This window comes from Lygodium microphyllum, chromosome 14 (assembly GCF_053477565.2).
Source record: "Lygodium microphyllum isolate KBCC chromosome 14, Lygodium_microphyllum_v1.1.10, whole genome shotgun sequence".
In the NCBI taxonomy this organism is placed as follows: domain Eukaryota; kingdom Viridiplantae; phylum Streptophyta; class Polypodiopsida; order Schizaeales; family Lygodiaceae; genus Lygodium; species Lygodium microphyllum.
Genome location: NC_141148.1, coordinates 49,061,294 through 49,133,382, shown reverse-complemented (window position 1 = coordinate 49,133,382; position 72,089 = coordinate 49,061,294). Strand labels below are relative to the sequence as shown.

General features: G+C 43.7%; 2 protein-coding genes across 2 annotated transcripts; one reads left to right on the top strand and one right to left on the bottom strand.

The window, feature by feature from the left end:
• Positions 1-312: 312 nt before the first annotated feature.
• Positions 313-3,245, top strand: LOC148025584 (pentatricopeptide repeat-containing protein At2g33680-like). The gene is made up of 3 exons (XM_087691995.1): positions 313-2,002; positions 2,935-3,047; positions 3,135-3,245. The coding sequence occupies exons 1-3, from the start codon at positions 313-315 to the stop codon at positions 3,243-3,245; spliced, it is 1,914 nt and encodes a 637-aa protein (XP_087548121.1).
• Positions 3,246-26,784: 23,539 nt separating this feature from the next.
• Positions 26,785-54,533, bottom strand: LOC148025583 (uncharacterized). The gene is made up of 3 exons (XM_087691994.1): positions 54,223-54,533; positions 53,930-54,174; positions 26,785-26,993 (listed from the first exon to the last, which is right to left on the bottom strand). Exons 1-3 carry the CDS (start codon positions 54,519-54,521, stop codon positions 26,785-26,787), a joined length of 753 nt encoding a protein of 250 aa, XP_087548120.1. The 5' UTR covers positions 54,522-54,533.
• Between the last annotated feature and the right edge of the window lie 17,556 nt (positions 54,534-72,089).

Here is a 72,089-nt window from a genome sequence, read left to right as displayed (position 1 = left end):
CCAATTCAACATTTTTTCTTTTGCCCAAAAAAGGTTATTACATTTGGAATGTTCTATAGAACTACCACATAAGATTGGGGATAGATATGATATTTTTAAAAATTCTAATGTGGTATTGGGGATAGATATGGTATTTTTTTCAATTTTAATGTGGTACAGAAGTATAAGTATAGATATAGACGTAGATATAGACTGATGTATTGTAGAAGTACAGATTTGTGTGTGCAGTTTTGGCAGAATTCAGTTTATATTCTCGTTTGCTGCTGAAGACAGTGAAGAGGTCTTGCCTGCGTGCGTCGAGGGACATGTTGCATGGTGATAGAGCTGCCTGCAGTCAGCAAACTCGTCAATGTGCTGCACGATTGCACTCAGAGGAAGGATCTTACCCGCGCGAGGCTTCTCCATGCCTATTTGCGCGAGTACCAGCTGGAATGGCACTCAGTCCTCGGGAACCACCTGGCCATTGCCCTGATTGAATGCGGCGGCCTCTCGGATGCCCAGCAGTTGTTCTGCCAGTTGCCGCATCGCAGCGAGCGCTCCTGGACCTCGCTCATTTCAGGCTGCATTGACTCTGGAGACTCGCAACATGCCTTCCAGCTCTATCACCTCATGCAACAGGACCATGTGCAGCCCAGTAGCTTCACATTTGTCACACTGCTGAAAACAGGTGCTCATGATGCAGCCATAGGCCGGCAATTACATGTCGACATTATCAAACAGGGGTTGGATAGAGACACTTTCATTGGCAACACTTTGGTCTGCATGTATGGCAGGCATGGCTTGCTCTTGGATGCATGTCAAGTGTTCCACAGGCTGCCTGATCGGGATTTAGTTTCTTGGAATGCCTTAATTGCTGGATATGCAGATCATGGACTTGACTCGGAAGCTCTGTGCTGTTTTACACAAATGCGGCATGAAGGTGTGTCCCCAGACGATGTTACATTTCCATGCGGACTAAAAGCTTGTGGAGCAATATGTGCCTCAGAAAAAGGCCAGCAACTTTGTGTTGAGATTACAAAAATGGGATTTGAAAAAGATGTTTTTGTTGGTAGTGCAATGGTGGATATGTATGCCAAATGTGGCTTGCTTCTAGAAGCACATCAAGTGTTTAACAAGCTTCCATCCCGAGGTGCAGTTGCATGGAATGCTTTGATTGCAGGTTATGCAGAACATGGGCTCAGTGAGGATGCATTGGTTTGTTTTCAACAGATGCAACTACAGGGTCTACCTCCAGACAACTTCACATTTGTTTGCTGTCTGAAAGCTTGTGGTGTTAAAGGAGTTTTAGATACAGGACTAGGAATACACAATGATGTGGTAAAAAAAGGGCTGGAACAAGGCCTTTATGTGGCCAATGCACTAATAGGAATGTATGGCCAATGTGGTTCTCTATCAGAAGCACAAGGTGTATTTGGCAAATTGCTTGTTAGAGACATTGTGTCATGGACTGCAATGTTACAGGCGTATGGCAACAACCATGAGGGTGACATGGCTATACGATGTTTTAAGGACATGCAAGATCAAGGGGTGAAACCTAACGCTATGACATTCACATGTCTCTTGGTGGCATGCAGCCAAGCAAGTTTCATTTTAAGGGGTCTAGAATACTTTGAGATGATGATAGAGAAATACAAAATCAAGCCAACTTTAGATCACTATGCTTGTATGATTGATCTTCTTGCAAGATCAGGCCGTGTTTACGAGGCAATGAAGCTTGTTGAAGCAATCCATTGCTTCCCCTCAGAGGATATTATGAAGACTCTTCTTAGAGCCTGTAAAATGCTTGGAGAAGTTGATCTAGGACTTAGATGCTTTCAACAGCTTGTCGAGGAAAATCAAGAAGATGCTGCAGCCTACTTATTAATGGCAGATGTTTATGCAAGTGCTGGGAGGTGGAGCAATGCAGATAGGATAGAAGAGTTCAGGAAAACTTCCAGAGCAAGAAAATTGCTTGGAAGTGCATCAATAGAGGTCAAGCAAAGGATGCAAGAGTTTATTGTTGGTAACAACCAAACCCAAGAGATACTAGAAGTCTTAGAAATTTTGAGTTCACATATAAGAAAAGAAGGCCACGTGCCAAATATAGATTTTGTATCATTACATTTATTTAATAAAGTTGATGAAGTATTGTCGTAAATAAATCACATTCTTTCATGTGAGGAACTGCTTTGCTTGCTTCTTTTGTGAGCATACTTCGCAATGCTGGATGAGAAACTGTTTTTAGCATTTTCTTTTGTTCATAAGAATGTTGGGCCTAATACACTCCTGTGGTTGAGACTTTGCAAGGTTATCTAGTGGAAATTTTAGTTTACATCTACCTTACTTCATTACAAACAGGTTGTTAAATGCAGATAATTCATCTGCAAAGGTAGATATAAAAATGTTTATTGTGCTTAGGCTAAATCTGGCAAGTGAATGAGTTAGAACTTTGTTCGTGAGCAGAAGCATTTCCTGAACAAAACAAATCATACTCATGCTTTTTTGAATGGAATAGCAACCAGTAGTGATGGGTGCAATTAGGCCCAAGCAAATTGCTTTGAGCAATTCTTGTTAATGACAGTCTAGCTGCTAAGCAACTGCACTCTTCTGTGATTGGGTTTGATTCATTGCCAATGTAGGTAATCACCTAATCTGTTTGTTTGCTTCATGTGGAGGTTTATGTGAAGCTGTGGAGATATGCTGGGGTTTGCAGAAGAAAACACAAAGTGTATAACCATGACTGAAAGACAGTGAACACAAAACACAAACTGAAGAATGAAGATAAATTGAATCAATGAAAAGTGCTGAATATAATAAATGAATAAATGAATGAATGTGCACACAATGCTCAAGGGCAGAGCTGTCGAACAGTCGATGGCTCTTGTGGGAGCAGGCTGAGGGAGGTATTGGAGTGTGTTCTCCACCGGAGATGATCCCAAGTTCAAAAACCACCAGTTGGAGCTGAAGCTGATGAAGATGATGATGCAGGCAGCAAAAATGCAGCCTGTAGGGAAGTGTCGAAGCAGTCTGTGTCCTCCAGGGGCAGTACAATAGCAGGGGAACTGATAGTCTGAAAACGTAGCTGTAGCTAGGAACAGCCTGTTAGGTGCTGGGGCAGTCAAGGAGGCTGTTGATCTGATGAAAATGGTGAGCAGCTGGCAGGCAATTGTCTGAATAGTGAAATGCAGACTGAAACTGGTTGCAATGATGCTGGAGATGATAACTGTTGCCAGCTGGGGCAAAACACAGCTGTGGCAGCTACCTAGAGTTGATTGCTAAAGCAGCAGGACGACCATGATGGCTCTAGAAGACGATGCCAGCGGGCTGGAACCAACTGCTGCTGATGGCAGCCACAAGATGATGAAGCGGCAGCAAAAGGTGATCATAGCAGCAGTTGGGGAAGAGAAGGATGCAGCCACGTGGCGGAGACCGAATGACACAGGGTGCAACCATCTATTTATAGATGAGGAAACCAACCAAAAGTGTGGGGGTTTGCTTATGGAACATTGAGGCACTTTGTGTGTTGAAGATTGAGTTTTGGGGCAAGCTAAGGTTTTACGTGTAGGTCACCTTCTTTAGCTTAGTACTCCCTGTCAGGCCCAAAATTGGAACCAAGAGGGACTATGAGGGATAACTCATCCCATTTTACCCCAAGAGGTCATGCCAAAGTAACCATAGTATCGATCAATGGGTGCAAGTTAGTTGCTCAAGAACCTACCAAAACTATAGAGGCGATGATTATCTTCCCTTGGAAGTCCAAAGGGCCACCTTGAAGAGTCCAAAGGTGCTTGAATGGCCCACCAATACCTACAAAGGTGATATAAAACCATTGAAATTCTTTGTTTGTTTGTTTTGTTTGATGAAATTGTGCCCATTGGGGGGAAGGGATGGTCGGCTCATGAATCAGAATAAGGGTGCTTGAATGGCCCACCAATACCTACAAAGGTGATATAAAACCATTGAAATTCTTTTGTTTGTTTGTTTTTGTTTGATGAAATTGTGTTCATTGGGGGAAAGGGATGGTCGGCTCATGAATCACAAAACAACTTAACCATGGATGTCAATGCCAAAGGAGGAGGAGCCTTATATTAGACTTTGTGTAGTGTTGAGAACCAAGATGAATTGATGTAGCTAAATGTAGTCTGATGATGAAGGTAAACCAGGTACCCCTCAATTGGAAGAGTTGGAGGAGTCGTGGAAGGGGACTGAGGTTGGTTTTGGAAATTGTAATGAAGGTAACTTTGGTGTGGGGTAGAATACCCTTAACTGTGGATTGTTGGATTTTGGGTGTGGGTCTAAGATCCTTGGCCTTTGAGCATCGATTGTCATCTAGAGGGTTGAGTTTTTGGAAAAACGTACAATACTTGCTCTTTTTAGGGCAATAATGTCATAAGGGTCTTTGTGATGTTTTGACTTTACCACTCCCTTTTTTCTTGAATGAAGGAGACTGATCATTGGTAGGAGGGTTGGATTGGGTCTAAGTGTCTAGATGATTTATTTGCACTCCTTGTTTTTGTCAAGGAAGGGGGTGACTCAATAGCACAAGAGGAAGGCTTCGCTTTTGAGCAATTTGGGGGGGTCGGGTGGGTTATACAATGTGCTGGAGAGGGATGCCCCATACAACTGGACCAGAGGATAGAGTATGACTCACTTGTGGGTAGGTGGGAGTCGCATAGTGCACGGTGGCATCTTGGTAACAAAGCACGAAGGTGCAAAGTGGTACATCTATGAGTAGCTCATGATGGCATAAAGCTTAAATGTTGATTAAAAACAACAATGTGCTAAGATTGGATACCTTATTGTAGGTCTAACGTAGGGTCCTACATTTAATATAGATGAATCTAGAAGTGAACTTAAAGTGGGAGGGAAGGGCATGAATTATGAATGTGAAGCACTAGACTCATACTCAAATGAAACAAAAGATATAGGATTATCTTTTTAGAGCAACTTTGATCATAGAGATTTCCTTACATCCATAGTAGTACCAATTTGGGTATCTGTGGTGACTTGTAATCGGTTCCTACATAACAGAAGAAGCAACATAGACACTATCAAGATCACACAAAAATGGATTGTATGAACCTACCTCCGAGCTTGACTGTGATGAAGATTTTGGACTTTTGTTTATATCTCCAGTGGATTGTCTTCCGTCAATCGAGAGGTGATCAATCTTGTTAGCTGAGCAATGCAAATGTGTTAGTAGTATGTACATATCGTAAGTGAGTCTGTGCAATCTAGGCGGGCATATATTATTATTCTATCATATGTTTTTTTGGCGCCAATTTTTATGTGGCCGACCAATATTTTTATTGGTCGATCTGATTTGTTGGGGGCCTTTATCATTGGCGACTTTTCTCAATTTAGGACCTATTTATAGAAGGTTGATTACTCCCTCCAATCATCTTAGTATTTCACATATGTATTGATCAGTTGGAGAGAGGGAGCTAGTGCCCACAACTAGTGACTCATTGTCTGATCTTGTACAGTCTCTTGTCATGGTATATGGATTCCATTTCTTGTGCATTTGTGTTCTGAGTTCTTTTGTTGTGTTCTTTCTTCGTAGTCTCTCTCTTCTCTCTTGTATTTGTGCACTCTATTAAAGTAGATTCTTGCACCTTAATTGCTGCACTCTCTTTTGACAAAATGAGATGCACCTTGTGAAGAAAGATGAAAAGAAGAAGAGTTGGTACATATCACGAGTAAGTCCGTGCAATCTAAGTTGGCATTTATTATTGTTTTATTAGATGCATTTTTGGCGCCAATTTTATGTGACCTACTAGTTGCTCCATATATACCTCTTCTTGCAATTCACTATGCAAGAAGGCATTCTTTACATCCATTTACTACAAACTCCAACCTTTGGGTATTGCCAAAGCAATCACACATCTAACAATTGCCATCCTAGCAACTAGACTGAATGTCTCTTTATAATTTATGCCATATGTTTGAGCATAATCTTTTGTAACCAACCTAGCTTTATACCTGCTAATAGAGCCATCTGCATTATACTTAATTTTATAGATCCACTTACAACCAATAGCTTTCTTGCCCTTAGGCAATGGTACTAGATTCAAAGTCTTATTAACTTCTAATGCAGCCATCTCCTCATCCATTGCAACATCCCAATGAGCATGACCAATAGTATCCTCAAAACAAGTGGGCTCAACATCCTCAACTACCTTTACTATATAAGCATAATGAATCACTTAGTGGAACCTTTACATTACCATGTGCTCTTTGTACATGTGGTGTCTTGACTAAAGGAATACGAAGCTCATCATCCAAATTCTTTGAACCATTGGGATCTCTAGGATGACCTGATTTTTTGGCGGCTTTTATCGCTGGTTGATTTTTCTTGATTTAGGACCTATTCATAGGTTAATTGCTCCCTTCTCCAATCATCTTAGTATTCAGCATATATAGTGATCAATTGGAGGGAGCCGGTGTCCATAGCCAGTGACTCATTGTTTGATCTTATATTGCATGTTGTCATGGTACATGGATTTAATTTCTAGTGCATCTGTGTTCTAAGCTCTTTTGCAATGTTCTTATTTCTTCACAGTGTTTTTATTCTGTAATGTGCCTGCCTATCGGTTGTCCAAGCATGTTTTTAGCGGTCCATCGAGAGACGAGTCTAAGCGACGCCACCCGCCACCCGGCACTCCCATGGAATGTCACGGGGTTTGTCGCCTAGGGTTTTTCGAGTCCGTCTCGCAACGGGATGTTTACGGCCGAACCCACTAGGATCGACCTGAAACTTTGAGTCCCTAGAGATCGAGGTCTTTTGACAGCATTCTAGCATCGGGTTTGGACATCCTACTTTACGTAGAGATAACCAAGCTGAAGCAGACCCATGCTGTACTTGGTTCAAAGAGAATGGGAAATGAGAGGGATGCGGCACTCCACCCCTTTGCCCATAGGGCATAGTCCCATTCCGGTCCCCTAAAACGGTATGAATCGGGTTTTAACCTAATGATTTCTAAACGTTGGTTGTCAGTAAAACCTTGTGAGAAGCCTTCCAGTTCTCTGGGACTACCCTGTCGTAGGACAGACTCGTCGGGGGTTCCGTCCTCCCGTTTCCCTCACTTAGCGTACTTTAGTTGTCTAATTAGCCCTATCACTTTTAGGTGTGACGCATAAAACAGCTTTCTTAATTAGCCTTTTAAAAGGACAGGGTTCGTTCATGTAATCTTATGGCATTGACACGAAAACAAATTCAAACAGGTTTCCTGGAAGTACTTACTACTAGTAATTTATCAGAGATACAAATCTTGTTTAAAAGGGACAATATCCGCAATTCGTAAGGATGTACTTAACTTCCACCAAGTTTCCACCTTGCACTAGTAACAAGGGCCCCTCGAGAATCTATCCCGAGTCACACTGATCGTCATAGTAGGACCCGGAGGCAGGGAATTTATAGCCAGAGCCCCCCTTGGCATCCAAGCGTCCTCCTACATTCAAACCAATCCACGGAGAGACCTCTCGTGGCGGGTTCGGTCCACGTTCCCGTCACTGCTATTTAGAATCCCCTTGGCTAGGGTTGGCGGCCAGCTGGGGGTGGTTTGGCGCACCCTCCAAAAGTTCAACCTGATTTACTATGCTCATTTATGAGTTTGGGGTTACACAATCTCTCTTTTTCTTTTTTTTCTTTTTAGTTGAAGCGGTGTTCCTAAATTTACTGGCACAAATAAAGGTGTAGGTGAGTGCTCAAGACATCTGCTAAGGTGGAGTCCCTCTCTTGACCCTAGCGTTCGTCCTTCTTGCCTTGGCGGTAATTTCCCATATCCTCCGAAGGATAGGGAATACCTTCATTTCGTCCCCCCCCCTTGTGTGAAGGGAATGAGCAATTATGTAATTGGATCTATATTTGATAGTTCGTGGATGGTAGCTATCTTAGCTTGCTAGCCTTTAAATCCATGTTCTTATCTTGGAAGAAACGACACTTGAACTCTCTTGTATTAACGTCAGATTGTGTCATGGTTAAAGGTGATATTTTTCAAGGTTGTTTCAGCTTTATCGGGGCCAGATTTAGAATAAAGACCATTGAGTGTTTTATTTGTCTCATGGTCCCCTTATGAAGTAACAATAGATTGGCTTGATTTCTTTAAAACCCTAAATAAGTGGAGTTGAGCCCTATCCTTGCGTATATAGGGTTCATTTTTATTGAACGGCTCTTGAGCAACTATTAGTATTTTGTATGTGCGGTTTATAGTTATGTTCAAGATGAATCCCTAGCAGCGTAACTAAAACTGATCATGATGCCACGCAATCTAGAGGCGTCTCTTCCCCAAGACAATGCTGCAATGCAGACCTTTGCTTTTGGGAATTCATTTCGATGTGCTTATGCAAAACACAAATAGAGACTTGTATTTTTTCTTTTGGGTGGAGGACGTGAAGTTATCAGGCCTAAGGCAAAAGTGAACCACTTTCCTTTGAAGGTTTATAGGGGCCTAATACCTGTTTTAGTATTGCAATGGCCTAGATATACTTAACCGTTATCGTAGCAATTTAGGAACTTCATGTACTTGATTCAAGCCGTCACTTCTACCTTTCCAATTTCACAAATTTCGTGATTCAAAGAAAAAAAGTACGATTTCCACTTAATTGACGAATATGCATAAGTGTTTTAACAACCCATTTTTCAGTACCTTCAAGCATGCTAATATTAGTGCATAATCTAAAGCATTACGAGCACAATCAATAAGGTCCTTGATTTTTTTTTGTGTGCATGAATGCAAAATCTTTCGTGCAATTTTACTCGTTCAAAACACACCAAAGTGCGAGTAGACACAATTTCCAATATGATTAAACGATGTAAACTAAATGGTGGTTAGTTATCACAGACTTTCACCCAGTACCTTTCCCTTCCCAATGAAGGCGGCTCATGTCCTTAAGGCCTCCCATCAGGGTAGGATTTATGGGACGCACTTGATTACCAAGTGACGCGGTTCCTTGACCCGTAGCTCTATCGGTTGAAGCGGGATTCGTGTTCGATTGGACCTTACTTCGCTTGGGAGGCATCATATGATTTGGCTTTTGCTTCGCGGCTACGCACCCAGGTTACGAGAGAGACGGCTCCTCGTGGAAGGGACTCGTCTGCGAGGACCTTCTCCAAGAGGGGGGAAGAAAGAAAGACGGCAAGCTCGGAGTTCTTCAAAGAGGAAAAAAAAACAATTTCCGTCTCTCTCTCTCTCTCTCTCTCTCTTCTCTTACTCTCCCTTTCCCTCTCTTTTCTCTCTCTCTCTCTCTCTCTCTCTCTCTCTCTCTCTCTCTCTTTTCTCTTACTCTTCCTCTTTCCCCTTATTCTCCCTTCCTCTCTCTCTCAGAGTTTTTTTTTCTTTCCCAGCGTGAAGGGTCCCCCTATCTCTCTACGCTTAAGCTCTTTTTTTAGGGCCTTGGGGGGGGATTTAGTAAGGTATGGGGGTCCTCCCCCTCCCTCTCTTGCCTCCTCTCGGTACGTGGCACTTCCCCTTGCCCCTCTAGGGCACGCGGCAGCCCCAGCCCCCCCCTTCTTGCCCCTCCAGGGCACGTGGCACCCTCCCTGCCCCGTCGATCACGGCAGCCCCCTCCCCTCACGCCGTCCGCCAGTTGGCGGCGTAACCGGGGGGGGGGGGGGGGGTTGATTCTCTTTAAAAGAAAAAAAAATTCATTAAAGGAGAGGGAGGGAGGTCGGTGGGAAGAAGGGGGGGGAATGTTACATTCTTCCCCCCTTAAGGAATCGAGATGTCCTTATCTTGAAAGGATTTTGGGGGTATTGTTGGTTGAGAGTACTCTCGTCAATCCATGTGGCATCTTCTTCTGGAAAGTCCTTCCATTGGATGAGGTACTCCTTGAGGATTCTACTTCTCAATCTCTTTTCTCGAATGTCTAGGATTCTAGCTGGCCAAAGATCAAGGACTCCTTGGCTTGGCATTCCAACTTGTTGATCATTGAGTATATGGCTAGGATTTAATACATATTTCTTTAGTAGGCTAACATGAAATACATTGTGAACCTTTACGTTCTCAGGGAGTTGGAGTTTGTAGGCATTGGGTCCTAGGCATTTGAGGATCCTGTAGGGTCCGCAATACCTTGGACTTAGTTTTTTAAATTCCCCCAATGACAGGGAACTCCTCTTAGGCCGTACACGAATAAAAACCATGTCTCCCTCATTGAAGAGTCGCTCTTGTCTATTTAGATCTGCATAGGCTTTCTGGCTATCCTTAGCGGCTCTAATGTCTTGTCTGATGGTCTTAACCTGCTCATCCATTTCCTCGAGCATTTCCGTAGAAGCTTCTACTCTTAAAGTAGGATCTGAAAAGTTCAATGGGTAACGGCAATCATGCCCATACAATGCTTGAAAAGGTGTCATTTGGATGCTTTGTTGGTAGGAAGCATTATAGGCGAACTCTACTAATGGTAGATATTGAATCCATTTCTTGGGTTCGCGACAACAATATGCTCTAAGGATATCTTCAATGTTTTGATTGACTCTCTCTGTTTGGCCGTCAGTTTGAGGGTGATAGGCTGTGCTGAAACAGAGTTGAGTCCCGATGTCCCCGAACATTCCTCTCTAGAAGTGAGATGTGAAGAGGGAGTCGCGGTCACTAACGATCCTTCTAGGCAACCCATGGAGCTTGAATATCTCCTTGATGAACAGTCTGGCATATGAAGCTTTATAATTTGTCTTGATTGGAATGAGGTGTGCAACCTTGGTTAGCATATCTACTATAACCATAATTGAGTTGTAGCCCTCTTGCACTGAGGGTAACCCAATAACAAAATCCACGCTGATAAATTCCCACTTCATTTGGGGGATGTCAAGAGGTTGTAGCTTCCTAGGCATCTTGACATGTTCCATCTTGATGCGCTGGCAAGACAAACATTCCGTGATATATTTAAGCACATCTCCCTTAAGCCTTTCCCAATGGTAGCTTTTTTTGACTGTGTTGAGGGTCTTGATATCTCCGGGATGGCCTGAAAAGGGGGAGTCATGTGCTTCCCAAAGTATTCTCTGTTTAAGTTTCTTGCTGGAGGGTATGCATAATCTTTTCTTGAAATAGACAAGTCCCTCATTGACGGAGAATTCTTGATATTTGACCTTAAGTTTTGGGTTTTGGTTCCTTCCCAAAATTTCCTTTATCATCACCAGATATTCCGGATCATGGCTAGCTTCTTCCTTGGCTAGTTCAAGGATAGGGTTGCTAGGTATTGACACCATAGTTGCCAAAGATTCGGCCATTGAGGGTTCCTCCATGATAAGAGAGTTGAGGAATGCCTTGCGACTTAGAGCGTCAACGACCACATTCTCTTTGCCGAGTCGATACTTGATCTCAAAATCATACTCCTATAGAACTTCTATCCAACGACGTTGCCTCATGTTGAGGTCGGTCTGGGTGAAGATCCATTTAAGGCTCTTATGGTCCGTGATCAAAGAAAACTTGTTACCAAGCAAGTAATGTCGCCAAAGTTTGAGGGCGTGGATCATTGCTAGCAGTTCCAGGTCATGGGTGGCATAATTCCTCTCATGGGGTTTTAGCTTCCGTGAGGAATAAGCTACAGGATGACCTTCTTGCATTAATACACATCCCAGTGCAAGTGTGCTAGCATCCGTGACAACTTCAAACTCCTTGCTTAAGTCAGGGAGCTTCAGAATTGGTGCTCTCACCAAGCTATGCTTGAGTTGATCTAAACTTGCTTGTTCAGAGGGCATCCACACTATGGCAACTTGTTTTTTCAGTAAATTTGTGAGGGGAGCTGTGATTAAAGCATAGTCCTTAATGAAGATCGTGTACCATCTTGTTAATCCAAGAAAGCCACGCACTTCTTTAATAGTAGTCAGTGGAGACCACTCTTGGACATCCTTAACCTTGGTAGGGTCTACAGAGATCCCTTCATTTGACACAATAAATCCGAGATATTCAATGTGCCTTCTTAAGAAGGCGCACTCTCTCTTCTTAGCATAGAGCTTATGAGTCCTCATGGTCTCAAGGACGATGTGAACTTGGGACTCATGATTCGCCGCCTCCTTAGAATAAACCAAGGTGTCATCAAAGAAGACGAGTACGAAATCGTCGAGGTGTGGTCTAAAAATGTCATGCATTAGCCTGTTAAAGGTGGCGGGGGCATTAGTCAATCCAAAAGACATTACTGTGAATTCAAAATAACCATATCTGGTATTGAATGCCGTCTTTGGAATATCCTTATCCTTGACGCGAATCTGATAATACCCTGACCTTGAATCAATCTTGGAGAAGATTTTTGCTCCCTGCAGTCGATCGAGTAACTCATCTATCCTTGGAATGGGGTATTTATTTTTGCTGGTTACTTGGTTTAGGCCTCTATAATCAATGTAGATTCGAAGTGTACCATCCTTCTTCTTTTGAAACAAGACTGGAGCTCCCCAAGGAGAACTGCTAGGGCATATGTACCCTTGGTCCTTGAGTTGTTCCTTTAACTCAATGGCCTCAAGAATGGACATCTTGTAGGGCCTTTTCGCAACTAGAGCAGCTCCTGGGATTAGCTTAATCTCATGATCCACTTCCCTAGGTGGTGGTAATTCAGTCAATTCCTCTGGGAACACATCCACATATTTCTTTAGCCATGATGGTTCTTCATTAGTGTCTTCTGCCTGATCGGGTTTGTTTAGCTTGATCAGGTAGACGGGTAATCCCTTCCTTATTCCTTGAACTATTCGCGTTGCCTTAGCTAGCTAGATCTTTGGTTTACTTGCTTCACCTTGTGTTGTAACTAGCTCACCCTTAGGATTTCGAAAGGAGACTTGGCCCTTTCCACAATGAATGTAAGCATCATTGGGGATTAGCCAATCCATCTCGAGTAGACATTCATGGACACCTAGATTCATTACTTTGAACTTAACAGTTGTGGACTCGTTTCCGAGTAGTAATTCTACCTTAGCAGTTTGTCTAGTGCAAGTGATTTCTCGCCCATTTGCTAGTTCGACAAGCAAAGTAGGTGCAACTACAATGGCTATCCCTAACCTTCTTACACACGTCGGTGAAATGAAAGAATAAGTGCTCCCATAATCAATCGGGGTTTTGAATTCCTTACCCTGGTAGTCCGATGGTGTTTGAATCACTGAGAATTGAAGGTTCAGCCTCTTCTTATGGAGAGCGGCATGAACGGTTGCCCTCTCAATCTCGGCTTACATGCACGGATCTTCTTCTTCATCTAATCCTTTAATGGTAATATTAAAAGTTTTTGCCCTTCCCAATGCTGCACGACCGCGGCCACGGGTAGCCCTGGCTTGGCCTCAGAATTTCCCTTGACGGTGGTCCCCGCCAAGCTTGGGACATTCCATTTTGAAGTGCCTAGGTTCATTGCAGTGGAAACAACGCAGGCTTTGATCACTTCTTTGAGTGGGGACAAAGTCATTGATTGCATTTGCTCTTGGCTTCTTCCATTGGCCTTGACCCTGCTCTTGCGCCCTTTTAATTTGAGCTCTCGACATTCCCGAATTTTTGTCTCTGAAAGCCCAAGTTCTGGATTTTGGCTGGACTTCTTGAGCAATAGGTCTTGCTCTTATCAATGCATCTTGCAAATCCGAAGGACACATTGATTCCAATAGAGTGATTATAGGCGGATTCAACCCATCACAAAACTTCGAGACCTGCTGGGGGATGCTCATTGTCGGGGCATATTTTAGCAAGGAAACAAATTTCGAGTAGTATGATTCCAGAGACAGGCCCAACTGCCTCAACTTAAAGAACTCATTCATCTTCTGAGTTCTATACGCAGGTGGCATATACCTTCCCTGCACTGCTTCCTTTAGTTTTTCCCAAGTTATTGTGCTTTCAGTGAGACTGCTTGGTCTTTACATCATTGCTTTCACCACAGCCTAGCCTTGCCGGTGAGCTTGAGCTTAGCAATCATGGCTTGGTTCAAAGGTGCTGTTCCGGCTGCACTAAAATAGTCCTCCATGGATTCAATCCATATTTCAGCATCAACTTCAATAATCTTCCCCTTTCCATCAAATTCTGGTGGTTTAATTTGTTTGAGAAGAAAATTCTTCTCTTGTATCTTTGCTGGGCTCAGCGCGGTAACAGGGTTCTGGATCTGCGCTTGGGGATATATCTGATTACCATTTAAACTTTCGTGTGTTAGGTTTGCATTTACACACCCCTATACAACTTAAATCAGTGTGCACATATTCTTCCATTGCAACTATGCAACCATTCAAATGAACATAAAATTCTTATTTAACCATAGGGAAACGTAAGCCTTAAGTACAATTATTCCGGAATGGATAGGGTTTGACTGAGATGATTTTTTTCTTCTTAGGAGTTACATTAGCGCTAGGTGTAATTCCCTATTGGAATTAGCTACAGGGACAGAATAGTAGTATGGATTGGGAGAATGGATTCTCAGGAAGCGATAAGTCATGGAAAGTTCAAGAAATCCTTGTTTTTGATAGCCATGATGTTCATTTTGCCCCATTACTTTAATCTGTCTGTTGGTAAAATTTTAACCACCTCTTCGTAGATGTAGCGGTTTTGATCGACTTGCCGGCATCCAATGTGTAGGGTTGAGTTCACATGAGCCTCATGGAAGATGAATAACTTGATAATCTTCAAGTCTTCCAACCACTTTACCCTCTTTAGATTGTTTTGAAGATAGGTGAGTCGGGTGGCGTCTATGTAGCAGTATCCCACGCTCTAAGTCCAACGCCTTTCCACATACGTCGGTGAGGGTTTGTAGAGCCGATCCAGGATCCCTATCATGTCGGACCGTCTGCGATAGCTTGAAGAGTTCATAGTTGTTTTGAACATGATATGAATACGAGGAACTTGCTCCATGCCTCGTAAGTCTGGAAGCGGCAACAATCCACAAGTGAGTAAAAAGAAAGAAAAACATTTCCTACTGAAAAGAACGCCTCTCTCTTCTCGATTTTTGTCCTAACTGTTTTAATCGTTGGTCCGGCTCTGATACCAATTGTAACGTGCCTGTCTATCGGCTGTCCAAGCACGTTTTTAGCGGTCCATCGAGAGACGAGTCTCAGCAACGCCCGCCCGGTATTCTCATGGAATGTCACGGGGTTTGTCGCCTAGGGTTTTTTGAGTCCGCCTCGCAACGGGATGTTTGCTGCCAAACCCACTAGGATTGACCTAAAACTTTGAGTCCCTAGAGGTCGAGGTCTTCTGATAGCATTCTAGTATCGGGTTTGGACATCCTACTTAACGTAGAGATAACCAAACTGAAGCAGACCCATGCCGCACTTGGTTCAAAGAGAATAGGAAACAAGAGGGATGCGGCACTCCACCTCTCTGCCCATAGGGCATAGTCCCATTCCGGTCCCCTAAAACATCATGAATCGGGTTTCTAACCTAACGATTTCTAAGCGTCAGTCATCAGTAAAACCTTGTGAGAATCCTCCCAGTTCTTTGGGACCACCCTGCCATAGGACAGGCCCGTCGGGGGTTCCGTCCTCCCGCTTCCCTCACTTAGTGTACTTTAGTTGTCTAATTAGCCCTATCACTTTTAGGTGTGACGTGTAAAAACTTCCTTAATTAGTCTTTTAAAAGGACAGGGTTCGTTCACATAATCTTATGGCATTGACACGAAAACAAATTCAAACAGGTTCCCTGGAAGTACTTGCTACTAGCAATTTATTAGAGATACAAATCTTGTTCAAAAGGGACAATATCCGCAATTCGTAAGGATGCACTTAACTTCCACCAAGTTTCCACCTTGCACTAGTAACAAGGGCCCCTCGAGAATCTATCCTGAGTCATGCTGATTGTTTGAGTAGGACCCGGAGGTAGGGAATTTACAGCATCCGAGCGTCCTCCTACGTTCAAACCAATCCATGGAGAGACCTCTCGTGGCGGGTTTGGTCCACGTTCCCATCACGGCTATTTAGAACTCTCTTGGCTAGGGTTGGCGGCCAGCTGGGGGTGGTTTGGCGCGCCCTCCAAAAGTTCAACCTGATTCACTATGCTCATTTATGAGTTTGGGGTTACATAATCTCTCTTTTTCTTTTTTTTTCTTTTTAGTTGAAGCAGTGTTCCTAAATTTACAAGTATAAACAAAGGTGTAGGTGAGTGCTCGAGACATCTGCTAAGGTGGGGTCCCTCTCTTGACCCTAGCGTTCGTCCTTCTTGCCTTGGCGGTAATTTCCAATATCCTCCGAAGGATAGGGAATACCTTCATTTCGTCCCCTCCCCCACTATGTGAAGGGAACGAGCAATTATATAATTGGATCTATATCTGATAGTTCGTGGATGGTAACTATCTTAGCTTGCTCCCCACGCTTAAACCCTTTTTATAGGGTCTTGGGGGGGGGGGGGGGGGGGCGGGGATTTAGTAAGGTATGGGGGTCCTCCCCCTCTCCCTCCCCCTCCCCCTCTTGCGACGACACATGGCAGTCCCTCCTGCCTCCTCCTCTCGGTACGTGGCACTTCCCCTTGCCTGTCTAGGGCACGCGGCAGCCAGGCGCCGCCCCCCCCCCCCCCCAGGGCACGTGGCACCCTCCCTACCCCGTCGATCACGGCAGCCCCCTCCCCTCACGCCGTCCGCCAGTTGGCGGCGGAACCAGGGGGGTTTGATTCTCTTTTTTTTTCAAAAAAAGTTCATTAAAGGGGGGGGAGGTCATATGGTGGGAAGGAGGGGGGAAATGTTACATGTTCTCTCTTGTGTTTGTGGTCTATTATAGTAGATTCTCATGCTTCCATTGCTGTATCCATTTTTGACGAAATGAGATGCACCTTGTGAAGAAATATATAAAGAAGAGTTGGGCTTCGGTGAATAATCCCTAGAAGAAAAGTTGAAAATGGAGCGTTGTTCTTCACATCAAGACCATAATGGCTTCACATGTCCATGAAGGAGAGACTTGATAAAACATCAGAGAACCCCAAGAGGGAGTGATTTGAACTATCGTGAGTTAGTGGGTGACGTATAGTGTAGTCAAATAAGCAATCCATGATAGCCTTAGATACTCTTTAGCCTTTAGAAGAGTGCTGACTTTGGTACCATGTGGAGAAATGCCAGGGTTTGCAAAAGAAAACATAGTGGTGACCATGATTGAACATTGAACACAAACACTAATGCAAAACGCAAAAGTGAATAATGACAATAAACTGAAATGTGTACACATCACTTAAGGGCAAAGCTGTCCAACAGCCGATGGCTGTTGTGGGAGAAGACTGAAGGAGATGTGTGAATGTATTGTACACTTGAGATGGATCCGGAGTCCAAAAACCACTAGTCAGAGCTGAAATGGATGAAGATGATGATGCAGGCAGCAAAAACTTGGTTTGTAGGGAAGTGTTGGAGCAGTGTGTGTCGTCCAAGAGCAGTGCAGCAACAGGGTGGCTGGTCAGTCTGAAAATGCAGCTGTCCATGATGGCTCGATGAGAGGGCGGCAGCTGGGAACAACCTCTCAGGTGCTGGCTCATTCTTGGAGGCTGTCTGTCCAATGAAAAAGGTGACCAGCAGGCAGGCAATTGTCTGAAACAGTGAAACATAGGCTGAAACTGATCATGATGATGCTGGAGATGATGAGAGATGTCAGCTGGGGCAAAATGCAGCTGTGGGAGCAACTTGGAGTTGATGGTGACAGCAGTAGGATGACCATGGCAGCTCAGCAGCTGGGGAGGAGAAGCATGCAGTCATGCTATGGAGACAGAATGAAGCAGAATGCAAGTGACTATGCACACCATCTATTTATGGACAAGGAACCAACCAAAAGTGTGGGGGGGTGTATGAGACACTGAGGCACTTTGTGCAAAAAAGTGAGTATTGGGGCTTTTTAACCGGGCTAATGAAGGTTTAATGTATAATGCACCTTTTTAGCTTTACATAATCAAATATGGTCTTTTGTGTGATATCAAAAGCAAACATTTATGCATTTCATGCAATCATCTCAGGCTACGCTTGTCTTGGGCCATATGAGTGCATCCTTGACATGCATAAAAAAGTTGGATGAGAGGGTTTAGGCCATCTGACTTCATTTTTGTATCAGTTCTACAGACTTGCACTGATGCTGTAACAGTTGAGCAAGGAATGATGATCCATGAATATGCAATAAGAACTGAGTTGGAATTAGAGGTTAAGATTGGGAGCATGTTGGCGAAGATGTTTCCAAACTGTGGAAGGTTGGCAGAAAAAAATAGGGTCTTTGACAACCTTTGTAGTCAAGATGTGGTGTAATGGTACATTGATTGCAGGGTATGCCTGACATGGTAACTGAGCCCTTGTGTTTGAATAGAGGCAAAAGGATGGTATACTGCCAGATAAAGTTACATATTCCTGTGTTTTGAAAACCTGTGGCAGCATTGGAGCTATTGAACAAGGTAGCTTGCACACAATCAGATAATTGCTAGTGGAGTTCAAGTTAATGTACTTGTCGGAGATACCCTTATAGATATGTTTACAAAATGCGAAAATCTCCTAGCTGCACATCAAGTGTTTGATGGGTTACTGGACAAGAATGTGATTTCTTTGAGCACATGGATTGGTGCGTATGTGCAATGTGAGCTTAATTCTTTCGCTTTGGAGCTGTTTACAAAGATGCAAAGCACAGGGTGAATCCACACAAAATTTGGAAGTCTACAAGAGGCACATTCATTATTGAAAGGACCTCAGAAGTGGATGTGTTCTCGTCATGGAGTGCACTGATTTCATGATATGTTCATGCAGGTCTTTTTTTCCGAGAAATGCTCATGCAGATCTTTGTCATACAACCTTAGAATTTTATGAAAAACTGTATCAGGAAAGTACTAAGACAATGCTACATTTTCATGCATCTTGAAAGCATGTCCCACTACAGGAGCCACAACACGGTAACATGGTCAGAAATGGCTACTGTTTAGATAGTAGAAACCATTAAAGGAATGGAACTTGGGATGCAATGATTAAGGGATATGCTCAATCTGTTTGAGAAAATGCTGTGGGATAGTTCTATGTGCTTAGGTGTTTTGGGAGCTAGTGGAAATTTAGCAGTGTCACAGGAGGAACTCATTCATGACCTAGTCATCAGAAGTGCAGTTGAGAAGGATGAGTTTATTAGGAATTGTCTAGTGGACATGTTTTTTGAACGTGTGGTTACATGACAGAGGTCCGCGCAGCGTTTTAAAGGCTTTTCAAACATCATCTAGTGTCAGGGAATGTGATGATAGTAGGGCATGTACAGAATAAAAATTTCAACCGCTCTTGAGTTTTTTTGAAAAATGCAACACAAGGGCAGTAAGCCTGACAGGGTCACATATTCAAACATCTTAAAAGCTTGCAGCAGTTTTGGGTGTCATGACCTGTAAAGAAAATACCCTAACACAGAAGCATAAATAGAAACCGTATGACAAAGCACAGACTGATAAAGAACACAGTTAGGGTAACTCAGAGACAATGAACACAGTTAATAAATGAAATGATATGACTACTAATAATACGATGCTCATACAGCAAACACACTATGCAGTGAATGAATATTGAACCTCGAACTCCTGTATCTCAAGGATCAAGGTAGGGGTAATGAGCAGGAGAGTGTGTCGTACTCCGAACGGATTTGGAATCGCAGCAAGGCAGCCTCTGGATGTCGAACACTAGCAAATGCAGCAGTGAGAAGTTGGATCTGATGCAAATAGTAGTGAGGAGAGAGAAAGACTAAAAACGCAGGCAGGACAGGCTGCAGGAGAGAGAAAAACTGCAGCGATTGCAGCAGGAGAGAGAAAACTATCAGGGCGGCAGCTGGGGCCTGTAAATGTAGTTGTTTGCTGATGTGGCAAGCTGTACGACAATAGTGCAGATGATCAGCAATTAGTCGCCAGGCAAAAACAACAGCAATTAGCGTGTGGAGGGTCGGAAACAGGCGCCAAACTGTAGGGAACAGTGATGGACAGCAAGGGCTAAGATGTTCTCCGCGAACGGGGTGTGGGTAGCAAGCTGATAACACCTGAAACCTGCAAAAACGAGATTGACGAAGAGTGGAGGGCTGGTTGCCAATTTATAGAAAATTAGGGTTCTAGATCCTCTCCCACTTAACTCTCTCGATCCGCTCCCCGTTTTAGGGTTTTGGCTAAAATAAGCCTAAAATAAGCATGTTTTGGGGCTGTTTAAGTGGCTAAGAGAAATTCTTAGCACAACACCCCCTCTCAGGCCCAAAATAGGGTGAGAAAAGTAGACCAGCCTAAATTTTGATTACCCCAAGGTGTCCTACCCCAAAGCAGCTAGGGCATCAGACAAAGGGTGCATGTCGGCTGCCCAGTGGCCTACCAAGACTACAGAGGCGATGATTATCTTACCAAGGGAGCCCAAGTGATCACCCTAGAGAGGCCAGGGCATCAGACCAAGGGTGCTCGGCGGCTGCCCAAGGGCCTACCAAGTCCTACAAAGGCGGATAAAATCAATGGGTTTTTTTTTTTTGAAATGTTTTGAAAATACATAAGTAATATAGGGGCAGCAGCTGATTAAGTGACAGATAGAAAAAGATAAAGAGAGTTTTAAACCCAAGTCAAGCATGAAACTAGTAGACCAATCCCTTGCACTGACTAGGATAAATGTCTAAGGATGAGAACAAGTGTGTGTATGTGCCAATCATGCGGTGAATATGTAGAAAGGCAAAAAAGAGGATGGTGGGCTTAGCAAGACAAGCAAAACAAGCAAGCAAGGGTAGGAAAACTGTCGTTAGGAGAACTGCCATGTGCTATGCTACGAATATGGTGGATCCAAGAGTCGACCACTCCAAAAGACTGAAAAGGGATAAATGCGCACAGATGCATGTTTACATGAACAGAATGCCAATGCATGGGGTAATGCAAAGGGAGATGCAAGATGTCATGCTCATGCAATATGCTATGCAACGGTGCCACTGGGACAATGCCCTCGCAAGGGAATTGTTCACTTGTCCAAGTGTCCTTTTACAATTAGGTCATCCTGACAGTGCGGATGAAGTTACAAATGCCCATAATATAAGATAAAAGAATAAGTGAATGTAATGTCTAAAAATTGTAAGCATCATCACTGTTACGATCAAGAGTAGAAGCCGCCCCCTCTCAAACTGGAAGGGAAAGTAAGAGGGAAGCACCCTCTCCTCGTCAAGCTGAAGAAGTACGGGAGGGTGTATCCAAGCTGATCCTAGGTAGCAAGTACTGAAGAACCGGCCGGTTGACCGCTTTGGTCAAGATATCTGCAAAATTATCTGATGAAGGCACAAACTCTAGGTGAATAGTGCCTAGCTCAACCTGCTCTCTGGAAAAGTGGAAGTGGACTCCCACATGCCGTGTCCGTGGTGTGATGATCGGATTGCGCGCAAGGGCAGTGGCACTCTGATTATCGCAGTAGACAAGTGTGGAAGAGTTGCATGGAAAATGAAGCGCCACCAGTAAACTCCTCAGATAGATGGCCTCGGTGGTGCCATCGAAGAGAGCCTGGTACTTATCCTCGGTCATGGAAGCCGCCACCGTCTCTTGCTTATAGCTGGACCAAGAAATGGGAGACGTGCCCAAGGTAAACAGGTAGCCGCGATGGGAATGCCGGGTGTCAGGATCTCCTGTCCAATCAGAATCAGTGTACCCTTGCAAACATAAACTAGAACCATATATTAGGCCATAAGAAAAAGTACACGGAAAATAACGCAACACACGAAGACATGAAATCCAATGTGACATCCTAGGTGCTGTGAAATATTGACTAAGTATGCTAACTGAGTAAGCTAAATCTGGCCTAGTGTGAATTAACCAAAGAAGTTTTCCTACAACAGAACGATAGGTGTTTGCATCGAAGGGCTGACGTAGGGTATCCTTCAACAAGTGGACAGTAGGATCAAGAGGCGTGGCCACTGGCCGTGTCTGATCCGAAGTGTACTGTTCCACAAGCTGAAGTGCGTACTTCTGTTGTGACACACAAATACATCCTCCAGAACGAACTACCTCCATCCCCAAAAAATAGGACAACAAACCAAGGTCTGTCATTTCAAATGTAGCTTTAAGCTTAGCCTTAATTTCCGCTATGGTAGCAGAATTTGAACCTGTGATGAGTAAGTCATCAACGTATAGCAGGATATAGCTAAACCCCTTTGGTGTGGATCGAACATATAAGTTCAAGTCATAAGGGGTAGAATGGTATCCGTGAGTCTGTAAGAACTCATCCATTCTATGGAACCAAGACTGTGGCGCTTACTTCAGCCCATAAAGAGCTTTCTGCAAGCGGAATACCTTATCCCTAGGGTTCCCTGAAGGAAAGCCTGATGGCTGCTCCACATAGACTTCCTCCTCCAAGTATCCGTTCAGGAAGGCACTCTTGACATCCATCTAATGTATCGGCCAGCCGTGGTAAGCAGCGAGCGCTAGTAGCAACCGAAAGGAAGTCAACCGTGCAGTAGGGGCAAAGGTCTCTTCATAATCAATGCCGTGCTTTTGTCGAAACCATTGCATTACAAGGCGAGCCTTGTACTTGTCTAAAGTCCCATCAGCTTTTAGCTTTGTCCTAAAAATCCACTTTGTCCCAATGACTTTCTTGTGACTTGGACGATCCACCAATGTCCAAGTCTCATTCCGGTTAATACTCTCTAGCTCCTTTTCCATGGCCTCTCGCCATTGAGGATGTTGAAGAGCCTCTTGCCATGTATCCGGCTTAGAGTGCGCTATGTAATCAGCTGTAAATAGCGTTTCAAATGATGCCTGAGGAGCAAGCAGGGTAGATTTTCTAGGTCCTTCCGGAGAGGAATCCGGTGGTAGGATCTCCGAATCCCGCATGGTCTGCTGGTACCAGCGAGGTAACGGGTCTCGTGAAGGGGGCCTGGGAGCTGAAGAAACTACAGGCATGTCAGGAGTGGGAATTAGACCAGGCTCAGTAGGCACGATCTCTGATGATGTGGAAGAAGGAAGCGGAACAGAATTCTGTGCAGAAAACTGCTAAATATCCCTCTCGTCAAAAACATCCCGCCTAATGATCACCTTGTTTGTCCGAGGATTGAACAAACGATAGGCTTTCGCTTCAGAGGAATATCCCACAAAAATAAGGAGATCAGCTCGGGGAGTAAGCTTACCTATCTTGTTATCAGGAGTATGTGTGTACGCACGGCGCCCGAAGACTCTAAAATGGGAAATAACAAGCCGAGAGCCAAAAAATACCTCATAGGGGGTCTTCTGAGGAAGAGCCGCAGTCGGGCACCGGTTGAGGATGTACACCGAAGTGTTAACAACCTCGACCCAAAGGTGCTCAGGAAGCTCTACTGCGAACAACATAGAGCGTGCCATTTCCATGACTGTGCTGTTCCTACGCTCTACGACTCCATTCGGAGAGGGGGAGTTGGTAGAGGTGAGCTAGCGAGAAATGCCATGCAATAGGAGTCATGTGATGTGTAGCTCCACTGTCCACAATCCAAACTGGAGATGAAGTGCTCGGCTGTGACGAGTGGGCCTCTGCAATAACCTCGTCAGGAGGCAACTCACAGATGTGAACGAGACTCGCATCGGATGTCTCTACGGCGACGATGTGGGCCTCTGCAGACTAATCAGACAAGCCCTCTAGAGTTGAGAATGTTGGACTGAGATGGCTGTGCGGTGGCAGTGTGAGTCTGACCTTTAAACTGCCCCTTGCCATCACCTTGCCTCCCCTGTTGGGGGTTGCCGGATTGAGGGGCGGGGGTCTGAGACTTAGGTTTTTGTGCTGTGCCTCGTGTCTTTGATCGACACTCGTCGTCAAAATGGCCAGCCTTTTGACAATGTTGACAATACCTATTCTTTTTAGGTACATTCTATCACCTTGGTTTAAGTTGTGACAGGGAGTTTCCTTAATTCCTAGATTGATTTAGCTTTTGAGTTTGATTTTGATTTTGAGTAGAGGTTTGGTTTAGTTTGCCCTTCCCTTGTTGCCCTTTCTGAGAATGAGCAAGAAGAGCCCTCTTTGAAGAGGAATTCATATGAAACTGATCGAACAACCGTGCGTAACGCAACATTTGACACTCAAATTTATAGAATGTAGGCATGGTAGGCTTTGAAACTATTCCTTCCACAAAATTGAAGTATTTCTTGCGGAGTTTATTGAGGAACAATGTGACCTGATCGTTAGAGGACTTGGGAGTCCCTGTAGTGGAGAATTCAGCGAGGAGACGCCGATACTCAGCCAACTTGACTTTCAAGTCATCTCAGTCAGTGATTTTGAAAAGCTGAAGCTCACGGTCAAGATTAATACAACGGGTCCTATTGCGAGCTGCATAGCGGTCAATCAAGTGTGCCCATCACTCTGACACTAAGTCAAAATGCTGAAGTTGAGAATGAAACTCAGGCAATAAGCCCTGCATCCGTGTGGAGGGCTGGAAATAGGCGCCTGACTGTAGGGAACAATGATGGACAGCAAGGGCTGAGATGTCCTCCGTAAACGGGGTGTGGGCAGCAAGCTGATATCACCTTAAACCTGCAAAAACGTGATTGGGGAAGGAGTGGAGGGCTGGCTGCCAATTTATAGAAAATTAGGGTTCTAGATCCTCTCCCACTTAACTCTCTTGATCCACTCCTTGTTTTAGGGTTTTGGCTAAAATAAGCCTAAAATAAGCATGTTTTGGGGCTGTTTAAGTGGCTAAGAGCAATTCTTAGCACAACACAGGTTGCATGTGGCAGTAGGTCAGACAGGATGGTTGGACAGCACTGCTGCTAGTTGGTTTATTGGCCCTGATTTCAGCAGTCTTCCACAGTTGCTCTCACAGATTTCAAACTGCAAACAATGGAGATTGCTCTCGAGGCTGATGGAGATTGAGACCTTCGAGGTGGAGACATACGCAGACATTCTCTTCCTGTGTATATTTCTGCATCCTTATACAACATTCTACACTAGATTTTTTGCGTTTCACTGTCTCTTTCTCTCTCTCTCTCTCTTTCTCCTCTCTCCATTCACTCTTTGTCTTGGTCACTCGCTTCCACATTGCTTCACTCTAACACTAATCAGATCTATCATCAAATGGTTGAGGTCAAGAGATGTGTCACTGGAAAGGCCAATAAAATATGGCATGTTTGGGATAGCAAAAAGAAGTGGTAGGAAAGATTTCTCCAACTCTGGAAGTCTAAGATTCCTTATCAAGGTAAAGTTTTCATATGGAGGTTGCTTATTGGGGGTCTTCCAAGTGGGGATGTGTTGCGTGCTTGCAAGATCTCTCGTGGTTGCTGTGTATTTTGCACTACATGCGATGAGACATTGCTTTATCTCTTCGTCTCTTGCCCTGTTGCTCGATAGATTTGGAGTTTTGTTTCTTGTGTGTGGTCCTTAATGACTCAGCAACGGATACCAGCTCGTTCGTGGATTATGGGAAGGATGCCTTCAATGTCCCCCTTGCAATCAGATCTTTCCTGCCTTCTCCATTTCCTTAGATGGACAGCTTTGTGGCATATTTGGTGTGCTCGGAATGCCTTCATTTTTGATTCTCCCTCGAGTATCCATGGACATATGGCCCGTGTTCGTAGTTTATTGTTATGGCAGATCTTCTCTATGGTTTTGGCTGACTTGGTTCTTCCTGACATTGATGCTTCTTCGCTGGATATTGTTCGCTCCAATCTGGCTGTCCTTTTTGTGTGATATTTGTGTGTTATGGTCTTAGAGGCCTTTTGGATTGGTTTGTGTTTGTTCTGTTTTTCTTAGCTGACCTAATGGTCTGATGTAAATATTGTCATTTAACTCCATTATCTTCAGAAAGAAAAAAAAGAGAGTGGAGTCGCCATGTTGAAGCGAAATAACACTGGTGCCAAGAACTTGTATGTAATTTCTGTGAAGGGATCAAAGATTGACTCAACAGGCTTCCTGCAGCATGTGTTGGTGACATGGTTATGGCCACTGTCAAGAAGGGAAACCCTGACCTGAGAAAGAAGGTTACGCCAGCGGTTATTGTTATACAGCTCAAGCAATGGAGGATAAAGGTGGTGTTTTTATGTACTTTGAAGGCAATGCATGTATCATAGTCAATCCAAAGGGAGAGTTGAAAGGGTCTGCAATAACAGGTCCCATTGGAAAGGAATGTGCTGATTTGTGGCCAAGAATAGCCATTGCTGCTAATGCTATTGTTTGAACTTGAGAAATATAGTGTGTGGTATCTCATTGTAGGCTGGATTCACAACTTTTTTGCTACAGTTAGATAGTGCAGAATGATACAGTTTAAATGGCAGTTTCTGTTGGGAGATTTTGGAGTCAAATGAGCACAGTAATACGTTTACTCCTTGCTTCACTGGTTCCCTTGATTAGGTAACACTGCTTGCCGTAGCAGGTTGTATACACACCTAAAGTTATATTATGTCACTCTGGATTTTTATTTTTCCCTGGCTCTGCAGATAACATTAATATAAAATTATTCACGAGAGAGAGAGAGAGAGAGAGAGAGAGAGAGAGAGAGAGGTTTTAAAAAAAAAATAAATTATAAATGCACCCTCTGAGCGCCCCTATACAGAGCCTGCGGTCCGGACTTTCTTCTATTCCACGTGCAATCTGCCCCTATGCATTGATAAAGAGAGCAGACCTGCGCTTGTACACAGAGAGAGAGAGAGAGAGAGAGAGAGAGAGAGAGAGAGAGAGAGAGAGAGAGAAGTGAGTGAGAGAGAGCGAGCGCGAGGAGAGAGAGAGAGAGAGGGGATGCCGTCGCGAATGGTGCCGCCGTTTCCTGTCGCCCTGCCGTCGCCTGGTACTGCACGCCCTGCCGTCGCGTAGCCCTGTGCCGTCGAAGACTGACGACCCGCCTGTCGTCACCTCTCGCGCGCGTCAGCACCGTCGTTGCCTGACGTTCCGCCTCAGCCCGTCTGTCGTTCGTGCCCTGTCTGCACCGCCAACGCCTGCAGTTCCGCCCGCCTTCGCACGCTGTTCACGCCCTGTCCTGCGCCGTCAGCGAAAACCCTAGACGTCAGAGCAAGAGCCGTCGTCTCCTGTTCCGCCTTCTGTCCCGTGTCCTGCCGCCTGTCCCGTCCTGTCCCCTGCCCCATCGCGCTGCCACGTCACCAGTCGCCCTGCTGCCTTCGTCTGTGCTGCTGTTTGCAGCTCAGCCTGCCTGTGTGTGTCGTCTTCTGCTGAGGCGTCCAGCTTCTGTAAAGCCCCACGCCCGTTGGCTGTCAGAGAGACAGCGTCTCGGCCAGAGTGCCCACTGATCTGTTCAAAAAAAAAAACGAGAGAGAGAGAGAGAGAAAAACAGGGTCAGTCCTTCTTCAAGATCAAATTGTCATACGATGGCTGGTTTGGATCTGGATTTCATAGACCAAACAGTGGCAGCACTTGGCCCGGATTCTGATGCCGAGGAACCTGAGGACATGGTTCCGTGCAACGAAGAGATGCCCCCTGGTCCCGACATTCAGCCTGCGGGTAAACGTACCAAGCATACTCCGGAAGAGATAGGTGTTCCTCAGGATCGTTCATATGCTCAGGTTGCTTCGGATCCTGTGGACTCCCAGGATGTTGACTGGGAGCATTTGCTGGAATTTGCCAACACGTTGCTTGGCGATTACGTTCAACACAATCAGGAAGCCTTTTCCGACTCAGCGCCTGACGATGTTCTAGACGCCACCGTCGACCCAAAAACTGTCCTACGCTCCTTTTCAGTATTTTATGATCGCGCTGTGATACTCTTCTTCACTGGTCGAATCCCCCTGCTTTCCCGTATTCGCCAGTGGCTGCACAGTCTGCTCCAAGGGGAATGTGTTGAAGAGATTTTTGTTGGCTCCCGGGGGTTTTTTGAGGTTCTGTTGAAATCAGAGACGCACCGTGCTGCTCTCCTGTCTAAACTGCCTTTATTTTTTGAACGCCGGTTGGTTCATGTGGTTCCATGGCGTCCAATGGCAGATTTTCAGCGTCTGCTGCAACGGGAATGCCCTGTATGGGTAGAAGTGGAAAATTGCCCGGCGGTTTATTGGCCACTGTTGAAGGATGCTATGGTCGCGGTGGGCACTGTTCTCGTCCCTCCCAGTCTCCGGACAGTGAATCGCAACCGCTTGTGTATGCTATGGGACACTGCAAGAAAAAGGCCTGCTTGGTTGCGCCTTAATTGCTCGGGCATGCATCCGTTACACTTTTGATTGAAATGGGGCAATTTCGCAGGGCATTGCTTTTCCTGTGGACAGTTGGGGCATTTCATGGTTGAATGCCCGGAACAGCAACATACCTCCGATGTTGGCCATGCTGCGCCGCCCACGGAAGATATGGTGTGTGATGCCCCGTCGCTGGATGCTATCCACCAGCCCCAAGTTCTGGCCAAAGGTAAACAACAGGTTTCTGGTCTGGATTCCCGTGCCACTGATTGGGTGGAAGTACGTGCAAAAAAAGGCAACAGGGTTGTTGCTGGCATGGAAAATACTGTGTCTACTCCCTCACAAGATTCCATGCGTACATATATGCGCAGGAAGGAAATGTTGTCTTCTGAGCGCGCTGCCCCTGCTATGGTTTCCTCTGCCCCACGTCATCAGCCCGCCAGAAACATGTATTCAGATCGTCCAAAGGGTCCCCCTGCTAAGCTGGCATTTGATACCAGAGGTAATGTCATTACCCCATGGGACCGTCGTTACCCCCGCTTCAACCCCAAGCCAGCAGATATGCCGTCTACTTCCAAATCTGGTCCTCAAAACTCTTTTGGTGTGTTGGCGGATTTCTTGGACGAGGGAGTCCTGGACATTCTTGCTGACAAGGTCAAATCAAGGCAAGGTGTGCCTCGTATCTGATTTGGTTTTAACTACACATGAAAATAGCCACGTGGAATGTGCGAGGAATTTGTTCTCGCCACAAGCAACATGCCATGTGGACGGTATTGCACGAAAATCAGTGGGATATCCTGTGCGCTGTTGAGCACAAGAGTCACGGTGAAGCCGGAAAAGTAGTGGATTGCAATGGCTTTCGATTGTTCTATGCAGGGACAAAGGCCATGCATTATTTGGGAGTGCTCATGATTGTACATGACAAATATCAGCCTATGCTTATTAAAAATGATGTTCATGGCCGCTTTTTGGTGATTGAAATTTTATTCGAAGGGGAAATCTTATGGTTAGTTGGCCTCTATGCTCCGAATGATTCGTTATCTCGTCAGGAGCTTTGGCAGACTTTGCAGACCTCCTTGTCACTTGGCAGACGAGGCTTCTTCATGGGGGATTTTAATATGTGTGTGGATTCTTCCCAGTCCACATCGGAGCATTCGGTGATGGACGCACTTGAAAGTCGTATGTGGCATGAGTTGGCTCTTTCTGTTCTTAAGCAAGATCTCTGGTCCTGGCTACACCCGTCTTCTACAGGGTTTACTTTCCATTCGGCTCAGTATGCAACAACATGGTCGCGACTAGATCGTATGTATATCATGCAGAATGATGACTTTCTTCCCGAGATGCTCGACATCAAAGTGTTGCAGCAAGATGCTTTGTCAGACCATTTCCCTCTGCAGCTTGAGCTGCTTGCACAACCCATTGCACCTTTCAAGCGATTTCTGGACCGACTCCCTTTGCGCTTCAACTCATCTTACCTGAAGCATGCACTCTTTCAGGGCTATATGCAGCAATTGATTGACAGATTTGTCTTGGACTTCTCTTCTCAGGGCACTGCGTCTTTTGAAAGATTGCTCTCTAATGTACAACAGGTTGCTCGACAGTATGGGATTTATCATGCCTCTCTTTGTCGGCAGCGTCGCAAGGCAGCAGAGGATCTACTGGCTTTGGTTCGTTCTCTGCTGGTCGACACTCCGGATGATGCATTTCTGCTTGCACTAGACATGCGGGTGGCTGATCTTATTAAAGCATTCCAGTTAAAATCATATCAGCAGGCCAAACTGCAACATCTGACGGAAACTTTGCAAGATAGTGCATGTCAGATCCATAAGTTCTTTCGAGCGCTCCATGCCTCTCCTGCTCGAGAAAATATGACCAGACTCGAGGATGCAGAAGGCCACCTTATCCTGGATCCGCAGACTATTGTGCATATGTGCAGGAATTATTTCCATGACCTTCTCGGTTTCACCTCTCCCCCTTCGGCCCAAATTACTCAGGCCCGTTCGGCTTTTTATGACCTGGTCCGCAATCAGCTTCCGCAGGACATGCAAACTACTATGGAGTCTGATATTTGTGAGGCAGAGGTTATGGACGTCTTGTTACACTTACCTAAGGATAAAAGCCCGGGTTGGGATGGTCTCACTAATGAGTTCTTTGAAGCTTTTGCTACCCAACTGGTGAAACCTTTGCAGGCTTTGTTCCAGCAGGTATGGGAAACGGGGATCATGCCTTCCTCATGGAAAGAAGGCCTCATTAAACTGCTTCCAAAAGCTCCTTCGCCATCTAAGTTGACACAGTGGCGCCCAATTTCTTTGATGGGTTCAATGTACAAAATCTTTTCCAAAGTAATGGCGAATCGGCTCCATAAGCATCTCCCGGCCATTGTGCACCCTCTACAGTATGGTTTTATTAAGGGCCGAAATATCCTACACAATGTATTGAATGCTCAACTGGCAATTGATTATGCCAGGCATTCCAATCAGGAGGTCGTACTGATTCAACTGGACCTGGAAAAGGCTTTTGACTATCTAGACTGGTCTTTCGTTGCTGAACTTATGTCTGCTATGGGCTTTGGTCCGCGGATGTCTAGTCTCATATACACTATTAGCGCTGCAGCGTCTTCGCGGGTCATGCTGAACGGAGGTGTTACTGAGCCATTTGTCCTCGCCCGCTCTGTCAGGCAAGGATGCCCTTTGTGTCAGAAGTGGAGCAGCGGTGAAAGCATAAACATGTGCTGAAATAAATTGCTGAAACACAAGACAAAAAGAGAAAAGAAAAGAACACGATACAGATGAGAACTCAGATGTATGTACGGGAAATGGAATCCATATATCTGAACACGAGACAGTCGCATACAACAGTGAGTCACTGGTTGCGTGGGCACTGGCACTGGCTCCTCTCTCCACAGAGTCTGCAGATGGTGAAGATAAAGTGACTGACTGAGGAGGAGCCACTGAGTATAAATAGGCTGAAAAAGTGGGGAGCAATAATGCTGGTCGGACAGCATTAAAGCTGGCCGACTGGTGTATAAAATGCCCCAATAGCATAAAATGCCACACCAGAAAAAAGCCTAAAATACCTAATAAAAATGCCCAGCCCAGATCAAGCTCAGACTCACACATGAGCTGACAAATACTCTGCTAACACCCTCTCTCAGATCATGGGTGATCTGATACAATACAATAGGATAATGAAAAGGGATCAGAAACTATACAACATAGAACCACCAAGTAGAACCATGGATACCCAAGCAGTGGGTGATCAAGCCACCACCAGGGTGCCTCGGAGAGAACGTGATGTCGATGTCAATCGTACCAAACACTTGAAAATAGAGAAGATCATAGCATGTCTCTGTGTCCATCACCAATGTCTCGCAGTAGCATACAAGACCAGCCTGTCAAAAATGCCTCTGAACATAGGTGACCATGGATTCCCCGCCTTTGGCCAGACCGCCAAAGTGTCCCCTCATGTGAGCTCTAGACGAAAGCCTCCCGCTCTCTGTCAGATAACCAGCTCAGCATGAACCTGGATGTCAATCCCAGCTCCAGGATTTGATTCCGCCAGACTGAAGTCGATCCCTGACGCCCCTCTCTAGAACGTGTGCACCTGTATAAAAATATAGATGAGGCGCGGCTGCCCCATCTGAACACCCGCTCACACTCCCTCTCTGGCACAAGAGAGTCGTGAGGGATGACCTCATCACCACCACTAGAAAGCAGCCGAGGAAGGGGCCACCAAGCCCTTCCCACGATCCGAAGAAGAGGATCCCTTCCGTGCCTTGGACTTCACCTTGGTCGGAGGATCGGAGTCGGAGTCTGATGAAGGAGAGGACTCATCGGTAGAGTCAGCATCCCGCTTCGTCTTCTGCTCCTTCTTCCTGGAAGCCGCTAACTTCTTGCAGTCCTTCCGCAAATGTCCCTTCTTGCCACAGTGGTAACACTGGGCCTTCGACTTCTTCTTCCCGTCACCCCTCTCTGAAGCTACATAAGCCTCACCTCCATAATGTGCCGGAAGCCGCCCTTGTAATCTCAAGGATGTCTCATGCAACTTATCATCAGGGGAAGTGCACGGAGGAGCCATATGGAGAGGAGAAGAAGAGAAGTAGAGAAGAGATGGAATTTAGAGAGGAAACACAGCCAAAACACAAGCACAGACTACAGAAAAAGAGAGTTCACATGCAATAGAACCCAAAATCTGATCAATAGAAGACAAAATCTGCTGCAGAAAGTCAAAAAATCAATCAAAAACTGCCAAAAACAGAGAAAACGGCCTGAAGGAACAGCCACCCAGCCATGAGAGATGCTGAATCAGCAAAACGCAGGCTGTAAACTGGAGAAAAACAGGTAGAAAACTGTCGCCAGCAGCTGCAGATGAAAAACGCAGGCAGCAGAGGGTGCGTAGGCAGCAGAGGGTGCGGAGGCAGCAGGCGATGGCAAAACTGCAAAAAACGCAAGCTGAAAACAGCCCCAAAACAGGTCACCTGGCTGCGACAGCAGTCGTCTGATCAGCAAGGGTACAAAACAGTCCTGAAATCAGCAAGAAAACACAGCAGAAACACAAATCCTGAAAACTGATACCATGTCAGAAGTGGAGCAGCGGTGAAAGCATAAACATGTGCTGAAATAAATTGCTGAAACACAAGACAAAAAGAGAAAAGAAAAGAACACGATACAGACGAGAACTCAGATGTATGTACGGGAAATGGAATCCATATATCTGAACACGAGACAGTCGCATACAACAGTGAGTCACTGGCTGCGTGGGCACTGGCACTGGCTCCTCTCTCCACAGAGTCTGCAGATGGTGAAGATAAAGTGACTGACTGAGGAGGAGCCACTGAGTATAAATAGGCTGAAAAAGTGGGGAGCAATAATGCTGGTCGGACAGCATTAAAGCTGGCCGACTGGTGTATAAAATGCCCCAATAGCATAAAATGCCACACCAGAAAAAAGCCTAAAATACCTAATAAAAATGCCCAGCCCAGATCAAGCTCAGACTCACACATGAGCTGACAAATACTCTGCTAACACCCTCTCTCAGATCATGGGTGATCTGATACAATACAATAGGATAATGAAAAGGGATCAGAAACTATACAACATAGAACCACCAAGTAGAACCATGGATACCCAAGCAGTGGGTGATCAAGCCACCACCAGGGTGCCTCGGAGAGAACGTGATGTCGATGTCAATCGTACCAAACACTTGAAAATAGAGAAGATCATAGCATGTCTCTGTGTCCATCACCAATGTCTCGCAGTAGCATACAAGACCAGCCTGTCAAAAATGCCTCTGAACATAGGTGACCATGGATTCCCCGCCTTTGGCCAGACCGCCAAAGTGTCCCCTCATGTGAGCTCTAGACGAAAGCCTCCCGCTCTCTGTCAGATAACCAGCTCAGCATGAACCTGGATGTCAATCCCAGCTCCAGGATTTGATTCCGCCAGACTGAAGTCGATCCCTGACGCCCCTCTCTAGAACGTGTGCACCTGTATAAAAATATAGATGAGGCGCGGCTGCCCCATCTGAACACCCGCTCACACTCCCTCTCTGGCACAAGAGAGTCGTGAGGGATGACCTCATCACCACCACTAGAAAGCAGCCGAGGAAGGGGCCACCAAGCCCTTCCCACGATCCGAAGAAGAGGATCCCTTCCGTGCCTTGGACTTCACCTTGGTCGGAGGATCGGAGTCGGAGTCTGATGAAGGAGAGGACTCATCGGTAGAGTCAGCATCCCGCTTCGTCTTCTGCTCCTTCTTCCTGGAAGCCGCTAACTTCTTGCAGTCCTTCCGCAAATGTCCCTTCTTGCCACAGTGGTAACACTGGGCCTTCGACTTCTTCTTCCCGTCACCCCTCTCTGAAGCTACATAAGCCTCACCTCCATAATGTGCCGGAAGCCGCCCTTGTAATCTCAAGGATGTCTCATGCAACTTATCATCAGGGGAAGTGCACGGAGGAGCCATATGGAGAGGAGAAGAAGAGAAGTAGAGAAGAGATGGAATTTAGAGAGGAAACACAGCCAAAACACAAGCACAGACTACAGAAAAAGAGAGTTCACATGCAATAGAACCCAAAATCTGATCAATAGAAGACAAAATCTGCTGCAGAAAGTCAAAAAATCAATCAAAAACTGCCAAAAACAGAGAAAACGGCCTGAAGGAACAGCCACCCAGCCATGAGAGATGCTGAATCAGCAAAACGCAGGCTGTAAACTGGAGAAAAACAGGTAGAAAACTGTCGCCAGCAGCTGCAGATGAAAAACGCAGGCAGCAGAGGGTGCGGAGGCAGCAGGCGATGGCAAAACTGCAAAAAACGCAGGCTGAAAACAGCCCCAAAACAGGTCACCTGGCTGCGACAGCAGTCGTCTGATCAGCAAGGGTACAAAACAGTCCTGAAATCAGCAAGAAAACACAGCAGAAACACAAATCCTGAAAACTGATACCATGTCAGAAGTGGAGCAGCGGTGAAAGCATAAACATGTGCTGAAATAAATTGCTGAAACACAAGACAAAAAGAGAAAAGAAAAGAACACGATACAGACGAGAACTCAGATGTATGTACGGGAAATGGAATCCATATATCTGAACACGAGACAGTCGCATACAACAGTGAGTCACTGGCTGCGTGGGCACTGGCACTGGCTCCTCTCTCCACAGAGTCTGCAGATGGTGAAGATAAAGTGACTGACTGAGGAGGAGCCACTGAGTATAAATAGGCTGAAAAAGTGGGGAGCAATAATGCTGGTCGGACAGCATTAAAGCTGGCCGACTGGTGTATAAAATGCCCCAATAGCATAAAATGCCACACCAGAAAAAAGCCTAAAATACCTAATAAAAATGCCCAGCCCAGATCAAGCTCAGACTCACACATGAGCTGACAAATACTCTGCTAACACCCTCTCTCAGATCATGGGTGATCTGATACAATACAATAGGATAATGAAAAGGGATCAGAAACTATACAACATAGAACCACCAAGTAGAACCATGGATACCCAAGCAGTGGGTGATCAAGCCACCACCAGGGTGCCTCGGAGAGAACGTGATGTCGATGTCAATCGTACCAAACACTTGAAAATAGAGAAGATCATAGCATGTCTCTGTGTCCATCACCAATGTCTCGCAGTAGCATACAAGACCAGCCTGTCAAAAATGCCTCTGAACATAGGTGACCATGGATTCCCCGCCTTTGGCCAGACCGCCAAAGTGTCCCCTCATGTGAGCTCTAGACGAAAGCCTCCCGCTCTCTGTCAGATAACCAGCTCAGCATGAACCTGGATGTCAATCCCAGCTCCAGGATTTGATTCCGCCAGACTGAAGTCGATCCCTGACGCCCCTCTCTAGAACGTGTGCACCTGTATAAAAATATAGATGAGGCGCGGCTGCCCCATCTGAACACCCGCTCACACTCCCTCTCTGGCACAAGAGAGTCGTGAGGGATGACCTCATCACCACCACTAGAAAGCAGCCGAGGAAGGGGCCACCAAGCCCTTCCCACGATCCGAAGAAGAGGATCCCTTCCGTGCCTTGGACTTCACCTTGGTCGGAGGATCGGAGTCGGAGTCTGATGAAGGAGAGGACTCATCGGTAGAGTCAGCATCCCGCTTCGTCTTCTGCTCCTTCTTCCTGGAAGCCGCTAACTTCTTGCAGTCCTTCCGCAAATGTCCCTTCTTGCCACAGTGGTAACACTGGGCCTTCGACTTCTTCTTCCCGTCACCCCTCTCTGAAGCTACATAAGCCTCACCTCCATAATGTGCCGGAAGCCGCCCTTGTAATCTCAAGGATGTCTCATGCAACTTATCATCAGGGGAAGTGCACGGAGGAGCCATATGGAGAGGAGAAGAAGAGAAGTAGAGAAGAGATGGAATTTAGAGAGGAAACACAGCCAAAACACAAGCACAGACTACAGAAAAAGAGAGTTCACATGCAATAGAACCCAAAATCTGATCAATGGAAGACAAAATCTGCTGCAGAAAGTCAAAAAATCAGTCAAAAACTGCCAAAAACAGAGAAAACGGCCTGAAGGAACAGCCACCCAGCCATGAGAGATGCTGAATCAGCAAAACGCAGGCTGTAAACTGGAGAAAAACAGGTAGAAAACTGTCGCCAGCAGTTGCAGATGAAAAACGCAGGCAGCAGAGGGTGCGTAGGCAGTAGAGGGTGCGGAGGCAGCAGGCGATGGCAAAACTGCAAAAAACGCAGGCTGAAAACAGCCCCAAAACAGGTCACCTGGCTGCGACAGCAGTCGTCTGATCAGCAAGGGTACAAAACAGTCCTGAAATCAGCAAGAAAACACAGCAGAAACACAAATCCTGAAAACTGATACCATGTCAGAAGTGGAGCAGCGGTGAAAGCATAAACATGTGCTGAAATAAATTGCTGAAACACAAGACAAAAAGAGAAAAGAAAAGAACACGATACAGACGAGAACTCAGATGTATGTACGGGAAATGGAATCCATATATCTGAACACGAGACAGTCGCATACAACAGTGAGTCACTGGCTGCGTGGGCACTGGCACTGGCTCCTCTCTCCACAGAGTCTGCAGATGGTGAAGATAAAGTGACTGACTGAGGAGGAGCCACTGAGTATAAATAGGTTGAAAAAGTGGGGAGCAATAATGCTGGTCGGACAGCATTAAAGCTGGCCGACTGGTGTATAAAATGCCCCAATAGCATAAAATGCCACACCAGAAAAAAGCCTAAAATACCTAATAAAAATGCCCAGCCCAGATCAAGCTCAGACTCACACATGAGCTGACAAATACTCTGCTAACACCCTCTCTCAGATCATGGGTGATCTGATACAATACAATAGGATAATGAAAAGGGATCAGAAACTATACAACATAGAACCACCAAGTAGAACCATGGATACCCAAGCAGTGGGTGATCAAGCCACCACCAGGGTGCCTCGGAGAGAACGTGATGTCGATGTCAATCGTACCAAACACTTGAAAATAGAGAAGATCATAGCATGTCTCTGTGTCCATCACCAATGTCTCGCAGTAGCATACAAGACCAGCCTGTCAAAAATGCCTCTGAACATAGGTGACCATGGATTCCCCGCCTTTGGCCAGACCGCCAAAGTGTCCCCTCATGTGAGCTCTAGACGAAAGCCTCCCGCTCTCTGTCAGATAACCAGCTCAGCATGAACCTGGATGTCAATCCCAGCTCCAGGATTTGATTCCGCCAGACTGAAGTCGATCCCTGACGCCCCTCTCTAGAACGTGTGCACCTGTATAAAAATATAGATGAGGCGCGGCTGCCCCATCTGAACACCCGCTTACACTCCCTCTCTGGCACAAGAGAGTCGTGAGGGATGACCTCATCACCACCACTAGAAAGCAGCCGAGGAAGGGGCCACCAAGCCCTTCCCACGATCCGAAGAAGAGGATCCCTTCCGTGCCTTGGACTTCACCTTGGTCGGAGGATCGGAGTCGGAGTCTGATGAAGGAGAGGACTCATCGGTAGAGTCAGCATCCCGCTTCGTCTTCTGCTCCTTCTTCCTGGAAGCCGCTAACTTCTTGCAGTCCTTCCGCAAATGTCCCTTCTTGCCACAGTGGTAACACTGGGCCTTCGACTTCTTCTTCCCGTCACCCCTGTCTGAAGCTACATAAGCCTCACCTCCATAATGTGCCGGAAGCCGCCCTTGTAATCTCAAGGATGTCTCATGCAACTTATCATCAGGGGAAGTGCACGGAGGAGCCATATGGAGAGGAGAAGAAGAGAAGTAGAGAAGAGATGGAATTTAGAGAGGAAACACAGCCAAAACACAAGCACAGACTACAGAAAAAGAGAGTTCACATGCAATAGAACCCAAAATCTGATCAATAGAAGACAAAATCTGCTGCAGAAAGTCAAAAAATCAATCAAAAACTGCCAAAAACAGAGAAAACGGCCTGAAGGAACAGCCACCCAGCCATGAGAGATGCTGAATCAGCAAAACGCAGGCTGTAAACTGGAGAAAAACAGGTAGAAAACTGTCGCCAGCAGCTGCAGATGAAAAACGCAGGCAGCAGAGGGTGCGTAGGCAGCAGAGGGTGCGGAGGCAGCAGGCGATGGCAAAACTGCAAAAAACGCAGGCTGAAAACAGCCCCAAAACAGGTCACCTGGCTGCGACAGCAGTCGTCTGATCAGCAAGGGTACAAAACAGTCCTGAAATCAGCAAGAAAACACAGCAGAAACACAAATCCTGAAAACTGATACCATGTCAGAAGTGGAGCAGCGGTGAAAGCATAAACATGTGCTGAAATAAATTGCTGAAACACAAGACAAAAAGAGAAAAGAAAAGAACACGATACAGATGAGAACTCAGATGTATGTACGGGAAATGGAATCCATATATCTGAACACGAGACAGTCGCATACAACAGTGAGTCACTGGCTGCGTGGGCACTGGCACTGGCTCCTCTCTCCACAGAGTCTGCAGATGGTGAAGATAAAGTGACTGACTGAGGAGGAGCCACTGAGTATAAATAGGCTGAAAAAGTGGGGAGCAATAATGCTGGTCGGACAGCATTAAAGCTGGCCGACTGGTGTATAAAATGCCCCAATAGCATAAAATGCCACACCAGAAAAAAGCCTAAAATACCTAATAAAAATGCCCAGCCCAGATCAAGCTCAGACTCACACATGAGGTGACAAATACTCTGCTAACACTTTGAGCCCTCTATTTTTTGCCCTTGCCACACATCCAGTTCTTTCGATGTTATCTCATATGGCAGTCTCTTCTCAGTTGGCAGGACTGTCACTTCCTACAGGACAGCACTTCATTGGCCAATCCCTGGCGGATGATACTTTTATGATTTTGCGTGCGGACAGGGATAACCTTCGAAGAGCATTGGATGTTTGGGGCCTCTTTGGTCAGGCGTCCGGCCTTCGCATCAACGCCCTCAAATCAGCCATTCTCAGCTGCACGGAGTCGGATTTGCAGTCCTTGGACTGGCAGGGTCTGGTTGTTCCTCGTGGCTCCATTGTCAGGCACCTTGGGTACCCTTTGGGTGTTGATGTTCCCCCAAAGCAACTGCTGCAGTGGATTTCTCAGAAAATGGTGGCTAAGTTTATGTATTGGAAATCTCAAGCCTGGCCTTTCCATGTTCGTCTCAAAGTGGCCCAGACTATTATGTTGCCAATGCTCACATATTTCTTACCATTGTTGCCCTGGACTACTACGACTCTCAATGCTCTTACTCAGTCCATTCGTTTCATGCTATGGAAGAAAGACTCATTGCATGCAGGTATTTCCTGGATCTCTTGGTCGCATGCGTGCACTCCTAAACGCATGGGTGGCGGAGCTATTTTAGATGCCCAAACTCACATGCAGGCACTCCGTTGGTCGCTTTTCCGTGCCATGTGCTCGGATCATCATCCATGGGTCGATATAGCCCGTTATTTCCTTGAGGGCCAGGGGCTTCAACATGGCAATACCCAGATCCGGAGTTCTTGGTGGCATGTTCTTAATGCTGATTCGCGGTTTTCCAGCTCTTCTTCGTTGCTGCTCACTCATTTGGTGTGTTCCTGGAAACACGTCCTCCAGAAGGCCCAGTGGCATCCAGCGGAGGATCGCTTAGCTGCTAACTCTTTTCAATTGGAGTTGCTGGCAGTTTCCCGTTTACTTGCATGGGAAGGTAAACAGGATCTCAGACCACAATTCAACCGGATGGCCCGTTTGGGTTTGTCTTCCGTTGCGGATGCCACCCTTGCCAGTCGTAATGTGCTTATATCTTTTCGTACAGCCAGGCGGCTTTTCAGGATCCCTCGTGGTTATAGGCCTTTATGGGAACAGCTTTTGAGGGTGCTCCAGAGCAGACAACCCTTTCCTGCCCTTGCTTCGGATCATCCCTGGCAGGATTGGGACCTACAAGGCCGGCTGACCTTAAGCAAAGCCTCTGCTAACCAAGTGTATCATATTCTGATTAAAGATCATCAATGGCTCGTCACCAAAGTGAATGCTTTATGGGGATTACGTAAATACCGGTCATGGTGGAGGGAAACTGTGATGGCGGGCTGGTTGAACAAGACACCCTTCAAATGTAAAGTTTTTCTTTGGAGAATGATGGTTGGTGGTCTTCCGCTTGCTTCGGCTCTCTCCAAGCGACGAATCTCCAATGGCCACTGTTTCTTTTGCACCACTACTGTGGAATCCGCCGGCCACCGATTTATTTCTTGCCCCATCGCAAAGAAAGTCTGGTTATTTATGTCGGCTGTCTGGCAAGGAGTGGTTGGTTCCACCCTGCGCCCCTTTGATTGGGTTTTCGGGCAGCCCAAATACCCCGCTCCTGCACAGCCACATATGAAGCTCGTGTATCATTTTCTTCGATATTGGGGCTGCTGGCATAACTGGACCGTCCGGAATGCTTTTCTTTTTGACTCCGCCTATAATATTCAGCGGCATATTGCCAGGCCTAAGGGCCTCTTGTATTGGCAGTTGGATCTTCTCCGGCATTCTGATTTGCTCTCTAGGGAGGACTTACGTCCCTGGCATAGGGCAATTTCCTCTGCATCTTTGCCATGACGTTGTAACTTGTAGCACTTAGAATCTCTTCACATGATGACTTAGAAAGGTTTTTACGAAAAAAAAGAGAGAGAGAGGTTTTTTCCTTGACACTCCACTCCTTCCTGGTGTTATTGAGCTTAGGGTTTGTCGAAATTGTGATTTGTTCAAAGAACCTACAATTATCAAGAACAAAGATTGATCATTCACAGAGTTACAACTTATGATGCAAATATTGCCCTGGTATGTTGCATTATTCCTATTTTGGTTGGTTATTTTGAATTTGTCCAAGAGTAGCTCATCAAATGGTCTACTTTGAAGCCTTTCCCTCATCATCTCAGTTGTGGCTATGAAACACTGCCATGACCAAAAAGGAGAAAGCTATCTACCTATCACAAATAGACTTAGTAGATCAACTTGGTTCATTGAATAGTATGAGCAACTGTATGCATCATGTCCACTCATTCCCTCCTTTTCTTTGGTTGGATTTTTCTGTTTTGTTGTGTCATTTTATACTTGTTGGACAATGCGGATTTGGCACTGGGACTTTGCAATTTGGAGCTTGATGTACACAAACCCAATGTCATGATAAGTCTCGATTGCAAGGCCATAATTTTTTTCTTATTAGCGATCAAAGGTAATCTGAGCAGACTTCTTGGTTCTTTTGTAAATACTATTATTCCATCATAAAAAGCTAATAGGAGCATCTGTTTTTAGGGACTCCTTGCACACTAAGAGGAGATATGAACTCATACAAGATTGCATGATACTCATTTTCAGAGTTTTGACAATTTGTGAACTTAGACTACAATGCAAAGGTGATGTTAATGAGGAAGTAGCTAATGACTTACCTCTTACTGTTTCAGAGAGCTTGTTCAGTAAAGTGGCCATAGCCTAAGGCCCAAAAGTTTCAAAATTTTTCTTGTCTGTGGACAATTCACTTAGTCCTAGACACACTCTCATTGCCTTTCCAAATTAAAAGGGTCTTTTGAGGGATTGCTCAAGGATCCTGAAGGACTTGCATATCCAGGCAAAGCATTCTTGTATGCATGCAATAAATGTGGATACTGTGACCCTCTTGGTGTGCTGCTGCTGTGGATTTGCATGCTATTTTGCCTTCTAGTTGCCCTCACCACATGCAAGCTATAAATGTTGTTTTTGGGGCTATTTTCTCTTTCTGTATTGTGCAATCCCTTATTTTGACAGCATTGTACTCTAGCCTCCAGTCAGAGATGGAGTGAACAGGGGTATCACATATGATATTAAAGGCAAAGGTCGACTTAGGACACAGGATTCTCCCTTCCTAATTCTTAGATAGGGCCATATACTCAATCATGGTTGCATCCTCCACTCCTTATCCACATTCACCCAGATGTCATCATTGCATGATGTCATAGAGCTCTCTTCTTCGTTCTCGTACTTGTCTGCTTGAAGCTTGCAAGCAGCAGGAGATTGGGAATGGTGCTCATGATTGGACCTGTGACAAGTGATGGAGAGCTTATGCAGGGTTGTCACATTTGATGGCATCCAATTAGTACCATCCGATACTTGTATGATACTAATCGGACTAATAAATCTTGAACCTATGTATGATGAAATATTTTAAAAATATATAATTTAAAGTCTATACTTAATGTTTGGACTTAAAACATACATTTAGAGACTTTACTTAAAACTGAATGCAAAAGAGAGTTGAAATAAAACTCAACTTTCAAGGCTCAAGAGTATAGTATGAAATGGTAAATCAGTGTCTTTATTATGAGCCAAGTGGCAATCTTATACAAAAAAGGTATACAAAAACGGATCTATCACTCTTGGCATTGGAGCTAGAAGCATCTTTGCCGGCACTTGAGGAATCATCACCCTCAACAAAATCACCTTCAGTAAGTATATTGCTCTCCTCATCATACTCAAGCTCTTTAAGCTCTACATAGGAGGTAATGATAGGTGTATCCTCATGTGCCGCTCTATGAGTGCCTCTCAAGCTACTCCCATGCCTTGTGTAGCATCTAAGGGCCCTACGATCACCATGAGTAGCCAGTGTTGGTGTTGAAGTAGAAGCTCCACCATTAGTGGTGCGAGGGTGAACAATGGCACGCCAGTGTGCATGAGTGTGAGAGTCCCACCGGTTTATCTCCTTGAGTTCCAAATAAAGATACTTGAATATTTACTCGCCATCCAAGTCCCTTTCACGAGTCTGTGAAGAAATGCTCTAAACACAAAAAGCACAAAACCAATCGTACGATACAGAGTAGACTGATAAATTCAAAACACAGTTATGGTTAACGTTAGGGTAACTCAGAGATAGTAAACACAATGAATAATAAAGTGAATGAATAATGAATATACAGTTCTTATGCAACAAACACACTATGCAGTGAATATTGAATCTCGAACTCTTGTATCTCTGGGATCAAGGCAAAGGTTATGAGTTGTAGAGTGTGTCTCGTATTCCAAACAGATCCCAAATTGCAGCAAAGGCAGTCTTCGAGTGTTAAACACTAGCAAATGCAGCCAAGGAAGGCTGGATTTGATGTAGACAACAGTGTAGGAGAAAGAAAGACTAAAAATGTAGGTATCTGAGGAGAGAAAATCTGAATGACAGCTATTAGGTGCAAATGCAGCAAATAGAGGTGAAAGAATGTTAGGGCGGTAGCTAGAAACTAAAAACAGAGCATTTAGAGGAGATAGAAGATTAGGTGATACTTCCAAGATGATGGTGACAACATCAGATGCTGACGTCAGCATAAAACGCAGCAGCAAATTGTAGGCTACAACTGCAAATAGGTGATGAAGACTGGAATCAGACGCTAGATGGTAGGAGATGGCTAGGGGAAGCTCGTACCATGATGTTCTCCGTGAACTGAGTGTGGGCAGCAGAGTTACATATCTTGAAACTTGCAAAAACGAGATTAAGAAAGAATAGTGGGCTGCATGCCTCTTTATAGAAAGTTTGGGGCACCTAAATTAGGGTTTTGCATGTGGGACATATAACTCTCTAGGATCATGTTTCTTTTTAAAATAAGAGGTTTTTTTCATTAATTAAGCGTGCTTTGGGACTATTTAAGTCAAGCTAATGCATTTTTAGCACAACACTCCCTCTCCATGGTTTCAAATAAGTTTTTGTCCCATTGAGTCACTTTGTCTTGACGTACGGGAAAATAATGATGGATAGCCCTGCTACCTTCATAAAACAAGCAAAATAATCCCACACACTACTAGGATAAGTGCATAAGGGTTCCTAAGTGTGTGTGTGCCAATCATATGAAGAATATATGGAAAGAAAGGCAAAGTGGGAAAGCAAGCAAGACAAGCAAATCCAGCATGCAAGCATAGAAAAAGTAGTGCCTTCGGAGATTGCCATGTGCAATGCCATGATTATGGTGGATCTAGAGTCGACCACTCAAAGGGTGACTGAAAAGGGATGAATGTGCATAAATGCATATTTACATGAATGAATGTTGATGCATAGGGTAATACAAAGGAAGATGCAAATTTTCATGCTTATGTAGAATGCGATACAACAGTGCTACTTGGACAGTTCCCTCGGAAGCGAATTGTTTACTTCATAGTTACCTGGAATAGGGTACGGAAATGTGAACGGGACCCCCTGGAACGGGGGAAACGTCCAATGTTAGGGAATGGGAACAGGAACAAAAGGGAATGACACATGTCTTAAGTGCCCCAAATATGCCCTGTATGACCTAAATTTTCCCAAAGAATGTCCCTCTAATTGCCCCAATATCCCTCAATGCTCCAAATTGAACCAAATGTCCCAAAATTGACTCGATTATCCCCATAGCTTCAAATTGCCTTGAATTGTCCCAATTATCCCAATTTCCCTTGAAATTAGACAATATAAATGGATGATTACCTTGGGATTGAGGATAGGCTGAAATTTGATTGTGATTTGCAAGAGTTGATAATGCATCAAATTTGAACTTTGCATGAACTTTTGATTGCCTTGTGGGTTGTCTTGATACTTTGAATCTTCAACCCGAGAGAGAGAGAGAGAGAGAGAGAGAGAGAGAGAGAGAGAGAGAGAGAGAGAGAGAGAGATTAGTGTGTGCACATTAGGCAATGGTGATGGGTGAACATGTGGTACAAGGAGTGTGACACAAGCAAAAAAAAAAACTAGAAAAAACGTTAATTTTTGGTCAATGGGCCTGGAACGGCCGTTCCAAACAGGGAACGACACAGGGAACGGCAGGGAATGGTAGGGAATGGCCTTGGGAATGGCAGGGAACGTTCCTTGACCGTTTTACCTTCTTGGAGGGTTTGGAACGCGTCAGGTATGTTTCTATGGTTTACTTGCCAAAGCGCTCTATAATCGAGTCATCCTGACAGTGTGGATGAAGTTGCAAATATCCATAATACATAATATATAATAAATAAATGTTTGAAAGTGAAAAAATTGTAAATATCATTACTATCACTATCAAGAGAAGGAAACTGCCCCCTCTCAAACTGGAAGGAGAAGTAAGAGGGAAGCACCCTCTCCTTATCAATCTGAAGAAGTAGAGGAGAGTGTATCCAAGTCAATCCGTGGTAGGAGATATTGTAGAACTGGCCGGTTGCCTTGGTTAAAATATCTGCAAAATTGTCGCTTGACGGCATAAACTCTAGACAAATGGTGCCTAGCTTAACCTGCTCTTTGGTGAAGTGGCAGTGAACTGCCATGTGCCATGTCCGAGGGGTGATGATAGGATTGCTCGCAAAGGCAATGACACTTTGGTTGTCGCAGTAGACAATTATAGGTAACTCGCAAGGAAACCATATTGCAGCCAGCAAGTTCCTCAGATAGATGGCCTTTGTAGTACCATCGAAGAGAGCCTGATACTCTGCCTTGTCCATGGAAGCTACCACCATCTCCTACTAAGGCTAGCCTAAGAGATGGGTGCCATGCCCAAGATATAGAGGTAGCCTCCATGGAAACACCGGGTGTTAGGATCCCGCCTAATCAGAATTAGTATACCCCTGCAAGCATAAACCATGACCATAAGTTAGTCTGTAATTATAGGTACATCTTAAATATCTTAACACACAAAGACAAGCAATCCAATGGGACATTCGAGGTGCATTAAAATATTGACTAAGCAAACTAAGTGAAAATGCAAAATCTGGCCTAGTATGAATCAACCAAAGTAATTTTCCTACAACAAAATGATAGATATGAGAAATAACAGGCCGAGAGTCAAAGAATGCCTTGTACAGAGTCTTTTTAGGGACTGTTGCAATCGGGTATCGGTGGAGGATGTACACTGAAGTGTTAACAGCCTCGACCCAAAGTGCTTAGGGAGCTCCGTTGCGAACATCATAGAGCATGCCATATTCATGATTGTTCAATTCCTATGCTCTACGACTTAATTCTGTGCAGGGGAGTTGGTAGAGGTGAGTTGGTGTGCTATGTTTTGCTCTTGTAGAAACTCAAAGAACTTGTGGGAGGTAAACTCGTCACCAGAATCACTCCTCATAGTATCCACACAATGACCAGTCTAGTTATGAGCTAGCAACACCCAAGCATTGAAATAAGTGAAAGCATCGGACTTGTGCTTGAGACACCCATATGTATCTAGAGAAATCATTCACAATAAAAAGGAGTACAGTGTGCCATTAAGGCGGTAGTGGATGTGGGACCACAAAGATCTACATGAATGAGCTTAAGGGGTTTCACAGCACGAGTGATAGAGTACTAAGGAAAGGGTGTACGATGTTGTTTACCTGGCTGATATGCTTTACAAACATCTTGAGATAGTTGTAGGCGTGGAAGGCCCTCAACTATCCCCTAACGCGACAACTCATAAAGAGAGTCATAGCCAAGATGGCCTAAGCAAAAATGCCAAAGACGCTTAGAGTCCATGGGCTCTCATGTGGTGGCCAAAGTCCAAAAACAATGGAATTCCAAATCATCAGCAGTCGGCTCGGTAAAAAAGTGTGTCATGTGATAAAGGCCATTAGGCTGTGCCTTGCCGTGAGCAATCACTAAACCAGTTTGAGAGTTTAGGACCTCGACTGTGGTCACTGTGAAGAAAATTGCTCGCCTCCACTGGCAAAGCTACTGAATGGACAACAAGTTCACCTCAAGATGGAAGACATGATAGATATCATCGAGTGAAGCAAGATCTGGATCCAAGTCATGTAAAGAAAATACCCTAACATAGAAGCATAAAAAGAAACCATACGACAAAGCACAGAGTGATAAAAGAACACAATTAGGGTAACTCAAAGACAATGAACACAGTTAATAAATGAAATGATACGACTACTAATAATATGATGCTCTTGCAGCAAACACACTATGCAGTGAATGAATACTGAACCTCGAACTCCTGTATCTCAAGGATCAAGGCAAGGGTAATGAGCAGGAGAGTGTGTCCTACTCCAAGTGGATCCCGAATTGCAGCAAGGCAGCCTCCGGATGTCGAACACCAGCAAACGCAGCAGTGAGAAGCTGGATCTGATGCACACAATAGTGAGGAGAGAGAAAGACTAAAAACGCAAGCAGGACAGCCTGCAGGAGAGAGAAAAATTGCAGTAGTTGCAGCAGGAGAGAGAAAACTGTCAGGGCGGCAGCTGGGGCCTGCAAATGCAGCAGTTTGCTGATGTGGCAGGCTGTAAACAGCAGTGCAGATGATCAACAGTTAGTCGCCAGGCAGAAACAATAGCAATCAGCGTGTGGAGGGCTGGAAACAGGCACCAAACTGTAGGGAACAATGATGGACAGCAAGGGCTGAGATGTCCTCCGCGAACGGGGTGTGGGAAGCAAGTTGATAACACCTGAAACCTGCAAAAACGAGATTGGGGGAAGAGTGGAGGGGTGGCTGCCAATTGATAAAAAATTAGGGTTCTAGATCCTCTCCCACTTAACTCTCTTGATCCGCTTCCCGTTTTAGGATTTTGGCAAAAGTAAGCCTAAAATAAGCATGTTTTGGGGCTGTTTAAATAGCTAAGAGCAATTCTTAGCACAACACCCCCTCTCAGGCCCAAAATAGGGCGAGAAAAGTAGGCCAGCCTAAATTTTGATTTACCCCAAGGCATCCCACCCCAAAGCAGCTAGGGTATCGGACAAAGGGTGCACGTTGGCTGCCTAGTGGCCTACCAAGACTATAGAGGCGATGGCTATCTTACCAAGGGAGCCCAAATGGTCACCCCAGAGAGGCCAGGGCATTGGACCAAGGGTGCTCGATTGCTGCCCAAGGGCCTACTAAGTCCTACAAAGACGGATGGAATCAATGGGTTTTTTTTTTTTTTTTGGAATGTTTTGAAAATACATAAGTAATATAGGGGCATCGGCCGATTAAGTGAGAGATAGACAAAGATAAAGAGAGTTTTAAACCCAAGTCAAGCACAAAACTAGCAGACCAATCCCTCGCACTGACTAGAATAAGTGCCTAAGGATGAGAACAAGTGTGTGTATGTGCCAATCATGTGGTGACTACGTGGAAAGGCAAAAAAGAGGATGGTGGGCTTAGCAAGACAAGCAAAACAAGCAAGTAAGCAAGGATAGGGAAACTGCCGTTAGGAGAACTGCCATGTGTTATACTACGAATATGGTGGATCCAAGAGTCGACCACTCCAAAAGACTGAAAAGGGATAAATTTGCACAGATGCATGTTTACATGAACAGAATGCCAATGCATGGGGTAATGCAAAGGGAGATGCAAGATGTCATGCTCATGCAATATGCTATGCAACGGTGTCACTGGGACAGTGCCCTCGCAGGGGAATTGTTCACTTGTCCAAGTGTCCTTTTACAATTAGGTCATCCTGACAGTACGGATAAAGTTACAAATGCCCATAATACAATACAAAAGAATAAGTGAATATAATGTCTAAAAACTGTAAGCATCATCACTGTCACGATCAAGAGTAGTAGCGGCCCCTCTCAAACTGGAAGGAAAAGCAAGAGGGAAGCACCCTCTCGCCGTCAAACTGAAGAAGTAGGGGAGGGTGTATCCTGGGTAGCAGGTACTGAAGAACCGGCCGGTTGACCACTTTGGTCAAGATATCTGCAAAATTATCTGATGAAGACACAAACTCTAGGCGAATAGTGCCTAGCTCAACCTGCTCTCTGGAAAAATGGAAGTGGACTCCCACATGCCATGTCCGTGGTGTGATGATCGGATTGCTTGCAAGGGCAATGGCACTCTGGTTGTCGCAGTAGACAAGTGTGGGAGAGTCACATGGAAAATGAAGCGCCACCAGTAAACTCCTCAGATAGATGGCCTCGGTGGTATCATTGAAGAGAGCCCGGTACTCAAGCCTCAGCCGTGGAAGCCGCCACCGTCTCTTGCTTACGGCTGGACCAAGAAATGGGAGCCGTGCCCAAGATAAAGAGGTAGCCGCCATGGGAACTCCCGGTGTCAGGATCTCCTGCCCAATCAGAATTAGTGTACCCCTGCAAACATAACTAGAACCATATGTCAAGCCATAAGAAAAAGTACACTGCAAATAACGCAACACACGAAGACATGCAACCCAGTGTGATATCCTAGGTGCTGTGAAATACTGATTGAGTATGCTAACTAAGTAAGCTAAATCTAGCCTAGTGTGAATTAACCAAAGAAGTTTTCCTACAACCGAACGATAGGTGTGTGCATCGAAGGGCTGTCCTAGGATATCCTTCGACAAGTGGACAGTAGGATCAAGAGGCGTGGCCACTGGCCGTGTCTGATCCGAAGTGGTAAGCTTACCTATCTTGTCATCAGGTGCATGTGTGTATGCACGGCGCCCGAAGACTCTAAAATGGAAAATAAGAGACCGAGAGCCAAAAAATACCTCATACGGGGTCTTTTGAGGAAGAGCCGCAGTCGGGCACCGGTTGAGGATGTATATCAAAGTGTTAATAGCCTCGACCCAAAGGCACTCAGGAAGCTCTGCTGCGAACAACATAGAGCGTGCCATTTCTATGACTGTGCGGTTCCTACGCTCTATGACTTCATTTTGAGAGGGGGAGTTGGTAGAGGTGAGCTGGCGAGAAATGCCATGCTTTTGTAGAAACTCGGAAAACCATTGGGAGATAAACTCACCACCGCTATCACTCCTCATGCACGTGACACGACGACCAGTCTGGTTATGAACCAGCAGCACCCAAGCAGAAAAATATGTGAAAGAATTTGACTTACGCTTGAGAAAGTACACCCACATGTATCGAGAATGAACATCCACTATAAAAAAGAAGTATATTCCGCCATTCAAAGCGGCAGTGGATGTCGGCCCGCAAAGATCAACGTGAATCAATCTAAGAGGCTCCTCAGCTCTCTGTGTCGACTGTTGAGGAAATGGGGTACGGTGCTACTTCTCGAGCTGACAGGCTTTACAGACATCTCGAGCTAGCTTCAAGCGTGGAAGGCCCTCAACTAGCTCACGGCATGACAACTCATAAAGTGAGTCATAACCAAGATGCCCTAAGCGAAAATGCCAAAGACGCTCATTGTGCGTAGGCTCTCGAGATGTGGCTAAGGCTTGGAAGCTATGGAACACGGAGTCCTCAGCAGTCGGCTTGGTGAGAAAATGAGTCATGTGGTATAGGCCATTAGGCTGTGCCTCACTGCGAGCAATCACTAAACCAGTCTGAGAATCAAGAACCTTGATTGTGGTCGCTATAAAGAAGACTGCTCGCCCCAACCGGTAAAGATGCTGAACAGATAACAAGTTCACCCCAAGCTGAGGGACATGATATACATTGTCTAGTGAAGCCAGATCCGGACCCTTTTGTCAGTGGCAAAATTTAGGCAACCTCGAGACTGAATCTTGACCGAGGAGTTGTTTCCTACACGGACCCGCGCTCGGCTGCAGGGGCTCGGGTACGGAAAATGTCCTCTATAGGAGTCATGTGATGTGTAGCTCCACTGTCCACAATCCAAATTGGAGCTGAAGTGCTCGGCTGTGATGACTGGGCCTCTGCAGTAACCGTGTCAGGAGGCAACTCACAGATGTGAATGAGACTCGCATCGAATGTCTCTACGGAGACAATGTGGGCCTCTGCAGACCAGTCAGACAAGCCAGACAAGCCGTCTGGAGTTGAGAACGTTGTTGATTGAGATGGTTGTGTGGTGGTAGTGTGAGTCTGACCTTTAAACTGCCCCTTGCCATCACTCTGTTTCCTTTGCTAGGGGTTGCTCCACTAAGGGGCGGGGGTTTGAGACTTAGGTTTTGGTGCTATGCTTTGTGTCTTTGATCGACAGTCGTCCTCAAAATGGCTAGCCTTTTGACAATGTTGACAATACCTATTCTTTTTAGGTACATTCTGCCACCTTGGTTTAAGTTGTGACTGGGAGTTTCCTTGAGAATCCCTAGATTGATTTAGCTTTTGAGTTTGATTTTGATTTTGAGTGGAGGTTTGGTTTGGTTTGCCCTTCCCTTGTTGCTCTTTCTGAGAATGAGCAAGAAGAGCCCCCTCTGAAGAGGAACTCATATGAAACTGATCGAACAACCGTGCGTAACGCAACATTTGACACTCAAATTCATAGAATGTAGGCATGGTAGGCTTACTATTTACTCTCTCGATCCGCTCCCCGTTTTAGGAGTTTGGCTAAAATAAGCCTAAACTAAGTATGTTTTGGGGCTGTTTAAGTAGCTAAGAGCAATTCTTAGCACAACAAGTCAATGGGAAAATAATGCGATCTTGGGCCTGAATCTTGACCGAGGAGTTATTTCCTACGTAGATACACTCGACTGCAAGGGCTTGGGAAATGAAAATGTCCGCTCTAGGAGTCATGTGATGGATAGGTCCATTGTCTACAAGCCAAATAAGTATTGATGTGCTCGGTTGTGATGAGTGGGTCTTTGCAAGCACCTCATCAGGAGGCAACTCGCAGATGTGAACCAAACTCGCATCCGATGTCTCTAAAGAGATGATGTGGGCCTTTGCAGACCATTCAGACAAAGTCTCTAGAGTTGAGTAGTTCGCCGATTGTGATGACCGACCAGTGGCAGTGTGGGCCTGGCCTCGCCACTGCCCTTGCTGAGGGTTTGCTACCACCCTACTTTCCTTGTTGGGGGTTACCCAACTGGGTGCAGGGGTTTGATCTTGGATTTTGGCTATGTGCCTCTTGCCTTAGATCGGACCATGATCTCCTCTGCGAACGGGGTGTGAGCAGTAGAGATACGGCTCCTGAAACCTAAAAAGTTGAGATTAAGGGAGAGTGGTGGGCTACATGCCTATTTATAGAAAGTTTGGGGCACCCAAATTAGGGTTTTGCATGTGGGATACTAACTCTCTGGGATCGCATTTCCTTTTTAAATAAGAGGTTTTCTTCATTAATTAAGTGTATTTTGGGGTTGTTTAAGTCAAGCTAATGCATTTTTTAGCTCAATAGAGTCACACTTGGTATATGACACTGTACCATCCTGGCATGGATAGATAGCGGCAATGGCTTTTACCATCCACTTCCATCGATCCACTTTAAGGATGTGGAAAGAGAGATTGCATTCAATTATGGTGTGTGCAATCTCTATTTCAGCTTGCCTTTGCCTCTCTTTGAGAAGAGAGAGAAGATCGAATACTTGGCTTGTTGATTGGGCAAGTGTGTCTTGCCTCTTTGGCATAGGTGCCCCACTTAAATGGCTTCTTCTTGATGGGATAGAGGAGGCCTCTCCGAGGCCCCATGATCGGGAGACACCATCTCCTCGCTTCATCTTGAAATGCCTTTGTGTCACTTCAATGGCGAGTATTTTTGACAACATTCTTGGTGGACATTGTTAGGAATGGCGGGGCATGGTGTGGCATCCCCTCCCAATTTCCATATGTGAATGAGGAGGCAGATGAGGTTTGGATCTTGGGGCAATACTTGCATTGCCAAATGCACCTATTGGATTTCTCCTTCACTCGCTCGAAGTAGGCACAATGCAAGAGAAAAAGGCCTCATGAAGAGGAGGTGCTATTGATGATTGGGTGTATGGGAAGAGAGAGAGAGAGAGAGAGAGAGAGAGAGAGAGAGAGAGAGGATGGAGACTCAAGAAGATGGATTTGGAGATCCAAGAAGGGGGAGGGTGGAGTGATTGAGGAGTAGAAAGGGTAGAGAGGTTGAGGAAGGAGAGATAGCTTGAGGGAGTAGAGAATGCTGGAAGGATGAAGGAGATGGGGGAGAGGGAGAGATTTTATAGAGAGGGAGAGTGTTTTAGGGTTTAGAGTTGGTGAGAAAGGAGAAAGGGAAAGGAGAGAATGAGAGAGAGAGAATGAGTGTATATACTATGGGAGAGTGTTTTAGGGTTTAGAGTTGGTGAGAAAGGAGAAAGGGAAAGGAGAGAATGAGAGAGAGAGAATGAGTGTATGTACTATGGGCAATAGGTATGGGCCATGGCCCATCATGATTCATCCATGCCTCATGGCCATTGAATCTTGATGATTGAGAGAAAGAAAGAAAGATATATTAACGTCTACATAAGGCCAATGTGGTCTATGAGACAAAATCCAGAGTACATCCATGTCTAATGTCATCTCATCAGTAAGGTAAAGATAACATTACAAATAAGTGGGTGGCCTATGAAACAATACTGAAAATAACTATACGATGGGACTATACTAGGGTTGAACCATGTGTAGTGTTGTTTCATCAATAGAAAAGAAAAGGAAAGGAAAGGAGAACTAGATCTGATAGAGCCATGTACAAAAGTGTGGTGGAGACTGGGCTGTAGCTGATCTCAAGATTTGCACATGATCTCAACTATGATGCGGTCCCTAGCTGCTTCACTGATATGCCTGGTGGCGAGTCTTCAGTGTCTTGTGATAATGGCTCTAATCCGACTGTGGTGTGGCCTCCTCGGACGTGGTCCTGGTAGACGGGGTCGTCGTGCTCGATGAAGGGAAATGGCTCTATCCAATGTGACTCCACGGTGTGGCCTGTAAGGTGTCTGGTGGGGTGGCTCTGTCTCTGCTAGGCTGGTAGTGTCAGTAGGGTTGGCTCTATTGCTCTGTGTGTGTTCTTCTAGATGAGCTGGCCTTCTGTCTCACAGTAGTGTAGTTCAGCGCCTCTCGAGCTCTAGGAGGAAAAGACCTAGGCATCTCTGGTCCTCGTACTCCATGACGCAATGAAGAGGCCCAAATCCATCACGGAAGAGGCAGTGTTACCGTCCTCATATGTCATAGTATACTGTGCATCTGCATATGTAGTGCTCCTCCGGCTCAGGCTCTCGACCACAAAGCTGGCAAGTCCTATCCTTTGCTAGGGTATTTGTCCATTTGCCTGTCTCCATTTGAAGCCTATGTGAGGAGGTGCGAATTTGTCCGATAGCAACCTGTACACTATGGGAGAGATGGGTGTCCATATATGCTGGCCGAATAGTAAAACCACCATCAGAGAGTCACAAGAAATGACTCCTGTAGTACTCCATCCTCGATCCTAGAGGGAGTGGTGGATGGATCCATGTCCTTGCTGTCTCAATCCTCAAGATATTAGCTTTGATCACCTGGTTTAGCTCTGATCGGTTGAGAGAAAGTGTAGGGCAGTCAATGCTATAATCCAAAGGTGGAAGATGGTCAATATCCAAACCATGTAGGCTCATCCACATAGCCATCTGTGAAAACCAACAGTTTTTCTCGCCTCCTGCTAGTTGTCTAGATGAGGTTAGTGCCAATCTAGAGTATCTATGGCGTGGAAGTTCCCATAGTCTGTGCCAAAAGGTCACTGCCCTGAAGAGTGCCTCCGTAACTATAGGTGTTGCCCCTAGCTCTGCTCTGACAATGGGATGTGGGGTGGAGGGCTTACTCCTAATCATGCGTGCTATCATCATGACCAATGGCCTTTCCATGCTATCCCAACCATCATAATAATCCCTCTCTACTCCAATCTGATCAATGAGTGGGCTAAGACGCCTATGGTACAAGTTGCAACCCCATACCTCTGTTGCATATAGTAATGTAGGTGTGACTAGGGTGTCAAACAACCAGAGTTTGGTGCGGGGCTCCTGGAACTGTATGTGAGCACATTGACTCTTGAGTGCCCCTAGTGCTGCGTATCCACGTGCTAGATGTGCCTCTGATGCCCCTCTCAACGAAAAACGTGGGCAAGAGAAGGTGACTCCCAAATAGACATATTCCCTCACATGCTCCAATATGTCTCCCCCAAATGTGAACTGGTACATAGATCTAGTCACCCATGCTGCTGAAGTATTGAAAACCATGGTTTTGGTCTTCCCAAGGTTCACTGTGAGGTCTTTATCTCTACAGAAGATATGCAAAGCGCCTAGATGGCACTGCAATCCCTCTGGTGAATCTGAAATGAGAACAATATCATCTGCATACAGTAATATTGGTATCAGCACCCCTGCCAGGCTGACTCCAGCTTCTCCTCCTCGGTCTATGTAATGAGACACTTCATCTATGTATAGACCAAACAATGTGTGTGTGAGAGAGAGAGAGAGGTGTGCTGGGGAGAGAGATGTCACATTGATGAGTGTAATTTGTGTGTCATGTCACATCATCATGTGTGAGAGGGAAGGGGGGGAGAGAAAGAGGATGTGATGGATGAAAGAGAGAGTGAATGAGGAGAGTGGCTATTGTAGCCTGCAGAAAACGTGCAAGGAAATGGGTAGCAGATACACAGGAAAACGGGCAGTTTGACTGGCTGGATGTGCAGTTGATCAGGCGGACAGGGAACCCATTGGACGGGATCGGACGGATTGATCCGTCCGTCAGATGTAGGCAGTGTCTGTTTTGGCATACCGTGGGCTTGAGAGTAATCTTCTTTGCATAATGTGTATACTCCACTTTTTCTATTTTTTTGGAACAGGTTGCTTATGGACACCTTTTGACATCTTCAAATGGAGCTAGATTTTTTGACTTGCTCATCTTAGAAGAAGATGGGAGCAAGTTCTCTGATCCTAACAAGCAGAAAATTTTGCTTGCTCACTAAACCTACGTTTGTGCAACCCTATTAGAATGTCGGTAGTGAGTAGAGGCCTCGATATAGAGCTATTGGTTGCAATACTAGTGGAAGAAAATGGAAGGGGCCATCCATGTGTTTTAGTTGCTGTCACTTGAGTTATGTGAAGATTCTTGGATTGTGCGTCCGCAAGGTGTGTAGTTGATTCCTTGTTTAATTAATATACGCAATGTAGAGAATATTTGAGTAATGTGATGCAAAAATGTGTATTCTACTTATTGCTCGTAACAAGTTCTAAACGCGCATGCTGACATTGGAAGATTCTCTCATAGAGGCAGGCAGTGGCAATTGTAGAGGTTTTCACTGTTATATGTGGAGCTAGATTGCTAAGCTTATAAAGATGTATTAATTCTGTATTTGTGTGTATCTGCCCTTCCGTTTGTCAAAGATGATGATGGGTTCACCATGGGGGTTTTTGTTAGCGATCAGATCCTGGCTGTCGGCAGCCAGTCGGACTGCCATGTGGCAATCCGACCTGTACCTGGACAGTCGGCTGCATTAAATGCAGCCGACCTGCATATTTTGGTGCCCATTTTCTGGCTATTTATAGCCGATCTTCTGCAGTCTTCCAGCCACTTCTGATCGCAGGTTTCAGGCTGGAAATTCGTGCAGATTACATCTCTGTTTGCAGATTTCAGGTTGGAGATCGTGCAGACTGCAGCGGACTTCGAGGTGAACAGCAGGTTCCATCGTCGAGGTGGAGACACGCAGTCCCGCGCACTGCGCCCGTGTACATATCTGCATATCTTTGTATACAGCACACTTTATACAGCAGACCTTCATCTTCCACTGTCTCTTTCTCTCTTCTCTCTGCGTTCTCTCTGTCTCTCAGTCTTGGTCCTACGCTTCCGCATCGCTGCACTTTGACATGGTATCAGAGCAGTGTAGAAGGGCTGGCTGAGTGAAGAACCAACCAGAAGAGGAGTTTTCATCAAGACACAACGTTGCGTTTCCAGTGTTTGAGGGTGAGCGTGGGCGCGCGGGAAAGGAGTCCGGTTGGTGGATTTGCTGCTGTTTGCTGCTGTTTGAAGAGGAGGAAGGCTGAGTTTTCAGCTTTCAAGTGCAGGTTTTGCTTTATCGCCTCCGGCGGGTGAAGAAGGTACGGGACACGGAAGAAAGAGCCCTAGCAGGCTGCGTTTTCACAGTCAGAGGGGGCTGCTTTTGCATTTGTGAAGGCATTACAGGTGAAGATGTCTACAGAGATTGACTTGGAGTTCTAGACGATAATGGACCGGAAGGTGCCTGTCTTACCGGCTCTTTCCTCAGATCAAAAGCTCGATGGCGACAAGTACCGCATCTGGCGCATGATGATGTTGGCCATCCTTGAGTTCTACAATTTGGCGGAGCTTGTACAGGAGGAGATCAACCGGCCCTCCGTGAGAGATGAGTCCAAACTCTCTTCCGATGCTCGTGCAGAGTTGGCCAAGGCACAGTCTCATTGGGACAAACTGAATGCCCGGATTCGTTCTTTTCTTTTTCTGTCTTGTACTACAGCCGTGATAGCCCACATTGAGCACTTGACGACGGCTCGGGAGATATGACCCTTATGAAGCGGGTTTCTTTGGAGGTGCAGATGCGGACTTTGTCCGTGAACAAGTCTTCTTCGTTGCGGGAGCACATCAACAAGCTTAGACAGCTTCAGATGCAGGTTCAGAATGCGGGAAAGCCGATTTCCTCCGACGACATGGCGATCACACTTTTGTCCCAGTTGCCGCCATGATTTGCTGCTTTCTACTCTGCCCTTATTGCTTCGGAGCGTGAGTCTACTCTTCGGTGGGAAGAGTTGGTTCCTATGGTCTTGGACCAAGAGGAACAACTGAAGAAAACAAGATGCTTCCAAGTCGGAAGCCTTGACAGGTCAAGCCTCTCAGAAGAAGGGGAAGGACCAAAAGAAGAAGAAGGAGGACAACAAGTCAAAGAAGGACAAGGACAAAGAATCCACATGCCATATTTGTGGAAAGACTGGCCATTGGAAGAAGGATTGCCTTGACAAAGACAAGAAGGACACCAACAAGGACACGAAGGATTCTGGAGCGGTGGTTGTACCCTCATCAGCTGCGTTTCTTCATCTAGCTGTCATTGAGGACTCTACACCGAATGCTTCTGATGCTGCGATGACAACTCCCTAGGCTCGAGAGTGGATCATTGACAGTGGTGCCTCCCGGCACATGACTCCTTCATTAGTTGGTGTTGCCCAGTTGCGACCTTCGCGTGGGCAGATTCTCATTGGAGATAGCTCTTCGGTGTCTATTGCAGGACGGGGTGAGATGCAGCTTATTCCCGATGGATGTGGTGGTATCCATATCTCAGAGGTCTTGCATGTGCCCGGTTTAGGGTATCATCTACTTTCGGTTCATAAGATTTGTTCCCTTGGACTTTTGGTGGAGTTTGACAGTGATTTGGTGCGAGTCCTTGATCGTGGGTCAAGGAAGGTTCTCTCATCAGGATATGAGGAGAACGACATCTACAAATTGATGTCTTCTACCGCCCTTCCTACTCTTCTTCTTACCTCTCAGACACAGTCAGAGCTTTGGCATGCTCGGTTTGGTCACCTCAAGTATGATTATCTTCGGAGGGCGTCACGTGGACAGCTTGTTCGAGGGTTGCCGGATATAGTGGTGAGCCAGCAGCCATGCGTCTCCTGCATTCGTGGGAAGCAGCATAGGGATGCGATTCCCCACAAAGCTTCGTGGCGGTCTACTTCACTGATGGAGCTTGTATCTACGGATCTTTGTGGCCCTATGAGGAACGAGTCCTTGTGAGGAAGCTCGTACTTTAGTTGATCGTAGATGATTACAACAGGATGACTTGGGCCTATTTCTTGGCGTTGAAGTCAGAAGCTTTCTTTCACTTCAAGGATTGGCTTCTCCTTGAGGAGAACTGATCTTCTGCAATTGCAAGATCCTTAGACAATGGGATGCAGATTCACAATTTAGTTACATACAGGGCTATGGAATAGGATGTTCATATTGCGAATTCTCTTATTAACACGTATGACGAGTGATCAACTAGGACATGCCCAGAAATTTTTTAGTAATACTTCAGAGAGAAATGTTGCTTCTTGGAATGTGATGCTCATAGCACAGACTAGGAATGGGATTGAGGATTCTTACATTTTGCTCAAATGCAGAGAATATTGATTATTCCAAATAAGATTACCTTCCTTGCTATGCTGAATTTGGAGGGCTTGTTTCATTTGTGTAAACAGAGTCTATCATGTTGTTGGTTTATCTAGTGTTTGTGAAGGTTTAGTAAGATTGAATAATTTTAACCGGTCTTTTATGTCAATGATGCAATAAAGCTCTAATGTTTCTGTTTTTGGATGAGGTTTAGGGTTTTCCTTATATATATCTTTAATTCTCATATGTAAGTAGCTTTGTTGAAAGGGTTTTCATTTGGCCAAGAATTTGACTCTCAAAAACTAGTCAACAAGGGTCATGAAATGGTCACATACCTATCCTTGTCAATTTAAAGTGTTTACAAGCTCTAAGCTCCTCGACACCTAAGTGATAGAGCAATATCATGCTTGGCTTATTCCACCACTTGACTTGTGGCCATGAATATTCGTGGTATTTTGAAAGTACTTGAGATACAAAAGAAGCATCTACAAGCAAGTAAAGCAAGTTACTCCAAACACTCTTGCCATTTTTATGTTAATGTTGGTTATCAGAGTGAAAGAAAAAAACAAAAGAGCAATGCTCTAGCATATGATAGTACACCCTTGTTCAAGTCAAGAAAAGGTTAGAAATTAGATTGTTGAGGAGCAAGAATAAATATGTTTACTTTGATTCTAAAGAAGACTAAGGATCTAGAAATGACTATGAGGAAGATATTACCATTTTTCAATTCGAGTTGGAGGAGGAAGCTGAGAAGTTAGATGATGAGGGTATTAAAAAAAGAAAGAAATCAAAATGAGAAAAATCAAAGACCAATAAAGACTTGTGTAAGTATTAGAGACACTTTGACAGAAAATAGTCTCAAAAGATTGTAGAGAGTAAGATGGACAAGAAATATAGAGAGAAATGTAAGGGTTTGGGTTTGATTATTGACAGCTAGACAAGTTTTGTAAATATGTCACAAAGTTTGACATGAGAGTATTGGTTATTGACATAACCCTCTATCAAGGGAGGCTACTCGATGAATGTCATGCCCCCAAGAATGAGGGTATAGTACAGACATTATGTTAATCATCTTCCACCAGATAATCCACCCCGAAGAGGCTTTTGGGACCCTAGAAGATTTCAAGTTATGTCGTTGTGGGATAGACCATAGGGACATTTGTTATTGTGGTGGACCTAACTAGGCATATGTCTAAAAGGGAGAGGTAAATAATAAGCAACCAAAATGGTGCATGGCCTTTAGGGCCAGCCCAACAATAATAACCATCGGCCCTAATAGTATCAATTTGATGAGAAAGGTAAGAAAGAGCAAGATTGAAAGGCAAGGAAAAGCAAGATCATGAATTGCAGAAAGTTATAACATGGTTAGAAGGGAACCTTGAACATTTTGCAATACATGAGATAGATAAGTCAACAAAACAATTTGATAGAAAAATGCATACTAGATGTGATTGCCCAAATTGGATAGAGATTAAAGAGTGCCTTGAGAAAGTGTTAGACCAATTGTTACAAGAGCTCATACTAAGGGAAAATTGAATTGGGATAGTCATGAGAAATTTAGAAGAGCAACCCTTAAGTAGGTCAATCGGTTACGAAAGAAAGGGAAGGCATAGTAGCTTGAAGATTTTTCAATTTACAATATTAAAACTCACATTCAAGATTTCAAGCAACTTGTTAAATGCAATGTAGGAAATCAAAAGTAGGATGACTTAAGTGAATTATTACTGGTTGGCAAGGCCATCATTATAGTTAGCTTTGGAGCATATTTTGGTTTGGAACCCAAGCTTCAAAGAAAAGTAGCTTTTGAAGATTTTAAGTCAACATAGTAAGGGTTTAGACAACATGGTAAAAGAGGACAATCCATTTTCAATATGTCAACCTGTAATAGCCTTATAGGATTATGTAATTGATTATAAAATTTCGAGAATTCATGTAAAGCATTTATTTATGGTCTTTACAATTCATGTGAAATTTAGTAAGGATTGATCAGGAATCAATAGCCTTCCTATAGTATTTTAGAAAGGATTGATAATGAGTCAATATCCTTCCTAAATCAATTTATTTAGCTAACAAAATTACTAAGTTGCTAGTAACTCCCTTCTATGCTCAAGAGGATTACTATACATAAACTCTACATATTACATATGGTCAAGGTTAAAAACACCTCATTTGTAAATACATTGTTAATAAAATACACTCTAATTCATGTGCTATGCTTATGTACTCTCACTAGTGAGTGAGTGTGTGCGCGCGTGTGTTGACACCCCCTCGGGTGGGCTTTCCCCCATTCTGGAGATTCTAGGTGAGGACGGATGAGAAAAGAAGACTTTGGCCAATTGGTATCCCGAATAACTAGAATATTAGACTTGCAAGTTAAAGAGTCAAGCTGAACTTTATAGTGTTGACAATGGATGAGTTGGGCGAAACATTCCATATGTTATGGGGTATGCCATGGTTCAAGTTATCCAAAATAAAGTAGGATTGGGAATTTTGATATAGTGTTTTTGCATAAGTATAGTAATAAACTAGGTTATGTACTACAAACAAAGGGATCTTGGAAAAAACACTATTGGTCAATGGAAGCACAAACAATTAACTTGGCATTTGAAGCTTGAGGAGGATGAGGAGTTATTTATGAATTTTTATCCTACAAGTGATACTTTGAGAGTAAGAAAGAATTCCTTGTAGACATGTAATACAAGCTACAAATATTACATTTAGCAAGATTGCAAGTATTTAGGCAATTGTATTTATGAATTTTCAATAATGATGGTACTTGACAAGATTCAACTCGACATGAATAGTCATTTTTATTAAAGTTTAAGATGGGATGATATTTATTGTGAGGCTGGCTAATAGGTAGTTATCTAGGTTGAAAAAAGCTATGAGTTTAGGATGAGGCACTCTACAATGGTGATGTACTACAAACAAATGGATTTTGGAAAAACACTATTGGCTAATGGTAGCACAAATGATTAGCTTGGTATTCGAAGCTTGATGACGATGAGGAGTTAACTATGAAATTTTATCCTACAAGTGAGACTTTGAGAGTAAGAAAGAATTACTTGGAGACATGTAATACAAGCTACAAATATTGCATTTAGAAAGATTGTAACTATTTACACATGTGGGTTTGTCATAACTTTCTTGAATATATAAGGTTGTTAAAAATATAATATTGAGGGGGAGTATTGAGAAGTAGTGATTGTGGTTGTGCAATGCGACATTGGAGGGTGACAAGGTAAAGTAAACACCTCGCTTAAGAGAGGGGGTGTTGAGAATGTAAGCTCGGTATTTGAGGGTGTATATATATGTGTGTGATAACACCCTAAAGGTGCAAGGTGAATGGATAAGTATTGACTATGAAAAAGTGGAGATAAGGATGCCACTTAAGACTGCCACTTGTATGACTGAAAGGGAAAAAGTCTATCTATAAAAGAAGGATTGTATTGTAGCATTATATGGTGTGGAATATGACTTATCATTGTTGAGTGTGCAATTAGTTTGTAACCATGTCTTTCTTGGTCTATTTTAATCCTACTTGATTATCTATGTGCTATCCATCTAACACACCATGATTAATCCAACATTGGGATTGTTAATAGTGAGCCTCTTCAAATAGAGAATGCAAATACATAAAAAGAGAAAGAGGGTCCCTCTTGGTAGGTGCTTTGGCAAAATATCTCGAATTGAAGTCGACTAGTGTCGCACTTGGTTCAAAGATAGTGAGAAATGAGGGGGAGTGGGACGTGTCAACCCCTCTACCCATTGGGTGAAGTTTCACCCCTATTCCCTAAAATGACACTAAGGTGGGTTCTAGAAGCACAACTCTTTTCTCTAAGAGACCTCTTAGCTAGCTAAGACCACCTTGCTGTAGGATAAATCCATGGAGGATCAAATCATCATTTCCTTTTCTTGAAGGTGTAGTTTTATTTTTCTAATTAATTCGAATGTAGTTACATTTGACACATTTAAATAGCTATCTTAATTAACCCATTAGAACATGTTCGTTCACATAATATTAGCACTAATATAAATACAAGTAAAACAATCTTTTAAAAAAGTGTAATATCTATTTCAAATGATTGTGTTATTTTGAAAATTAGACTCTTCTCATAGAGAAAGCACCAATTTTTCCTCAACTAGCAATGGGGCCTTTCAAGAGACCTATTCTCGAGCTCGTAGGGGGTTAAACTAGTCTAAGTACACCCAAGAAATTATAGTTAGAGCCCTATTCTCGAGCTCGTAGGGGGTTAAACTAGTCTAAGTACACCCAAGGAATTATAGTTAGAGCCCTGTTGGCTCCTTAGCATCTACTAGCTAACTATAAGTCCCTATAGAGAGACCTCTCACATCTAGTGTTGGCTTTTGGTATCCAAAGTAGACAATCAGATCCTTGGTGAAAGAGCTCGATAGCTAACATTGGGGGACATCAAGCATGCTCCTAAAAAATCAACCTGTGTGAATATAGTAAAGCTTAATATACATAAACAATTAAACAATCCTTTCCAATGCATCAATTAGTTTTGTAATACAATTCCATGTATTGAATTAATCTAAGTACTTTGTTCTTTATCGTGGGGTTTTGTTGCACTATACAAGTTTCCATGAATGTTAAGTTGTCTTAGCCTAACCCTCTTAGAAGGAAAGAAACCCTTGTGCTTATCATACGTACCATACTTGGTCTAAGTTCTTCTCCTTGGCACTTTATTAGCCCTTAGGTTCTCACCTTTTGAGCCTGAGGTCTCTTCGCAACTTATAATTTCCAACCCATTCTGCCTGGGGCTCCATCTTTAGGGTTTGTTCTAAGTTTTGGAAGTTCTTCTTTACAAGTGGAACTCTTAAATAAAAAGTCACTCTGTTTCATGGACTTGATATTCCCTTAATCAAGCCCTTCTTAGAATCTATAAGAAGATAGTATCCTAACTAGTTTCTGTTTCATGGACTTGATACTCCCTTAATCAAGCCCTTCTTAGAATCTACAAGAATATAGTATCCTAACTAGTTTAATTTCTAAATGAAAGGAATTTATGAGTATAATCTTCAATATCATCTTCCTCCTTAGGCATAATTTTTTCCTAATTGATCTTAAGTATGGGATAGTTACATGTGAGTTTATAACAGACCTACACTATACTAGCTTTCTTAGGAAAAATTAGAGTATTAATTCTAATTCTTTTTCGATTCATAGTCCTAAAATGATGTGGGCAAACCATGATTGTTTCTTCATTTGTATGTTCAAAACTAATTGATCAAATTATATTTTGAGTATGGACTAGGCTCCATCATGGGAGGGGAATGCTCCTTACGGAAATTTTCCTCCTAGGAAACCTATCTACCATCTACTCAAATTGGATGTACTCACAAGAGTTATCGAATCAAGTAGCCACTCTTTACTTTGAGACTTATATCAATATTCACTACCTAACTGATTTGTAACAAAGAATACATAATTTAGATACTGTGATGGCGCCTAAACTTGACTTGGTGTAGGTGGAACCTCATTTGGTTGTGTAATCTCTTGCATGGTTCAAGTGCTTCTTCTTTTGGGATCCATCATGAATAGTATCCTTACTCAATCCTTGTAGCGCCCCTTTACTTGTACTATCTTCAAAGTGAACTTTGACAAGGCCACAAAGAGTATTTTGCTAGGGAAGGGGAAACTTGGTAGATGGCTATGGATAGAGTAGAAATCGAGATGCTACTTAAGATTAGAAGACTCGGTTCTTTGATGTAGGATAGGATAGGGATTTGAGTTTAGTCAATGAGTATGATCTATCTTCAATGTACTCTAAGGTAGGAATCTCTCCTTAAGACTTGGGACAACAAGGTGAGGGTTGGAAATTAGGTAGAATTGAAGATCAACAAAGAGGCTTTTTGGGAATAGAGAGATGATGAATTGAGTATGAGTAAAGGGGGACCGTAAGTGAGGCTGACGAGAACAAGGAAGGAATGGGCCGATTGCTCCAAGGTTGGTTACACACTAAATGGCAGAGGCCTAACCCGTACCCAGATTGTGGGCATGCAATTTTTGAAATTGGGCACAAAGCCTTTACACACCAAAATGACACATTTTACAAAAAAGTAAAAATTATGATATTTATAATTTTTTTACTTGGTTGCAAATATAAAAAGTGCACCCTTGTCCATCACTTTACAAAGTGGGTGGGGGAGTTCACTTGTTTAGGAGGTAAAGAACACCCAACCTCTAAAGAAGTATTTTGATTGGTTAATACTTGCAAAGTGGGTGTCCATCATTTGATGTGTAGCCGGCCTAATCCTTGCACCCTCTCATGCAAATGAGCAATAAAATTATGATGGAAGATGGAGCCTACTCTATGGGCTATTATAAAGCCACTCTAGCCTTGCGATGATCAATCGAGAGCTATAGTAAAGCTCTTCTTCTGTTGCGTCTATCTTCGACTTTTTCTCGATGGTAATCATTGAATTCCTTCCCTTGTTTCACTCATTGCCTTCTTCTTCAAGATGGTGGAGTGGTCTCCATTCACCTCGCGTGGTGGCTAGTTGAGTTGCCAACGAGAGATGCGAATGAATAATTTGAAACCTTCGATCCAAACGATGAAGCTTTATTATTATTATTATTATTATTATTATTATTTTCTTCTAAGGTTTTGTTTATCACCTTCCCCACAAGGGCCCCTTTCACACACGAATTCTAAAGGTTACACACATACTCTTATACTTTGATTAAGTTCCCGATGTTCTTATAGGAACATGTTTTTATTCATGTTCATATGGATATTACAATCCTAAACCTCTAAAGAACACCCAACCTCTAAAGAAGTATTTTGATTGGTTAATGCTTGCAAAGTGGGTGTCTGTCATTTGATGTGTAACCGGCCTAATCCTTGCACCCTCTCATGCAAATGAGCAATAAAATTATGATGGAAGATGGAGCCTACTCTATGGGCTATTATAAAGCCACTCTAGCCTTGCGATGATCAATCGAGAGCTATAGTAAAGCTCTTCTTCTGTTGCGTCTATCTCCGACTTTTTCTTGATGGTAATCATCGAATTCCCTTCCCTTGTTTCACTCGTTGCCTTCTTCTTCAAGATGGTGGAGTGGCCTCCATTCACCTCACGTGGTGGCTAGTTGAGTTGCCAACGAGAGATGTGAATGAATAATTTGAAACCTTCGATCCAAATGATGAAGCTTTATTATTATTATTATTATTATTATTATTATTATTATTATTATCTTCTAAGGCTTTGTTTATCACCTTCCCCACAAGGGCCCCTTTCACACACAAATTCTAAAGGTTACACACATACTCTTATACTTTGATTAAGTTCCCAATGTTCTTATAGGAACATGTTTTTATTCATGTTAATATGGATATTACAATCCTAAACCTCTAAAGAACACCCAACCTCTAAAGAAGTATTTTGATTGGTTAATACTTGCAAAGTGGGTGTCCGTCATTTGATGTGTAACCACCCTAATCCTTGCACCCTCTCATGCAAATGAGCAATAAAATTATGATGGAAGATGGAGCCTACTCTATGGACTATTATAAAGCCACTCTAGCCTTGCGATGATCAATCGAGAGCTATAGTAAAGCTCTTCTTCTGTTGTGTCTATCTCCGACTTTTTCTCGATGGTAATCATCGAATTCCCTTCCCTTGTTTCACTCATTGCCTTCTTCTTCAAGATGGTGGAGTGGCCTCCATTCACCGCACGTGGTGGCTAGTTGAGTTGCCAACGAGAGATGCGAATGAATAATTTGAAACCTTCGATCCAAACGATGAAGCTTTATTATTATTATTATTATTTTCTTCTAAGGTTTTGTTTATCACCTTCCCCACAAGGGCCCCTTTCACACACGAATTCTAAAGGTTACACACATACTCTTATACTTTGATTAAGTTCCCGATGTTCTTATAAGAACATGTTTTTATTCATGTTAATATGGATATTACAATCCTAAACCTCTAAAGAACACCCAACCTCTAAAGAAGTATTTTGATTGGTTAATACTTGCAAAGTGGGTGTTTGTCATTTGATGTGTAACCGGCCTAATCCTTGCACCCTCTCATGCAAATGAGCAATAAAATTATGATGGAAGATGGAGCCTACTCTATGGGATATTATAAAGCCACTCTAGCCTTGCGAAGATCAATCGAGAGCTATAGTAAAGCTCTTCTTCTGTTGCGTCTATCTCCGACTTTTTCTCGATGGTAATCATCGAATTCCCTTCCCTTGTTTCACTCATTGCCTTCTTCTTCAAGATGGTGGAGTGGCCTCCATTCACCTCACGTGGTGGCTAGTTGAGTTGCCAACGAGAGATGTGAATGAATAATTTGAAACCTTCGATCCAAACGATGAAGCTTTATTATTATTATTATTTTCTTCTAAGGTTTTGTTTATCACCTTCCCCACAAGGGCCCCTTTCACACACGAATTCTAAAGGTTACACACGTACTCTTATACTTTGATTAAGTTCCCGATGTTCTTATAGGAACATGTTTTTATTCATGTTAATATGGATATTACAATCCTAAACATGTTAAAGTTAATGTACCTTATGAAGAACACAATTAGCAATTAGTGAACTTGTGTAACGAGGTTTAGGACATATTTTCATGGGATTGTACTAATATAAAGTGATTCAATCTCATTATATATTGGCATAGAATCAATTTGAAGAAATATGGCAAGCACATTATTCAAATGCAATATAAGAGCTAAATAATGTAAAACATGATAGGAAGATATTGATAAATTGTTAAGAAAGGGTTCTAACAAGTCGATGATGGTGGTAACTTGACTATTCCCAATTGTGGTTTAAAACGATAATAAATTAGGCTATTTATGGGTTGCAAAAAGTCCAGGTTACAATAATTACTGGTTAGTTCCAATCTCATTTACTAATTCTATGTTGATAATATAGGAGACAACCACAAGCTCATAATTGGAACTTGATAGACCTTTTATCCCTTCTAGAAATATTGATTGATCTATGGGCAGTTCTTCTACCTCTCACCTAGAATTCTCTTTCCCACTTTATTTCTTTAGGGTAAAGGGGCCAATAGATTGTCATCTAACAATCCTCCATTATAATTTTCTTTTTCCGAGTGAGTTGCATAAATATTTTTTAATAGTCAAACTATTTATATTATATAGAGCTCAAAGAAAAAATATTGAGATATTTTGATTTTTTAAATCAAGTAGCCTTAGGCACAAACGAAAGGCTCATAAAAGAGGGGCAATGAGGGGCCAATAGAGTGACACTTGAGGATGCATTGCTTTAGGGTTTTATAGAATCTAAAATATAAAAAATTTTACATGGCTCAATTATTTGACTTAAGCTCATTTGTAATTTTTAAAAATTCATATTATATTGTTAAATGACTAAAAAAACCACATCTTTCTTGTAAAATTGTCACTCAATTGGGGTGGGGTGTGTTTGCCTTTTGGAGGGGGTGCTACTATATTGGCCCCTTTACCCTATAATCTACCACATCCATGCATGCAATATATAAGTAAAGAAAGCTCAAAAAACAAAGAAAGGGATCTCCCTCTATCATTGTAGTATATATTGGAAAATAGGGTTCCTAAAGAGGACGAAGAAAACCTCAATAATGAATGGGAGATTCCTCTCTCTCTCTCTCTCTCTCTCTCTCTCTCAAGCTCTCAATCTCACATATTCCAGGTTGCACATGCATGAGTGAATGTTGAACTTTAAATACCTAGGATATGAACTCTCTCTCTCTCTCTCTCTCTCTCTCTCTCTCTCTCTCTCTCTCTCTCATGGTCTCAATCTTGCACATCAAGCAAAGAGTGTAAGAAAGAAGAAGACTTAGAGTAAGTCTCTCAAAGGTTGTACATGCATGAATGTTTATCATTTCACTTAAACTTTAATTCCTAGGATATGAACTTGCACATTGAAAGGTTAGGGTGCCTAATCAAACAAGATTGCAACCATTTCCGCTTATCCTACTATCCACTTATGATCCCCATAGGTGTTTGTGGCATGCCCTCAAGATTTTACAATGTGCACATAAGATTTATAATTGTATACACTTATGGTTGCAAAGGGAGCCAAGGCATGCCTTAGACAAAATGATCAAACACCTCGTAGAGTTAAAGGCTATGGATTTCATGTTATTAAATGATAAGGCCATGAAACTATTTGTAGATCTGGTTGATCTTTTAAGGGAAGAATAAACACTAATCCTAACAAAGGCACAACAACCTTTCATAGAGCTTGGCCCTATCCTAGCCCACACCTTGTAATCTCTTCCTATTTTTTGTAAAAGAACTTAGTAAATTTAAGAGTCTTTATGACTCCAATGTCCAAAGATGCCTCCTAACAAGTTGCAACTTTTATAAAACTCTATATTCTATGATATACAACTTAGAATCTTTTAGGGTCTCTACTACTTGTGAATCAAAAGATTCCTTATAGGAGTCCCAATTTTAGTAAAACAATACATTGTTGAATGCAACTTGGAGACATCTTTTAGGGTGAATCAAATGATGCATGGTAAGATTCCTAATTTTTCATAAAACAATGCACTATGGAATACAACTTGGAGACTTGCACTATTTCTATGAGTCCAATGGTGGTGTCTTGATGAATTTGTTATTTGTATCTCTATGAAGTTTATCCTATAATTTGTATGGAATCTTGTTTATCCAAACTCACAAGTTTACTAATTTAACTTGTGTATATTGTGTGCATGCATTTAATTGGTTTAAATTTAAGGCATTGTTCCAACTTATCTCTCACTGCATTAACTTGTTCTCTATCTCTCATTGTGAGAACTTACCTTTCATTGTGTTGTGGATGTAGTTGCTTGTAGCCTCTTCAACTTCATGTCTCATTGGCAAATAGTGAGATAATAACTTGTCTCTTAACAACAAAATATAGCTAAGGATAAAGACCACCAATGAGCTAGGGTTGAGAGTGATGATAATGAAGAGAGATCATACAACAAGCATGCTTGGAAGGAGTATGAGTGCCTAAAGAATTTGATAGTTTCTTGATGGAAGAGAGGCCAAATGCATGGCCAAGCAACTCTCACAATGGGCCAAATCAACTCATATTCAGTGGAAAGATACTAACAATGAAGTGATCTGTAATGTAGTCAAGAAAATGTGGCCATGCCCATATGAGAGATAAAAAAGGGAAAATGAAGATTAAGTACCTCTATGAGGATATCAAGGAGAATACTAAGTGCACAGCCCTTGAGATCTTCAACTAATATCTTCACAATATGACTTCCCCTTGTACCTAGCCAAAATGGTATACATGCACTTCGTGATGGTTTAGTTGATGGATTTCTCATCAAATACGGCCCACCATTCCACTGAGGACATTTAGGCACAAAGCTTGACCATAACAAGGGATGATTTGGAAAATTTTTAGGAAGCTACAATGTTGGCCCAAAGGAAGATGGATTTTCAACAAGTATTATAGTCACAAACATTGCCATAAGTGCATGCCCACATTGAGAAGTGGATTGAGATGCTCACATAGATTGTTGAATATGTGGAGCACCACATTGTGGAGGGATCTTCTTAGGGGGTGCTATCATGGGATCACCTCATATGCATTGTAATCCATCCCCACACCATCATGTAGAATGTAGATACTCCCACGTGCTCAAGCAATATTTTTATGGCTTGCTTCAAGCCATTTGACAAGGAAACATGCTTATGCTTTTTGTTGTGTAGGCATCACATGCACTTTACTTACCTAGTCTAACAACAAATGATTCTGTCCAATAAATGTCCCACCTACAACACCCTATTTCTCGAAGCCTTATACAACATATTTACAATGATCTATAGACAACCTCAAGAGGGTAAACAAGAGAATACTCTGAGTGTTATTCACAACTTGTTTGATTAAAACCTACTTGCGGATTGCAATGTAATCTCATTTACACATATATTGAATGAGAAGCATTGAATGACAAGTATTACAACTCTTTAATTAAAAAAATACTTCAAAATTTATCAATTTTTGATACAATGAATACTTCTTTCTTTATACAAGCTAAGTTTGACATTATACATTAATCAAGTATGTGACATGTTCAAGCTTACAAATCTAGGTGGGTGAATAATTTATAATATTTAAAGTTTCTTGCGTTAAGGCACTAGAAGATAGAAGAGTCTTGAAAGATAATCCATTGTTGCATCATGCTATTGTAACTCGACAAATGCTATTTGGGATCGAGTCATCTAATGGGCAAGAGGCTTCTCAATGTTTGTGTTTGCCCACTGTACCTTCATTTCAATCTCAATGTCCATTGCAATGGTGTGACTCTACTCCTTATATTGATTGATTCCGTCAAAGATTGATGCCTCTATCTTAGCATCATCACAATTGGATATCCATAAGGGCATATCATGCTCATGGCCATCACTCTCCATCAAAGATTGATGCCTCTATCTCAGCATTATCACAATTGGATATCCATAAGGGCATATCCTCCTCATGGTTGTCACTCTCAAGAATGTGCAAGATCATATCATTGCAATGCATGTATACCAACTTCTTGGCCCTTTTTTCTAATAGTATATTTTGAATAGTGATGCACATATATTTTGAATAGTGATGTATACCAACCCTCTGAGTTGGAGTTGCTAACACATTGTGCTAGTATATTGCCCATCTCATGTACAAAGATATTGGAAAATGAACCTTCTCCTCTTATAATGTAGAGGTCTCCTTGACACGTTCTTTGCATGTTGCCTCCTCTTCTACATAGAATGTGTTGATTGTAGTATATAGCTCACTATTGCTCCAAAATCTAGGCCCCAATACTCAAGATCTAATAGGTATGTGATACTATGCAATGGTGTATGGGGGTTGAAATCCATCTTCTTTAAACATATTTAGCAACATATTTCTTTGAGATGCCTTGAATGGTTTTTGCTATCATGGCTTTTCGATGGAGTTCTTAATCTATTTAAGAGACTCTAAACTCTATTACATTATCCACCATTTCATCCATACTTTTTCCATGTTTGTCATCTTTTCTTGTTGAGATACTATGTATCCACATGTTTAGTTTTGTAGGATTCTCATTTATGTGAGGACTATATATGTCTCTTAGGCAAAGTGTGATTGACTATGGTCATGAGAATTGTGACTACTGTGCTAAGAGTATGTGACAAGATTGAGAGCTAGTCTTTATGTCTATGTGAAAGATCAAGTGCATAACCAGTTGGTTAGGACATTTAGGAGATGAAAGAGACTAAATAGAAGTGTCCCATGGACAAAGTAAGTAGCCAAGTAATTTTTTATGGGAGGAAATGGGCAGGTGGACATGGGAGTAGATAATATAGTGCAAAAAGTAAAGCATAATAAGGCATCATTAAGTTGTGAATAGGGGCAGGTCTCTTAGGGTTTTAGTAGCTAAAAATGTAGCTTGTTTTAGCGCCATCATCAACATGAATAGTAGGAGGAAAGGCAATAGGGTAAGAAGATTAAAACTCTCCTACTAAAGCATAATGGAAAAGAGGGTAACAACATGAAGAAATCAAGCCACACACTTGGGTGAATAGTAGGAAGAAAGGCAATAGGGTAAGAAGATTAAAAATTTCCTACTCAAGCATAATGGAAAAGAGGGTAACAACATGAAGAAATCAAGCCATACACTTGGGGTGTTCTTATCTATCTTTGGAATAACATGAATTGGACTATTTTAGG

Excerpts from the sequence above, each read along its gene's own strand:
- LOC148025584 (XM_087691995.1), top strand. The coding sequence starts at position 313 with ATGGTGATAGAGCTGCCTGCAGTCAGCAAACTCGTCAATGTGCTGCAC. Across the intron at positions 2,003-2,934 it reads GATGCAAGAGTTTATTGTTG|TTGGAGCTGAAGCTGATGAA; the intron begins GTAACAACCAAA and ends AAAAACCACCAG. Across the intron at positions 3,048-3,134 it reads CAATAGCAGGGGAACTGATA|CTGGCAGGCAATTGTCTGAA; the intron begins GTCTGAAAACGT and ends AATGGTGAGCAG.
- LOC148025583 (XM_087691994.1), bottom strand. The coding sequence starts at position 54,521 with ATGGTTTTCAATACTTCAGCAGCATGGGTGACTAGATCTATGTACCAG. Across the intron at positions 54,175-54,222 it reads GAGGTATGGGGTTGCAACTT|GGATTATTATGATGGTTGGG; the intron begins GTACCATAGGCG and ends TGGAGTAGAGAG. Across the intron at positions 26,994-53,929 it reads AGCAGGAGGCGAGAAAAACT|CCAACGGGCGTGGGGCTTTA; the intron begins GTTGGTTTTCAC and ends TCTCTCTGACAG.